Raw genomic sequence first — 72,089 nt, 5'->3', positions numbered from 1 at the left:
AGCATTGTTTTACGGTTGAGATTTATGTCCTGAAGTCGTAGTTAGTTATTTAATTTTTAATAATAATTTTGATTATTTTATTTATAATTTGATATTACTCATTGTATGAAAAATTCAAAAACGTGTAGTCTTAAACAATATATGATTGACTTACCGACGGATCTTAATAAATTAAAGAATATTTGTATATATGTATATGGATGTATAGTTGTAGATATATATAATGCATACTTATACATTTTTATAATTTTTATCCTCTTTTTGTTTTTAAATATGAAAATTTTTACCATATGTTCCCTCCATATTTTTAAATTAAAAAAAATATTTGCTATAGGTAATTTCTATATTAAACAATAGACTTATCGTATGAAATATTAAGTGATTTTTATAAGTATTTTGTTGTAATATGATTTCATCTTTTATTTTTCATCTTTTAAACCGATACACTTTCTTATTTTTTTTATTTTTTTGGAAAAATAAAACAAATTCACCCTAATTGAACCATAAAATATTCAAGTTAAATTGATTATAAAAATAAAAAATGTTATTATAAAAACGTTTAATAATTTATTTTTAAATATAAAATTGATTGATTTGGTTTGATCCCGTTCCTAGAGTGAAACTATTTTAACATCCTAATACTTCTTAAACAATTTTAATAAAAACAAACAAATAACCAAAACAAAATGCCAAATTTAAAACCCTTTCACTTTTATATTTCTTTAGACATTGTATTGTCTTTTATTTACAAAGTTGTATTGTCCTTAATTTGACATTTATTCACGTAAATTCAACAATTTCCTTTCCAACTAAATTTTGACCCTCTAAATAATAATAATAATAATAATAATTTCCTTTTCTATTTTTAATTCTTAAATTATCCTATAAAATCTTTTCTCTCTTGATCTAAAAACCATAAACTCTAAAAGAAAATCCATCCGGATCTTCCTCGAAAATCTAAGAAAATCAATGTAATTTTTAAGGTAAAGGCAAGACGCCAATATACGGTTTACCAAAAGTTAGGTCCTCTTCACATGTTGTATGTGTTTGCATTTCTAACCGCAACAGTGGGGTGACTTAATGAGTATTTCATAAAATACTCGAGCCATGTGCTACCTACATTTTTAAGGTAAAGGCAAGACGCCAATATACGGTTAACCGCTCATCGGAAGACACCATAGAAGTTGGACAGGGAATATTTTTAGGAGTTTATGTCTATTTCGCTATTTTAAGTTATTGAATATTGTTTTATTTAGATTTATTTTGAATTCAGTTACCCAAGGTTTTATTTTGGGAGATAGGTTTGTTTTTGGATTTGTGAATCTATATGAAAGACTTTGTTGTGTTTTTCGAAGGTTATTTATGATAAGCTTCCGCGTAATGAATTATGTATGCATGGGTGACATCAGCCTTGAAAATAGGTCCAAGAGTAACATGTGGTCGATTGAAATGTTGTAACTCTCATCCCCACCAATACTAGGCCAATATCTAATTGCAACTTAAGACCTTAAAAATAATAATCTAAAATTAAAAAATTAAACTTCCTAAATCTAAACATATATATCCCCTCAAGTTTTTATGGTATGATTAAAATACTTTATTTTATATCATTAAATGTTTAATTTTTATTTTATTAGTACAACAACAATAGGATCCGAACCTCTTATTCCAAATAAGAGAACGTATATAAATTACTATGACATTATAGTCATGTTAGTGGCATCTTTAAACTAAAACACCTAAATTAGAAATAATTACTGTGAAACTACGAGATCTTCCGTTCTTGCAACCTCCAGTTTGTCAACCTCCACCAATCTAACTACAAAGCCGCATGTTTCATGCTCACTAAACATGTTTAATATATCACCCACGAGCCATTTCACTACCTCAAAGTATGTAAAAACGTGTTTGACTTCCTACTTTAATTTTGTATGATTCATGATTATAAAAAAAGTCTGTCTAAGCATGATTAGAACGACTATATTGAGAATAGACATTATATGTAAAGTTATGAATTTATATATCCTTGTTTCATCAATGTCTAGCCTGGTTTTACTATTGAAATTTGTCATATGTCTAAAATTTCATGAGCAAAAGAATTCAGGTAGTAGGTTTGTGGCTCACGTGCTTCACCTTAAAATACTTAACTTTAACTTCATCTTTCTCACTTTGTTCAAGACTTGCTTCCTTCCATCAACTAGATCAATATTTAATCCATTTCTTGCATTACATTATCCCCTGAGTAATAATAATTTGTTTTTATATCAATACTTTAATTTCATATTTACATATTTCATAGTGGCGCAATTTTCTTTCAACACTACCACTTTTAATATCTGTAGCAGACTATATGATATTGTCGTCTATCAAGCTTCCTTGGTCATTTTCATTTTAAACTATTTACTCGTTAATATACATTGGTACATTACTTTCCATCTCTATTGTCATAATATTGTGTATTTTAACTATGTTCAAGACGTCTAACTGAAACATCTAACTGTAACGACAAAAAAAAAAGAATAATAATAATAATAATAATAATTAAATAATTAAAATAATATTTTCCCTAAACTACTCTCCACTAACCCCTTCCTCTCCCAACTATCTCTCTTCAACCAACTCAGTCAAAATCCCAAATCAGAATACAGTATTCATGGGTGGTTCCTACAATAAAAAAAAAGAAAAAGAAAAAAATACCAACAACCAGATTTACAAAAGAGCTGGAGATTTAATTATTGGAGAGAGATTTTGCTTTCTTATTAGATTAAGTCATATTTCACATCTCTTTTTCATTTATCAGATCTCTTTTTCATTTATCCTATCGATTTCCTTTCCTTTGTCTAATTATTCAAAATCAGATCTCTTTTCCCTGCCCATCTATTTAGATTTTCGTTATCAGTTCTATAACCGAGACTAATATCTGTCAATAGAATAAAAAAATATATATATACAGAATAGAGAGAAAAAAATGGAAGATAAGAAGTAAATACAGAACAGTGAGGAAAAAATGGAAGATAAGAACAGAGAGGAAAAAATGGAAGATAAGAAGTAAATACAGAACGGAAAGAAAAGATTCAGTTTAAAAAAATTAACAAGTAAATAAGGAAAGAAAGATTTGGGAAGAAGAATTTATATGTGAGATCTGTGAATTTGAATGATAACAGAATTAAAAGGAAGAAAAAAAAAAAGGGAAAACCAGAGAAAGGGAAGAATTGGAAAGAAGAATTAATTAGAATACAGTAAAAAGACAGAGAGCAGCCTGGAGAGATATATAGGAGGCCAAATACTGTAAACAAAATAAAAAGGGAGGAGAGACATGAAGAAATGCAGAGAAAAGAAAAAAAAAATAAATAAAGAGACAAAATCAAAAGGAAAGAAAGAATTAGTGCAGAGAAAAGAAAAAATAAATAAATAAAGAGGGCAAAACAAAACAAAAGGAGGGAGTACAAAAAATAATAAAGAGAGCAGGACAGAAATAACAGAGAAAATAAATACTAAATCAAAAGACAAAGAAAAACAAAACTTAATCGATGGGATTAACCAATAATATCATTTATAAGACTCGATTAAAAAATTGGTGAAAAATATATTTTGAACAAAAATTGAGAGAAAAAGCAGAGTATAAGAACAATATGAGAAGACAAGAAAGTAGTCACTCGAAATAAAAAATAGAAAATGAAATGTTAATATAAATAGAATATATATATATAATATGTATATATATTTAGATGTATATTATAACGTTCCAAGACTTTATCCATGCAAAGTCTTTAATGCTCGCATGAAGTTTAGCACATGAACCATTGTAAGAGCTAGAGAATTGAACATGAAATTGATGCTATGGATTCATATAGGTTGGGTTGGATACAAAGGGGGAAAATCAAATTTTCATTAAGGATAAATTGGTGACACCCGTATAAGCTAACCAGGTAAGTGGTCTTACTATAGGATAGGCTAAAAATTGTATGAGTTACGATGATGTATGAACTATGTCGTACGATGCAGTATGTGAGTTATGATGATGTATGAGTTATGATGATGTGTGAGTTACGATACTTGATGATGTGCTCAGTATATATATATTTTGATGAATGTCGTACTTGATATGTTTGATGTACTTTGTGGCAATATGATGAGTATGATGATTGCGTGACGTTTACCTTAATATGATGACGTTTTCCATATTGAGCATGCTATATGATGATGAGTGCCATATTGCATCATGTCGTTAGATCGACATAGGACACAACCCTAAGAGCGTGAAAATGATATTAATATAAATATCCATGAGTATTTGTTACCTAGAGTAACAAAGAGATGAGACTAGAGGGTTGTGTCAGAAGAGACATTATGATGGATTTAAAGGGACCTCATGCATATTGTATGTTCATAAGCATAGGGCTACTTCCCCTAGAGATGATGAGTGCGGACGCGCACCATATGATGAGCGCGAATGCGCACAGGTGCGAATGCACACAGATGAGGTTGTTCATGAGTCGCATGACACTATGGGGTTCTGTTGACCTCCGGACGTCGCTACAGATTAGCTTGACCAGAGGGTCCAGGGGGTGTGCGAGCGCCCTGGAGATTCACACTCGCACGTGTGAGTCGTGTGTAGGGAAGTACTACACATCCAATTTGTCCGAGACTGGAGGCCACCCCTAAGATGATTAGAGATAGATCCCTAAATCATGATTGCATGTGTTTGCATTTGCATGGCCCCTATAGTGGGGCCACTTACTAAGTATTCTTTGAAATACTCAGGCCGTGTGCCACATCATTTTTCAAGTAAAGGCAAGGGGCACTTGTACGGAGGACGGCGACATCGCGAGCAGAGACTGTGGCACGTGCATAGGGAAGATTCATATTTAAATTTCTAGTCTTAAGTTAGAATAGGTTGTTTTGCATTTCATTGTTTTAAATTATTTTGTATTTGTTTTTGTTTTCTCTAAATTTCAGTATTTCATATTTAAACACGTAAGACCATGGCTGTGTTTTCCAGAGAAGAAGTTGTTTTAAACGTTTTTTTTTGAAGTTTACGTTATCAACTATGTTCATGTAAGAGTTATATTTCCGCATTATAGATGCGCATGAGACGTTAGTAGCGACTCTGAGTATGTGGAAATTTAGGGTCGTTACAGTTGGTATCAGAGCTCTAGGTTTTAGATTCTGTAGACTAGCCTACAATATAGGCTTGGCACGTTCCATGGTCCCAACGTCGATGCCCCGTCACCGTCAAGTACGCCTTGCACAAGATAAGAAAAGAGAAATGTTTTCAAACTCGCATGCATTTTTATGTTAATGTTACTGAAATTGTTGTTATATTTCACGTATTTATTTAAGAGCATGATGTGATGTGTTGCATGCTGAGTGATTTTGTTTGCAATATGATGTAAACTTAGTAGATGTGATGCATAGCATAATTTCATAGGTAATGAGCCTTAGACTTAAGAGATGCTATCTTGGTTTCTAGAACCATGCTGCCTAGACCATGCGAAAGAGTAAGACGAGGAAGGGGACGACCTCCTATTAGAGATAGAGGACGACGTGAGGCTGAAGAGAGCCCACCTCGAGAGGGATCAGAGACAGGGTTTGAATTAGAACCCTTATTGTATGTATGGTCGGAAAGCAGCCCTGAGAGGGTAGACGTAGTAACTAAGGATAGAGTAAAGAATGATCAAGCAATAGTAGCCGACCAAACTCTAAGCGTAGTCCTAATAGTAGTAAAGATGACCGACTTCAACGTAGTACTAGGCATGGATTGACTAGTTGCAAACCGTGCTAGTATAGACTGTCGCAAAAAAAAAAAAATAATGATATTCTCGCCACCGGTGTGACCTAGCTTTAAATTTAAATGCACAAGTACTAGGACTACCCCAAATGTAGTCTCGATGATGAAAGCAAAGAGATTAGTCCAACAAGGCGGTTGAACTATATTAGTAGGTGTTGTAGACGAAAGAGGAAAAGAAAAGACCCTTGAAAACTTGCCAATAGTAAAGGAGTTCTTAGATGTATTTCTGGACGACCTACCTGGAATACCCCTTCCCGAGTGGTCGAGTTCGTCATCGAACTCGAGCTGGGAACTGGGCCTATTTCTAAAGCACCCTATCGCATGGCGCTAGCAGAGTTGAAGGAACTCAAGGCGCAATTACAAAACTTACGGGATAAATGGTTCATTCGACCTAGCATAATCCCCTGGGCTGCGCTAGTGTTTGTTCAGAAGAAAGATGGATCGATGCGTTTGTGCATCGATTACAGAGTGTTAAATAAGAGAACCATAAAGAACAAATACCTCTGCCTAGAATAGAAGACTTATTCGATCAACTCAGAGAGGCAACGATATTTTCTAAGATAGATCTGCGATCAGGTTACCATTAAATAAAGAGTAAAGAAAGAGACGTACCTAAGACAGCATTTAGGACAAGGTATGATCGCTACAAGTTTGTGGTAGTGTCATTTGGCCTCACCAATGCTCCAGCTGTGTTAATAGAGTTAATGAACCGAGTGTTCAAGGACTGTCTAGACACTTTTGTGATCGTGCTCATTGATGACATCCTAGTGTACTAAAAAACAAACTTGGTACACCAGGAACACCTCTGAAAAGTCCTAGCCACCCTAAGAGAGAACAAATTGTATGCCAAGTTCTCAAAGTGTGAATTTTGGTTACGATAAGTCTCTTTCCTAGGATACGTGGCAACAAAGGACGGAGTATCCATAGATCCTACTAAGGTCATAGCGGGCACGAAGTTAGAACGCCCAACTTCGGTAACATCAGTATGGAGTTTTTTGGGACTAGCGAGATACTATCGAAGGTTCGTGTAGGACTTCGCTAGAATAGCCTCGCCTTTGACACATCTAACGAGAAAAGGGGTACCATTTATATGAAATGATGCTTGTGAGGCAAGCTTCCAAAACCTAAAATAGAGATTGGTAACCATCCCGGTATTCATGGTTCCCAAGATCTCAGAAGAGTACGTAATCTATAGTGATGCCTTCAAAGAATGGACTAGGATGTGTGTTGATGCAACACGTTAAAGTTGTTGCATACGCGTCCCGTCAACTAAAAGAATACGAAGATAATTACCCTACCCACGATCTGGAGTTGGCCGCTGTAGTGTTCGCGCTGAAAATTTGGTGACACTACCTGTATGGAGAGAAAATTCAAAGTTTAACCGACCACAAGATTTTAAATATTTCTTCACCCAGAAAGAGTTAAATATGAGACAGAGAAGGTGGTTAGAATTGGTGAAGGACTACGATATAGATATCCAGTACCACCCTGGAAAAGCAAATGTGGTCGCAGACGCTTTGAGTAGAAAGGTGGCCCACTCTTCGGCCCTCATTACGAGGGAAGTAAGGGTACAGAGAAAATTTGAGGGAGCCAACATAGTTGTAGCGACCGAGAGAGTCATGGCACAACTGGCTCGACTTACAGTGCAACCTACACTTAGGCAAAGAATGGTTACCTCCCAACGAGAGGATCCAAACCTACAGAAAGTCTTAAGCCAGCTAGCTGAGAGTCTAGTAATGGATTCTCAAAGACCTCAGATGAAAGGCTATTGTATCAAGGACGCCTATATGTCTTGACAATAGAGGAGCTAAGGAAAGAAATACTAACGAAGGTCACAACTCGCCATTTGTCATGCACCAAGGAGATACAAAGATGAATTTAAAACAACACTTTCGATGGAAGAGCATGAAGAGGGATGTGGCCGAGTTTGTGAGCAAGTGCTTAGTTTGTCAACAAGTGAAAGCTCCTAGATAAAAGGCGGCGGGGTTGTTGCAGCCCCTAAGCATACTAGAGTGGAAGTGGGAAAGCATAGCAATGGACTTCATAGTAGGATTACCCAAAACGCTTAAAGGCTATACAATGATCGGGTAGTTGTCGATAGGTTGACCAAGTCGGCACACTTCCTACCTGGGAAAGCTACATATACAGTTGACAATTGGGCAAAGCTGTATGTGAAAGAAGTAGTAAGACTACATGGAGTCCCAGTATCTATAGTGTCGGATCGGGACCCACGCTTTACTTCAGCGTTCTAGCTTAAACTTCAAAAAGCGCTGGGTACCCGCCTCGACTTTAGTACCGCCTTTCACCCCTAAACAGATGGACAAACGGAGCGTCTAAACCAAATTCTAGAGGACATGCTACGCGCTTGCATACTAGATTTTAAGGGAAGTTAGGATTCCAAACTCCACTAGATGGAATTCTCGTATAATAACAGCTTCCAAGCAATTATTGGAATGGCACCGTTTGAGGTCCGATACGAAAAACGGTGTAGGTCTCCACTATACTGGGATGAAGTAGGCGAGAGAGAGTTAGTAGGACCCGAGCTGGTTCGACTCACCAATGAGGCTGTCCAGAAAATTCGAGCAAGGATGCGTATCGCTCAAAGTAGACAGAAAAGCTACGCCGATGTAATGCGTAGAAGCCTGGAGTTTGAGATAGGGGACCCAGTATTCCTCAAGGTGGCACCTATGAAAGGTGTCTTGAGGTTCGAACGTAAGGGCAAGTTAAGTCCTAAATTCATTGGACCATTCGAGATCCTAGAGCGAGTTGGTCCAGTAGCGTATAAGTTAGCCCTAGCTCTAGCCCACTAAGGAGTACACGATGCATTTCATGTGTCGATGCTGAGGAAGTACGTTACGGACTCTATCCACGTATTAGACTACGAACCACTCCAACTCAATGAAGATTTGAGCTACAAGGAAAAAACCTGGTAAAAATCTTAGCTAGAGTAGTAAAAACCTTACGCAACAGGAATATTGCGTTCGTTAAGGTGCAGTGGCGGAATCACCACAACAAGGAAGCCACGTGGGAGCGTGAGGACGAAATAAGAGAAAAATATCCCGAGCTAGTACAAGAGTTTGTGACTTTCGAGGACGAAAGTTAGTTTTAGGGGTAGATAATGTAACGACAAAAAAAAAAGAATAATAATAATAATAATAATAATAATAATTAAATAATTAAAATAATATTTTCCCTAAACTACTCCCCACTAACCCCTTCCTCTCCCAACTATCTCTCCTCAACCAACTCAGTCAAAATCATAAATCAGAATACTGGATTCATGGGTGGTTCCTACAATCCAAAAAAAGAAAAATATACCAACAACCAAATTTACAATAGAGCTCGAGATTTAATTATTGGAGAGAGATCTTGGGTAAGTCATATTTCAGATCTCTTTTTCATTTATCCTATCGATTTCCTTTCCTTCATTTATCCTATAGATTTCCTTTCCTTTGTCTAATTATTCAAAATCAGATCTCTTTTACCTGCCCATCTATTTAGATTTTCGTTATCAGTTCTATAACCGAGGCTAATATCCGTCAATAGAATAAAAAACAATATATATATACAGAACAGAGAGAAAAAATGGAAGATAAGAAGTAAATACAGAACAGAGAGGAAAGAAAAGATTCCGTTTAAAAAAAATTAACAAGTAAATAAGAAAGGAAAGATTTGGGAAGAAGAATTTATATGTGATATCTGTGAATTTGAATGATAACAGAATTATAAGGAAGAAAAAAAAAAAAGGAAAACCAGAGAAAGGGAAGATTTTGAAAAAGAATTAATTAGAATACAGTAAAAAAGACAGATAGCAGCCTGGAGAGATGCTAGAATATTGTTAACAAAATCTAAAAGAAAAGAGAAAAATATATATAAAATATAATATATATATATATATATATGTATATATGTATATATGTATATATATATATATATAAAAGGCCAAATATTGTAAACAAAATCAAAAGGGAGGAGAGACATGAAGAAATACAGAAAAGAAAAAAATAAATAAATAAAGAGACAAAATAAAAAATAAAGAGAGTAGGACAGAAATAACAGAGAAAATAAATACTAAATCAAAAGACAAAGAAAAACAAAACTTAATCGATGGGATTAACCAATAATATGATTAATAAGAATCGATTATAAAATTGGTGAAAAATATGTTTTGAACAAAAATTGAGAGAAAAAGCAGAGTATAGGAAGAATATCAGAAGACAAGAAAGTATCACTCGAAATAAAAAATAGAAAATGAAATCTTAATATAAATAGAATATATATATAATATGTATATATATTTAGATGTATATTATAACGTTCCAAGACTTTATCCATGCAAAGTCTTTAATGCTCGCATGAAGTTTAGCACATGAACCATTGTAAGAGTTAGAGAATTGAACATGAAATTGATGCTATGGATTCATATAGGTTGGGTTGGATACAAAGGGGAAAATCGAACTTTCATTAAGGATAAATTGGTGACACCCGTATAAGCTAACCAGGTAAGTGGTCTTACTATAGGATAGGCTAAAAATTGTATGAGTTACGATGATGTATGAACTATGTCGTACGATGCAGTATGTGAGTTATGATGATGTATGAGTTATGATGATGTGTGAGTTACGATACTTGATGATGTGCTCAGTATATATATATTTTGATGAATGTCGTACTTGATATGTTTGATGTACTTTGTGGCAATATGATGAGTATGATGATTGCGTGACGTTTACCTTAATATGATGACGTTTTCCATATTGAGCATGCTATATGATGATGAGTGCCATATTGCATCATGTCGTTAGATCGACATAGGACACAACTCTAAGAGCGTGAAAATGATATTAATATAAATATCCACGAGTATTTGTTACTTAGAGTAACAAAAAGATGAGACTAGAGGGTTGTGTCAGAAGAGACATTATGATGGATTTAGAGGGACCTCATGCATATTGTATGTTCATAAGCATAGGGCTACTTCCCCTAGAGATGATGAGTGCGGACGCGCATCATATGATGAGCGCGAATGCACACAGATGAGGGTGTTCATGAGTCGCATGACACTATGGGGTTCTGCTGACCTCCGGACGTCGCTACAGATTAGCTTGACCAGAGGGTCCAGGGGGTGTGCGAGCGCCCTGGAGATTCACACTCGCACGTGTGAGTCGTGTGTAGGGAAGTACTACACATCCAATTTGTCCGAGACTGGAGGCCACCCCTAAGATGATTAGAGATAGGTCCCTAAATCACGATTGCATGTGTTTGCATTTGCATGGCCCCTATAGTGGGGCCACTTACTGAGTATTCTTTGAAATTCTCAGGCCGTGTGCCACATCATTTTTCAAGTAAAGGCAAGGGGCACTTGTACGGAGGACGGCGGCATCGCGAGCAGAGACTGTGGCACGTGCATAGGGAAGATTCATATTTAAATTTCTAGTCTTAAGTTAGAATAGGTTGTTTTGCATTTCATTGTTTTAAATTATTTTGTATTTGTTTTTGTTTTCTCTAAATTTCAGTATTTCATATTTAAACACGTAAGACCATGGCTGTGTTTTCCAGAGAAGAAGTTGTTTTAAACGTTTGTTTGAAGTTTACGTTATCAACTATGTTCATGTAAGAGTTATATTTCCGCGTTATAGATGAGCATGAGACGTTAGTAGCAACTCTGTGAAAATTTAGGGTCGTTACACTAACCTTCCATGGCAAAATCATTTTCATGCATATAGTAGCATTTAGTAGCTTATTAAACTACAGCTTCTTATTCACAGTACCAACCTTGCTAAATCTAAACATTAACAATACTTCAATTTACATTCACATTCCATGCAAGGTAAATCATAACATATTCTACATTATAATAAACATAGAATTAGGCAACAATAATTCAGTTAACTATAATACAGTCAATGGTGTCAAAATTCAATTATGAGTCATAGTTTATAATGACTATGCAGTAACAACATATGCAATCAATAATGTTTCCTTTTGTTATCTTAAGCCTGACATACCTGACGGTGATGGGACATCAGCAGTGGGACCATGGTTCATGCAAAGCCCTACATCGTAAGCTAGTCTACAAAATCTATAACCTAGAGCTCTGATACCAATTGTAACGGCCCTAAATTTTCTACTTAATCTAAGGTCGCTACTATATACATATCATGAACATAGAATGCAGAAATACTTTATAAACTTTTTCATAAAACATAACTTTCATCCTAAAACATTGTCATGGACTTACGTGTTCGAAAACATATTTAAAACGACACAACAAAATACTAAATGAAATAAATAAACATTAAAATTAGAAACACCCTATTCTAACCTAAGTCTAAGAAAATAAGTACAACTACCTTATACATGTGTCATGGGCATATACTATATCATAACTTATCATATCTTTGCACGTGTCAATTCACATATCATAACATATCATATATCATAACAGTTACATAACATAACCCAAACATGCCTTCAACATATCACACCATAACATATCGCATCACAATATATCATATCATAAACATATCAATTTAACACATATAGCATAACATTCACGTAACATCTCATTTCATAACAATTTACATATACAAGCATAAGACATGCGAAGACATGCGAAGCCATGGGCATGTGTCATCAATCAGCACACAATTATGACCAAAAATAGTGGGGCCACTTACTTAGTTGGGCTAGGCCAAAGTTACTACGAATCCTTGATGCTTGATGCTAGAGCTACTTAACGCTGCTCTCAGAAATTTAATTCGGTCTAAAGAGTCCAAAATCATAAATTAGAACTACTATAGGGATTCACCGACCTAATTTTGCATAAAATAATTTTAAACTTATTTCTAATTATTTAATTTAGCTAAGCCTAGTTATACCTACAAACTTACCCTAATAATTTAAACTAACTAAACCTAATTATACATAAATAATTTGAACTCGATGCCAAAAATTTAGGTAGCCAAAAGGTAGTCATACTAACTTTAAATGCTTCCAAAGAATTGAAACTAGGAGGAAAAGGTTCGAGCATATGAGACCCAAGTTAGATCAACCAAAATACTGGCTTTGAGCCGTCAGATATAGTGGAAGCAAACTCTTCACTTCTAAGTTTTAAGCGAATCTAAAGAGTTTGTAGTAAAAGAATAAGGTTGAGTTTATTATATTCGTATCACTATTGATTCGCCGCATTTTGTAATCGTTACAAATGATTTGATCCAAATTATTCTTGTGGAGGCATGCGAGTGTGGTTATCTATATGGAGGATCAAGTTCTGAGTAATAATCTAAAGAGTTTGTAGTAAAAGAATAAGGTGTAGTTTATTATATTCGTATCACTATTGATTCGCCGCATTTTGTAATCGTTACAAATGATTTGATCCAAATTATTCTTGTGGAGGCATGCGAGTGTGGTTATCTATACAATGAATTTGTATAAGATTGGACCACAAAATTTAATCTCTTTGTAAATCAATTAATTGAGAAAATTAATATTTTGCATGATGATCATATGTGACTCGATCTTAATCCTCACTTAATTATGAATTCCTACATGTTATGTGTTGTTCATTGATTTGTATGGGTGAGAATGACTTTTGTATCCAATTCAATATCTTTACCATTTTGAGGACTTGGTCAAATAGGTAGCTCGAAACATAATTTCATGAAATGGAATTAACGTTTTCTCATATAAGGCAAGTAGATGAATAATGTTCTTATGTGCTAATTTCAAGACTTGAAGAATGGATCCCACCTTCTCAACGTCCCAAGAGAGGCTTAATTTATAATTAGATTATAAACAAATTATTCACTAGAGAATCGATGATATTAAGGCAAAAAATGTAATTACATGGATAAAATGAACTTTTGATCCAGTTGTAATTATGAATAACTCATGAAGAATTGACTAGCTTGTAATTGTGAATGTTTGATGAAACCACCGCACTAAATGGTGGTGAGAGTTCTCTTGTTTATAATCATTTACAGAACAAAGAAATATAGTAAATGTAACGACCCTAAATTTCCACATATCTAGAGTCGCCACTAACGTCTCATGCTCATCCCTAATGCAGAAAAAAAATCTAAGCATGCTCATCTTTATTAGCGGAAAAATTTAAAAACTTCAGAATACATTAAAACATTGGAAAATACTGCCGGACTTACGTGTTTCAAATATCGTGCTGGAGTTCAAAAAGATAAAATAAAACGATTACAAATTAATTAATAAATGAATGAAATGCAAACGCCCTATCCTAACCAAGACTAGGAATAAAATATGCAACTATCCTATGCACGCGCCACAGTCTCTGATCACGATGCCACCGTCCACCGTACATGGGAGCCTTGCCTTTACCTGAAAAACAATATGGCACACGGCCTGAGTATTTCGAAGAAAATACTCAGTAAGTGACCCCACTATAGGGGCCATGCTAATGCAAACACATGCAATCATGAATAGGGACCTATCTCTAATCATCTTAGGGGTGGCCTCCAATCTCGGACAAATTGGATGTGTAGTACTTCCCTACACACGACTCACACGTGCGAGTGTGAGTCCCCAGGGCGCTCGCACACCCCCTGGACTCTCTGGTCAAGCTAATCTGTAGCGACGTCCGGAGGTCAGCGGAACCCCATAGTGTCATGCGCCTCATGAACACCCTCATCTGTGTGCTTTCGCACCTGTGCGCATTCGCGCTCATCATAAGGTGCGCGTCCGCACTCATCATCTCTAGGGGAAGTAGCCCTATGCTTATGAACATACAAAATGCATGAGGTCCCTCTAAATCCATCGTAATGTCTCTTCTGACACAACCCTCTAGTCTCATCTCTTTGTTACTCTAGGTAACGCATATCGTGGATATTTATATTAATATCATTTTCATGCTCTTAGGGTTGTGTCCTACGTCGATCTAACGACATGATGCAATATGGCACTCATCATCATCTAGCATGCTCAATATGGAAAACATCATCATATTAAGGTAAAAATCATGCAATCATCATGCTCATCATAATGCCACAACGTGCGTCAAACATATTAAGCGTCACTCAACAAAATATGTATAAACTGTCACATATCATCAAGCATCATACAATCTATTTAGCCTATCCTATAGTAAGGCCACTTACTTGGTTGGCCTCGGCCGAAGTACTCCCTAAATAGCTAAACGTAAGCTCCCGTTCCGTGAGAGCTACTTCCTACTTCGCTGGGTTTGTTTCCTATCACGCCGTTCACCACTTTCTGTTAGTATTTCACAATTAATTTACCTATAATTTAATAAATGTGAAATACGGCTCTAAAACGGCCTCGGATACCTTAATCGGGGCCGAAAACAGATCCGGGAGGGTCGAAACAGTGGAAACCGGGCTGAAAACAGGTGAGCCGAGCCGAACAGCCGCTGGAGCTGCCGGAGGAGCCGCCGGAGCGTCACCGGAGGGAGCCCGAGCCGTTTGTGCCGAGCCGAGCCGAGGACTGCCGCGCCGCTGTATGACACGTGGCAGCAGCAGAGAAAGCCACGTCGGGCGGTAGTGTCGGGTCGAAGCGCGGGTCGGAGTCCGGTTCGGGTCGTGGTTCAGGTTGCGGGCTGTGGAAGGCTACTAGGCCAAGGCTAAACGTTGGGCCTCGGCTTACGGGGCTGGGCCGCAAGTGTTTGGTTTGCAGGCCGGCTCAGTTGGACCGTGGGTCTAGTCTGGGTTGGTTCAGCTGAACCGTAGCTTCTGGGCCGGTTTGAGGTTTGGGCCGCTGTAGTTGGGCTGGGCCGAAGGCAGAGGCCAAGGGAGGAACGGGCTGGCTCTCCCGGGTTCTGGGTTCGGGTTGACCCGGATCCGTGGATCTCGTCTTCCTTACCCGACTTTGGCCGATTTTCCGGCGAGCTTTCTCTCTCCTTCCCGCGGCATTTCCGTTGTCGATTTCGGTCCTCTTCCTTCCTTTTTCCTCTTTGTTCGTCGTTCTTCTTTCCTTTTTTGGGAGTTTTGCGGCCTAAAAGCTCCTAAAAGCCATAGATCTAAGAATCAATTTTCCGACCTCGGTTACCGACGACGACGCTTACGAAATAACACAAAACGCACCCTGAGTTATTGTGCTTTCGTTAGGGATCTCTCTTACGGTAGTAACAGGTCGTTTGGTGTCGGTTTAAGGGTGGTTTGAGGGCTCGTCGGAGAAACTGGACACTCGCCGACGTTTGTCCGAACTCTCTCTCTCTCTCTCGAAATTTCTCTCTTTTCTCCCTTTGCAGGCGTTCTAAAGATGCTGGGCTGAGGGTGGGCGTGCTGTGGCCGTTGTTTCGCGTGGGTTCCGCGAAACTCGGCGGTCGCCGGAAAACTCGCGGGTTTTCCGGCGACTGAGTTTCTTTTTTTTTTTGTTTTTTTTTTTTTGTTTTCATTTATTTATTTATTTATTATTAATATATATATATATATATATATTAATAATATATATATATATATATATTTTTTTTTTTTCTTTCTTTCCCGGGTCGTTACAGTAAATTACAAATAATATGAAAAGAACCAGAACAAAAGGAAAGAATAATAAATTAGTATATTTGCCCTTAATAGAAGGGCAATACTAGATATTTGCCTTATAATGAATGGTCAACTATCCTTAACACCCCCGCAAGCTGAGCGTCCTTGTATCCAATTCAACTATCATTTAAATGTAAGGCAAATAAAAGGGCAAATATTTAATACGAAACACTCATTTAGAGTCCACGATGTTGGTGTTGGCAGGGCGAGGAACCAAAGTCCAAGTATCATTTTGTTGTAACGCTCGAATTTCTTCATCCATGGCAGCAACCCAAGCAGGATTCTTAGCCGCAGAAGTCCAAATGAGCCCAAAATACCAAGATTTGTTAGATTACGAGTCTTGAATATACCAGCTTTAACTTATGTGATCGTAGGATGAGTGCCCAAAGAAGAGGAATCAATAGAAGTATCAAGACTCATCCACAAGGTGAGAACAAATATCACACGAGGATGAACTGGATTGAGGAATGTGCGATGATGAAGTGGTAGGAGAGATGAATCAATATGATAAAAATGTGGTTCCAAGAAATTTGAAATAGGAAAAGAGGAAAGAGGTTGGGCCTGGGAGCTAGGTATAGCAGAAAAGTGAGTTTTATCAAATTGAGCATGGCGGGTGATATATAGCTTAGTGGTGGCAAGATCAAGACAGCGGAACCCTTTATGAGCAGGACTACAACTAAAAAAAATAGAAGGAATGCTGCGGGGAGAAAACTTGTTAGGCATATAATCACGCAAGTAAGGATAAACACGACAACCAAAGGGATGAAAATTGTCATAATGTGGACTGTAGCCATAGAAGAGTTCAAAGGGTGACTTACCTCTAAGAAGTGGAGTAGACAACTGGTTGATAATATAAGCTGCAGTGCTGAAGGCGTCAACCCCAAAAACGAGGAGAAAGATGAGAGTGAAAGAGAAGGGCCAAGCTAGTCTCAGTCACATGACGATTTCTTCTCTCAACATGAACATTTTGAGCAGGTGTATATGGACAAGAGAGTTGATGGTGGATGCCAAAATTACGTAAATGAGTTTTGAAACAAGTGCTAATAAATTCGGTACCTCCATCGCTTTGAAATACCTTAATACGAGAAGAATATTGATTTTCCATAAATTTTTGAAATTGAAGAAAAATATCAAAGAAATCATATTTAAATTTTAAAGGGTAAAGCCAAGTGAATCGAAAATAATCATCAATAAAAATAACATAGTAAAGAAAACCCGAATTTGATTTGACGGGGGAAGAACCCCAAAGATCACAATGAATAAGATCTAACACATGAGACGATCTACGTTAATTGCAAGAATAAAGCAATCGATGACTTTTTGCAAGCTGACAAGTATTATATAATGATGGAGAAGACAATAAAGACTTAAGAGAAAGAGATGACCTTTTCTATTTAAAAAAGAAATAACAGAATGATTCACATGACTCAGACGAGTATGCCATAAAGCATATGAAGCACGTAAAGATTTATTTCTAAGGACTGAAATAAAAGTAGAGTTGCCGCACTCCAGCACATATAGTCCTCCATCTCTTTTACCGGTGGCCACCACCCTTCCTATTTGACGATTCTGGATAGTAATAAGATTATTAATAAATGTAACGGAGAGAGGAAAATCAGACGTTAATTTACTGATGGAAAGAAGATTTTTAGTGAGATGAGGGACAACCAAGACATCTAATAAGTGAATATTTTGAACAGGAGAAAGAGTACCGGTGTGGGTAATGGGTAGGGATGCACCGTTTCCTACGATCACAGAGTCCTTACCCGTGTAATTTTTAGACTGATCCAAAATAGATGGGTCGGCAGTCATATAGGCCGAAGCCCCAGTGTCCAGAAACCAATCAGCAGCATCGGGTCCAGCAATAGAACATGACATGTTAAAGGCTTCAGCAAGGTGAGCATGAGAAGAATCAGGTCGAACATACCGTTGGTTGCAGCGGTCGGCATAATGGCCCTCTTTGCGGCATATTTGGCAGTGAGGTGGTCGACGACCCTAACCTGAGTGGGTTCATCCTTAATTGGAAGAGTTGTTTTTGTGGGAATAAGAACGACCTCGCTGGTTGTTAGAGGAACCAAGGTAGCTTCTATGGGTGTGACCACGATTAGTGGATGTGAATGCTGGAGGTGAGTCGGAGGTTTTCTATGTTATGTATTTGTATATAGCACATACCTATACATTTTTTTAATTTTCATCCTTTTTGTTTTTAAATGTAAAAAATTTACCATATATTCATTCTATATTTTTTTTTATTCTGAAGGATTTGCATTAAAATTTCAAATATCTACTTAATAATAATTATTTATTGATAACAAGAAATTAGCTAATTTCTATATTAGATAATGACTCCATATTAAATAGTTTCTTAATAAATAAAAAAATATAAAAGAAAATTTTAACAAAAATATCAATAGAATAAATGGAGATTAATATTGAGTTATACTTACCATATTTGAAGAGATTTCCGCCCATATACAAGTCATGTGAATAAATAACTGATTTAATTAGAGGTTAATCAAATCAATATAGAAATATCATTTAAAACTAAACAAACAATTATTTTGAATTCAACAGGTTTTAGACCTAATTTAATTTTTTGGATAGTAAACTTTTTCAATCCAATAAATCTTTATCAAATAATGAATTCGCCTAATCTAACCATAAAATATTCGGTTGATTCGAGTTGTTCGAATAATTTACTAAAAAATATTTAATAAAAATTAATTACTAATATAGAAAACCTTTGTTAATTTGTTTTTAAATACTGATTTATTTTACTTGGTTTGATCGTGTTCTTGGAGTAACTATTTTAACACTCTAATACATATAAAATAATTAAAAAAAAAACAACAAAAACAAGATGTCAAATTTAAAACGATCTCACTTATTATGTTTCTTTACACGTTATATTTTCCTAAACAGTTTGTTGAGCTAATATTTTTAATCAATCCAACCATTTCATTTACCACCCAAATTTTCACCCTTAAAAAAAAGTAATAATAGTAATAGTAATAAATCCCTTTCTTATTTTTTATTCCTAAATTATCCTATAAAATCATTTTTCCCCTTAATCTAAAAATCATAAACTCACCAAGAAAATTAATCATGGAACTTCCTCCAAAACCCACAAAAATCAATGTAATTTTTCTTCTTCTTTCTCTTTGAATTTCACTTTTTTTTTTCTTTATTTCATTCTATTGATGGTGTGGGCTTGACTTGTTATTCTACTTTTCATTGGTTTTTCTTTCCCATTACTTAAAATGATTATGAGTTTTTGTTCAAAATCAGGATTAGTTGATTGAAAAACTTTGTTTCTTTCATGTAACCAACACAAAGATGAACTAATAAACCTAACTGTCGTTTTCAACATTATTTTATCGAGAAACAAAGAGAGATTGAATCATCTGTGATTTTGTTCGGCAGGTTACCGCGGTGAGAATCTCAGCCGTGATTGTACTGGCATTGGTGAGCTTAGCCACAGTGGACGCTATGAATCCACGTCTAAGTTCGAACTCTCTGAAATTTCAGGTCATCAATTGTCGAAAACACTCGGCGTTGCTGACGGAGTTTGGCGGCGTCGGTGATGGAGTAACTTCAAATACTCACGCGTTCCGAAAAGCGATTGAACATCTCAGCACACTCGCGGCAGATGGTGGTGCTCAATTGATCGTGCCGCCAGGGAAATGACTGACTGGAAGTTTTAATCTGACTAGCCATTACACACTTTTTATTGATAAAGAAGCAAAAATTCTTGCATCCCAGGTTCGACCCATCGAGTATTTTATTTTTATAAAGCTAACTTTGGGAGTGGTGATTTGAGTACTTTAATCTATAAGTACTTCAATCCAAAATAAATGAGTCGAATTTGTTCCTCTTAAGTGCAAAATGAATCAGAATGGCCACTTGTGGAAGTTCTCCAATCTTATGGAGGAGGAAGAGATGCTCCCGATGGACGGTACAGCAGTCTCATCTTTGGAACTAATCTCACCGATGTGGTTATCACAGGTGATTATTTTTCTATTACTTTTCTATGCTATTAGAATTAAATAAAAAAAATTAAAGTAAATGAAAACATAACAAAAACATTTATAGAAAATGAAGTTGGGTTGGTCACATGGGGTAACAACGGTACAATCGATGGGCAGGGATCTTCTTGGTGGGAAAAATTTAAGAAAGGGGAGCTCAAGGTAACACGACCATATGTGATCGAGATCATGTACTCTGATCAAATCCAGATCTCGGATCTCACTTTGATCAACTCACCTTCTTGGTTTGTCCATCCGATTTATAGCACGTTTCACTATTTCATTTCAATCCCATTATACTTATATTTTAGGATTATGCTTGAAAGAAGAAAAAAAGAAAAAAAGAAAAGAAAAAAAAAAGTTAAAACTTGTAATAATATACCATTCAAATCATTCCAACTAAAATTATATATATATATATATATATATATATATATATATATATATATATATATATATATATATATATATATATATATATAATATTATTATGATTTATTTTTAATCTAGTTGGGTTTGGTTGGGTGAAAATGCAAAATGTGATTAGGGTTCATTTCTTTGTCAATCCCTCTCCCTAATTCTCTATTCGATTTATCAGATTCTTGTTCCAAACACTCGAATCGAAGACTGCTACATTGTCTCCGGTGACGATTGCATTGCCATCAAGAGCGGATGGGACCAATATGGTATCAAGTTCGGAATGCCGACCGAGGACCTTGTCATTCGCCACCTCACTTGCATATCACCAGATTCTGCAGGTATCACCCTTGGCAGCGAAATGTCTGGCAGAATTCGCAACGTCAGGATCGAAAACGTCACTGCAATCAATACACAGTCTGCTGTCAGAATCAAAACCGCTCGCGGACGAGGTGGTTTCGTAAAGGACATTTTCGTCCGAAGAATGTTTCTATCCACGATGAAATATGTCTTCTGGATGACTGGAGACTACAAATCGCATGCAGATGACAAGTTTGATCCCTCAGCATTGCCGGTGATTAAGAACATTAATTACAGAGACGTGGTGGCTAAGAATGTTAATATGTCGGCGAATTTGGCAGGGATATCGGGAGATCCATTCACGGATATTTGTATTTCGAATGTGAAGATTGGATTGTCGAAGAAGCCTAAAAAGTTGCAGTGGAACTGTACAAAAGTTGAGGGATTTAGTAGTGATGTGGATCGGCCGCCATGTGCTCCATTGGCTAAGGCAGCGAAAAGTGGTGGATGTGACTTTCCTGAAGATAAGCTGCCAATTGAGAATGTTCAGTTGAAGTCATGGTCTGTTGAAATTCCTACCTTCTAGTAGAGACTTTGTTTTTTAAAAAATTCTATAGAATAAATGGTAATGAAAAATTTAATGAAGATATAGATCAAATGTCTTTTCCTTTAAAATTTATAAAAAAAAAAAATAATAATAATAATTTTGAAATTAAGTTATTTCAACTAGATTTGTAATATTTAGTAACACTCAAACTCAAAATCATCAAGATAATACTCTAAATTTGAAAAAATAAAATGAAACCTCTTAAATCCAAATATGTATGAATCTACCATGAAGTTTTTATGGTATTAGTACAACATTGTATCAAATTCTGTATAATCTTTTTTATGTTTTTAGTACAACAATTATATGGGGTAGGAATTGAATCTTCTATCTTAAAGAAGAGAGTGCATATCAATTACGGTAAAGTAACACCTAAGTTTGAAAGAATTTAGAGAATAAAAGAACACCTAAGTTTGAAAGAATTTAGAGAATAAAAGATAAAAATGAAGAGAAAGGAACCTAAAAAGGACTAGGAAATTAAGTGATGTTTAAAGAGAAAAAAAGGAAGAAAATATTTTAGAATGAATTAGAAGATTTTATTTTAGTTGTTTTTAGGAAGTGTGGGTCCATATTTGCTCCCATGGGTAGAATAGTAAATAAACATCTAATGACCCGCTTAGGATAGTCACCTAAGAGAATACAACTTTTAAATGATAGGTCTCATTCATGATTGCATGTACGGAGTATTTGTTAAAATACTCAAGCCACATGCTACTTGCTACTTTTATTTTCTACATTTGCAAAGCATCATTGCACAGTTGACGGCAACATGGCCATTTCATAAACCATGACACATGTATAGAATAGTTGTATTTAATTTCATAGACTATAGGTTAGTATAGGTTATTTAGGTTTTATTTTTACGGATGTCTATTTTAATTTTATGTTGTTTTGTTTTAAAGACTTTTTAATAAACATTAAATCCATGGCAATGTTTTATGAATACGTCTCAAATGATTATTTCCGCATAAAATGGTTATATTATGTACATGATAACGATTTTAAGTTAGTACTTGAAAGCCCGTAAAACGGTGAAATTCCAACAAGTTTACAAGGAGTTTGAATGGAAGATGTGATGTGATCAATCCTGATTTGGTTTTCCTTCTTGGCTTGATGTGCTCTCAGTCCTTGAATATCGAGACCTACACACTACCAACACCATTCAAGAAATGAACCAGCTCTAGAGATGTGCCAAAGTGCTAATAATTTTATGTTGTAGTGTAGTTTTGATAAGTAGTGTGTTGAGTAAGGCATCAATCATTTTTAAGCAATGAACCGGGCTTCGACATTTCTTTGGAATTCATGACCTTGCAAAATGTGGCTCTCATGGGAAATTAGGTGCTCTACTAAAAAGTTCTCATATGGTATATGAGTGAGAGTAACGACCCTATATTTCTACTAACCTAAAGTCGTTACCTTCATCATAACATACTTTCTTGTGCGGAAATAAACATTTAAAATTTCATCATAAAACATTTTCATGGACTTACATGCTCGAAAACATCTTTAAAATAACATAATGAAATATAAAATAAAAAAATAAACATTAAAAGTAAAAACAACCTACATTAAATCAATTAATTGAGCAAATTAATATTTCACATGAGGATCATGCATGACTCAATCCTGTTCCTCATTGAGTTATGAATTTCGACTCCAAAGGGTTGTCTTTTGATTTGCATGGGTGATAATTACTGTAACGACCCTAATATTTTACCTATTTAATCTAAAGTCATTACTATACTTTGAAATGCGGAATATACATTTAATGGGCCTTATTCATATATGCGACTCGCACTCGCCTTTTATTACCTCAGAAAAAAAAATGATTACAAGAGAAAAAGAGAAAACATTATTGAAAGAAAGGAAAAGTAACAAAAAAAACTAAAAATGAATATTTTATTCTACCCTAAGGTTTATTATGCAAATACATTTCATCCTATACTACCTATACTAATGATGTAACCAAATTCAGCCTAGACTACGAAATAGGAAAAAACAACCAACTACCCTATGCATGTGCCACGATCCTGGGGTGTACGATGCCGTCGTCGTTGTCACATGGGTGCCTTGCCCTTATCTGCAAAAGTAAAGTAGCACAAGGCTTGAGTATTTCTAGAATACTCAGTAAGTGACCCCCTATCGAGGTTATGCGACAAACACATGCAATGAAATGATGGGACCTATCGTTTCGTTTCGTTTCATTTCGTTTTCCCTACGGTGTAATCCTAACAGGTAATCGTGGACGTGTACCATATACTCTACACGCAGCCCATACGTGCGAGTATGGGCTCACCAGCTAGTTCACACACCGCTGGGCCACTGTCCCTAGTCGGTGGGCATGCTCTGGGGGCCTACCGGGACCCGTTAAAACTAAAACCGTCACGGCAGCACTATGCAGGGCATAACGATCGTTGTCCTGCCATTTGGATGTACGCGTCCGTACCCTCGTGATGGGATAGGGGTATCCCCCCAAATGCATGATCACACAAAATGCATGAGGTCCCACTAGTCCTACAGTCATCATTTAATGAACATAACCCTGTGTCACGTTTTCATGCTTACATGTCATTCTCATTCTCATTTCGTTACATATCATACATATTCCTAGCGGGGTTATGTATCATGCAATTTACCGTATTTCATGTCATACAATTCATTCAGTTACATTCCAATACTCATACAACAAGCCATAATCGTACAAGGGCCACACATCGTCACATGCATTCATATCACATCAACTAAGCAGCATAAATAACATACAGTCACGTTCACATGATTTCGTACTCAAGCACATTAAGCTAGCATACAATTTAATGACACGTGCATAACCACGGGCACGTGCCAACATACAGCAATTAACGCGTAACCTACAACGGGTGAGCCACTTACTTGGTAGGCCTTAGCTGAAGTACTCCCTAGAATATAACGTAAGCTCCCAGCTCCTCGTGGACGTTCTACGCTTCCGTTGGTGCTTGGTTCCTATTGGTTCATGAGTCACTTCCGTTAGTATTTCACAAATAATAATAAATTCCCAATTGGAATTTGTGAAATACGACCTTAAAATGTTCTCTTTTACCTTAAACAGGGCCGAAACTAGGTTCGGGAGGGTCGGAATGGTGTCAAACGGGCTGGAAACAGGTTTCTCGAGCCGAATAAGCCGCCGGAGTTGAGGAGACGCCGCCGAGCCGATGAAGCCGCCTGAGCCAAGAGGAGCCGCGCTGCAGACGTGCCACGTGGCACAATCAGAGGGACCTGGCCAAATATTGAGTCGAAAGCATAATTTTACAAAATGGAGTTCACTTTTTTCAATATAAGGTAAGTCGTTGAATAACCCTTGAGTGTTGATTTCAGAACTTGAAAATGGGATCCCACCTTCTCAATGTTTCGAGAGGGGCGTAGTTTCTAATTAGATCATAATAAATTATTTATAAGAGAATGGATTTTATTCAGGCAAAAAATGTAATTGTAGGTGTAAAATAAACTTTAACCCAATTATAATTATGAACAACTCACAAATAATTGACTAGCTTGTGATGATTATATATTAATGGAGACGAAGAATTTAATTTTTAATAATAATTTTTGTTATTTGATTTATAATTTAATATTATCTATTGTATGAAAGAGTATAATCTTGAACAATATGTACTTCACTTACTGGAGTATCACGTTCGAGTAATAATCTAAACAGTTTATAGTAAATGGATAATGTTGAGGGTCTTATCCTCATAATACTATTGATACCCCATTGTAATTATTAAAAATGATTTATCTAAATTATTCACGTGGGACATGCGAGTTGATTATCATATACATGAGTTTGTATAAGACTCACCACATATATTTAATTTCTCTTTTTAAATCAATTAATTAAAAAAACTAATATTTCGCATGATGATCCAACGTGACTCATCTTAATCCTCATTGAGTTATGAATTTATGTCTGTGAAGGGTTGTCTTTTGATTTGCATGGGTGATAATGGCGTTTTGTATCCAATACAATGTGCCTACAATTTTGAGGTCCTGACCAAACAGGGAGCTCTAAACATAATTTCACAAAATGGATTGCATATAAAGTAAGTTGATGAATAATTCCCTTAAGTGCTGATTTTGGAACTTGAAAAAAAATGGGATCCCACCTTCTCAATGTTTCAAGAGGGGCTTTTGTCCTAGTTGTAATTATAAACCCTCAGGAAAAAATTAACTAGTTTGTAATGATGATATTAATGGGCACAACTTGTCATATAGTACATTGTAACTCTAGATTTATAATAGGGTATCTTATGGTTAATGAATGAAAATTAATTAATTAAAGAGTTTAATTAATCAACTTTTATATTATTAATGGAGGTAGGTGTCCCCTTGCCAACTCATAAGACTTAATTTGAAGTGCTTAAATTAATATTTAGTTATAGGGCTCCTACTAGACTCAATTAAAACACATTGACATGATAGAGTTGAGGTTGTGAGATTGGATAACATCCATGTACCCTATAAGCACGGGCCATCATAGATGAGGTACATTCTTATGCCAATGAGGTAGATTCATAGTAGTCCCACTACGATTAAACCTTACTTAGAACTCAATCTGTTTCGAGTATATGGTATCGTGTATGGAAATAAAGTAGAGGTTCTTATCAAGACTTCTGTTTCATAAACCAACTTTGAATGGATTAGGGACAACAAGAATACACTATGAGATGGCTACGTGAGGATCCCTCCCTCCCAGATTATGACATGATATTATGATCCGACTTTAGTCATCACCTATTCCTTAGTATGTATGCATTCCGTCACAATTATACAACCATAATATCCCTAGACCATATATCATGAGCGAAAATGATTTTGTGCTTAACAAGACCTTTGTTTTGTAAACTAGTCCTTGGGTGGACCAAAGACCATATGGATATATTATGAGATGGGAGAAAAGTGTATGGCACGATGTTGTGGTCCTACTTTAGAATTGTCATCTATTATTTAGTATGTATGCACACAGATATTATCAAGATCATAACATCCACAGGCCATCAGTGCCACTCAAACGGAGGTCGTGCATCACCATGACATGCATGGATCACTATATGGTCATGCTTCACCATGGCATGCATGGATCACTATATGGTCGTGCCTCACCCTATGCTTATATATGTATGTATCACACAACACACACGCACATATATAATAGATACATATCTACATGCATAGATACACACATACATATACATATATACGCATCACACATATATATGTATGTATGTAGTTATACATTTTTGTAATTTTCATCTTCTTTTATAATTTTAATCTTTTTGTTTTGAATGTGCAAAATGGTTCCATATATGCCTCTATATTCGTTTATTAAAAAAATATTTCCCAAATAATTGTAAAATTTCCAACATTTTATATTAGATAATAATCTTTATATTAAATAGTCTGATTTTTATAAATACTTTATTATAATTTTATTCAATAACAATCGATATACTTTTTTTATTTTTTTATTTTTTAAAAAATAAAATTGTAGGTCATATTTCACTTCGATTTAAAAATAATTTTTGAAAATTTCTTAAAAAAGAAAAAAATATAAAAGAAAAATTTTAACAAAAAGATCAACAAAAAAAAAATAATAATAATTTTGAGTTATTCTCTTCGGCTCATATTCAACTCATTAAATTTTAATCAAAATCAATATAGAAATATCAAAAACTAAACAAATAAATATTTTGGTTGAATAGGTTCCTAATTTAATTATTTAGATGGTAAAAAATTCCAATCAAATAATGAATTCCGCTTAAGTTAATCATAAAATATTCATATTAGGTTGATTGGAGTTATTCGAATAATTTATTAAAAAAAATTAATAAAAATAAAATGTTAATATGGAAATCATTTTATAATTTGTTTTTAAATATTAATTTAGTTGCCTTGGACTTGGGATTAGATGAAAATGATGATTTCGAGCTAACCTTTGGCGATCTTGACGGTTTTTTCCTTCCCTATGAGGCTGACGATTTCCTCATCTCCGAAGATTTGGATCAAACTACCAATTCGTTGGATCAAACTCCCATGACTACCAAACTTCTTGAATATCCTTAAAATTACACCTTATTCCAATTCCCGGAGATGAGGAAATTGTAGTTTGATCCAAATCTTCGGAGATGAGGAAATCGTCAACCTCATAGGGAAGGAAAAGACGGTCAAGATCGCCAAAGGTTAGCTCGAAATCATCATTTTCGTTGAATCCCAAATCCAAGGTCGTGAAATAAATAGAAGGGTCACTAGGGGCGGCATAATTGGCATCTTTTGTAGAAACATCATCTTGATGTACAACGTTTGGTGGCTGGTCAAGAACCTCAGTGGTTAAGAAGTATTCCCAAATTGGATCTGAAGAATTTTTTCTTACGTGTACAACATTTGCTTTTGATTCCTGCATTTTGACTCGGCAATTTGGCTTAATATGGCCTGGCTTTCCGCAACGATGACACACCACTTTCCGCAACGATGACACACCACTTTCACTTGACAATCTCGTTTAAAATGGCCAGGTTTTCTACACCTGTAGCAAGCTTTAAATGACTTTTTTGACGACTGCTCACATTTGAATTGATTCACATTACTTGATGAAGGCTTTAAATGAAAATTTTCTCAATGAAAATTTTCTCCTTTGATCTTTGACATACAACGCATCTTCTGACTTTGGGGAAAACTCGTTGCCGCTGGTCATTTGCTTAACCAAGGCTCCCTCATTTGAAAGAAGATTCTCCAGTTCAATTACCGTAGGCTGATTTGCCCACCTTTGTATTGAGGAAACAAAAGGCATAAATTCTTTTCGTAATCCACGAATAAGATAACGCCGTAATCGAACATCACTCACTGGCTCCTCAGCATCTAATTCTGAAATTTCAGAACATAGATTTTTCAATAGAAAAATTACCATAGTTACCACAGCTAGTTGATTCTCTAGAAATTGCAATCATATTTTTGTTAGTGAACAACTTTTGAAGGGTTTCCCACACTTGCTTGGGTGACTTTAAATCACGAACATTATCAATATACTCCTTGCTAATCAAAGTTCGCAAGGTAGATAAGGATTTTCCACATTTGATCTTCCATTGTTGGCGTAATTTTGCATTTTGTGGAGTATCTGCTGAAATTTTTGTGTCATCACCTTCAATTAAATCCCACAAATCTTGCCCTTGTAGATAAGCTTCCATGCATAACTTCCAATAACTATAGTTATTGACAACAATCTTTTCCATAGCTACACCCATAGAAGCACCTCCACCATTCATCTCGTTGAGTAATAATATCAAACCGTATCAACTTGGCTCTGATACCAACGGTCACAATATCTCACGCTCAAAGGTGGGAATAAATATGAAATTATTATTACTCAAATAAGATAATACAGTAACAAACTGAAATAATTAACCGTTTACTGTGGCTTGTGTTTTAATAAGGTGGAGGGCTCCTATTTAAACAAAAATAAATCCTATAAATAGCTCCTACAAAAACTCTACTGAAATAAACTATTCCTCCATGAATGGCTTAACAAGTTGACTAATTCCATCTAACAATAAGTTGCACTCATTTTGACAATGATTTGTGTTTGAGTGTTGCACTAATTTTGACAATTACTTGTGTTTGAGTCATAGTAAGTAATTTTTGTTCTTTTATTGTTTTTGAAAATGTATTAGAGAAAGTTTGACTTTCAAATTTTTGTATAGCTTAGACCTCTGCTACAAAAAACATGTGTCTCTTTTGCCGAGTGGTTAAGGCGTGTGCCTGCTAAGTACATGATGTTTCCCTGTGAGAGTTTGAATCTCTCAGACGACGTGAAATAAACTTTTAATGTCGAGTTAATAAGATATTTGTATTTTTTTTCTTTTATTTTTTTTCAAAATCTATTAGAAAAAGTTTAACTTTCAAATTTTTTTATAGCTTAGATCTCTACTACAAAAGATATGTGTTGCTTTGGTCGAGTGGTTAAGGCGTGTGCCTACTAAGTACATTGGGTTTCCCCCTGAGAGTTTGAATCTCTCAGGTGATGTGAAATAAATGTTGAATTAATTAGATATTTGGTTTTTTTTTCTTTTATTTTTTTAAAATCTATTAGAGAAAGTTTGACTTTCAAATTTTTGTATAGCTTAGACCTCTACTATAAAGGACATGTGTGGCTTTGGCCGAGTGGCTAAGGCGTCTGCATGCTAAGTACATGGGGTTTCCCCGAGTTCAAATTTGTTAGGTGACGCAAAATATAATTATAATTCTGAATTAATTAGATTTGGCTGAGTGGTTAAGGCGTGTGCCTGCTAAGTACATGGTATTTATCCGCGAAAGTTTGAATCTTTCAGGCGACCTGAAATAAAATTATAATTCTGAATTGGAACCTCTCTTGACATATCCGAAATACATTAAATATTTAAATTTTTTCTAAAATTTCTTACCCCTTTTTGGGACTCTATCCTTTCTTTTTACTATTTTGAAATTCTTTTCCTATAAATAATTAAAAATCTGAAAAGTTTTTAAAAATTAGGAAAATGACATTTTTGCCCTTCATGCTTAAGTTCTCCAAATGCCTAAGTCCTTCTATTTCTTGTCAAGGGTGGGTAAATCTAAAAGCCAAAGGATGAGAGAAAATGAAATCCTCAAAGGGATTAAGACAAACGTACCTATGGCAGCATGAAAACAATTGGGGGTGACACTCGAGGAAAAGATCATGTCACACCCGAATAAAGGAGGGTACATGAATGAAGTGAGAGGGATCCGAATGAGAGTACTTCTAAAGATATAATGACTAAGAAACTTAAAAGTTACCATCTTTACCAAAATGGTGCACTTTCCTTCGGTAGGTTCAACAAAGAAATTCTAAAATTAAGTATGCTTTCCTTGGAAATGTTTTTTATGTTGTGTGACCTTGGAGAAATATTTTTAGAAAGCATGTGAATGAAGATAAAGCATGCTCAAAGAATTTGCGTCAGTTTGTGGGGATAACCTTCACTCTTAGAAGTGAGAAACAAATACTATGACCATGTTGCAGTAGAATGTTGGGGCCATCAAATGCTAAATCCAGATTTCAAATTTGGGATTCAAAATTCTAATTTGAATCTTAGACATGTGTAGGTTAACATGACATCAATGAAAAATAAAATAGTTTAAATAAGTTGTATAAGGAGGTAATCTAATTCTAGTTTTATCTCTTGGTTGATCCAAATTTTGTACAAGAAGGTGTTAATCTCTTTGATTCAAGAGTTCTTGCTTCAACAAAAGCTTGGATCGCTGGGCTGAGAATTATGGTTTCCTTATCACCGGTTCTCACAATTTTCTTTATGGTTCCAGAAATTAGACTTCAAGATGGATCTATTAAAGATAATTTGGAGCAACCGAATACCAAAAGCTCAAGAACAAAGGACCCGAATGTCAACGTCGAGGTAAGTAGTCATCTTAGACTTTTCTTAAGAAATACTTTAGAAATCATTTGGATTTCATTAGGGAACTTAAGCTAAGTATGAATTAATGGAACCATAAGTTTGTTGGGTTTTATGTCCTAAAACTCATAGTTTGTAAACAAAAACATATTATATTTTCAATAAAGTTATTATTGTTGTTTATTTAGTAAATATTGTTATTGAATAAAGTGAACTTTACGATCATTAATCTAAATGCAATAAATTAAAAACACTTTGGCTATAGTACGATTACTTGAACTATATGTAGAGACATAAGAGTGGATCAAGTTCAAGTATATAGTCAAAATGATCTATAGTATAAAGATAAGGCTGAGTACCTTATTCTGGGGATACTATGGATGCGGCCCACTTTTGTATATGATATAAACAATGTGATCACTAAATTGTACATGTGGAGACATGTGAGTGGGGGCGTCCTATGCAATGAGTATTGCATAAGATCGGACCATGAAGAAAACCACTCTCACTTTATAATGTCGTTTACTGTTGAGACTGATTTTCTTTTCCTTCGATAACCTAGGTAACTCGGTTTTAATCCTGAGCTAACCATGAACTCCTGTTTATTCGGAATTATCCTTAGATTTGCATGGGTGAGAGTGGCTCTAGTTCGCCGACTTAATAGGCCTCCCATTTCAGGAGTAAGACTGGGTGAATGGCTGGGGACGTGGGGTGAAAGATGGAATTCACTCCTACCCACTTTTAGGAATAGAAGAGAGGTAGTTCCCTTAAGCACTGACTCCAGGTCTTGAACAAGGGGCCCCACCCTCTAAGTGGCCTGAGAGGGATTCGGTTTACTAGTTGGACCACAAACCAATTGTTCATTAGAGGATTAGTGAGACATAAGGAACAAGAAGTAACTTTAGGGGTAAAACGGTAAATTGACCCAGCTCTAGTTACGAACAACCTGTGAAGGATCGACTTACTAATCATGGTTATATCAAATGGACAGAAATATATCTATAGTGAGGGGAGTGCAACTACTAGGCTAAAGTGGAGTGTCCTAGTAGTTAACGAATGTTGGTTAACCAGGTTAATGAGTTTAACCGGTTAATCTTGGATCGTTGGAGCCCATGATCTATAGGTTCATTATGTCCCTTTGCTAGCTTATATCGGACTAAACCATAGAACAGTGTGACGAGTGAGTTCGAAGTGTTCGAATTCAAATTAGGGAATATGCGCTACGATATATTTAACCACATTTTTGTTTTATTTACGAATTAAACAAAAAGAGAGAATCTGAGATATTTAAATAAGATTTAAATATCTTAATCAATTATGTGTCGGAATTGATTGGGATTGGCATTTGAATTGATATTAAATATTAATTAAATAGTTTAATTAATCATTTAATATTACTTTAATTTGAAATTGATCATTCAAATTAATTGTTGAATCAAAAATGAAGAAAGTCAAAATGTTGACTTCATTTAATAGAAAAATGCATGTTAGTGGAATTTTGGAGGTGTCAAAATTTGGTTTAACCAAATTTGCATGCTTGCCAAATAAACCCCACAAATTTGAGTGGAATTTTGAGTGTCAAAATTTGGTTAACTTCAAACATGCATGCTCGCCACATAATCCCAAACATTTGAGTGGAATTTTTAGTGTCAAAATTTGGTGATCTCAAAATTGCATGAACATGCAAACATGACTCTTTCTTTAAATAGAGTGATCATGGTACATGGAAGGACTTCTCCTTCTTGGTGAAAAACCTTGAGAAAAACCTCTCACAAACACTCCCCTTATCTTACCCCCTTGTAGTTGATTCCTTATCTTATCATTTGGTATCAGAGCTTCAGGCTCAAGATCGGATATATGTTTCCTTTGCATTTCTTCTCAATTTGATTTTTATTTATTTCATCTTTTTAGTTTTTAATCAACCCAGAGTTCAAAATTCAATCTTTGCTCTATTTAAAATTTTGAGAGGTGAGAATGGGAGCTTCATTTGTGTAACTGAGTGTAAAAAGAGTGTCCTAAAATTTCTTGAGTGTATACTCGTGAGAGAGTGTTGTGAGGTCCTTCGTATTTCCATAACTTATTTTTTGCAGCAAAGTTTCACAAATAGATTCGAGGACAAATCCTCTTGAAGAAGTGGAGAATGATATGAACCAAAAGATATCAATCATACAATATACTTCAATGAAGATGTGAAGAAAAAGTTGTCAAAATTATCAAAAGTTGTTTCAATTCATGCCACATTGAAGAAGAATGAAGTTTGATTGTTATAAATTTTGGGTGGGTTACAATTTAGAGTTTTTGTATTTTAAGACTTTTTATTAAATTTAGGCTACAATTACATAATGGTTGATTAAGGCCATTAAGTATGAATGTTACAACTCTTGGAATGCCTTTAATAGTTTCATTTTGAGGCTATATAAGCCATGTATGTTGTATTTGTAAGCAGACTTGGAAAATATAGAAAGAAGCATTTATGCTTTTCTTTAGCCAATGACTAAGTTTCTTTGCAATTCTATGTAGTTTAGGTTGCATGTAGAATCATTCAAGCTCGACATGATCAATCTTGCTTGTGGAGTGATTCGAATCTCAAACAAGTGTTCTTGCGTTGAGATATTTGATCAACAAGAATCATTCAAGCTAGACATGATCGATCTTGCTTTTGGAGTAATTCGAATCTCAAACAATGTTCTTGCCTTGAGATATTCGATCAACAACGTAATCCGAATCTTATTCCCCTTGTATTGATTCCTTATCTTATCACCATTTCACACTTTTTTTCAATAAAGAAGCTAAAATTATTGCCTCCTAGGTTGGACCTATGACTACTTTATTTTTATAAAGCTAACAATTTTCGGAGTGGTGATTAGAATTTTAATCTTTAATTGAAAATAAATGAGTTAAATTTGTTCCTCATAATTTAATGGTGCATAATTTAATAGTGCATAATTTATGGGAGGGGAAGAGATGCTCTGGGTGAACGGTATAGCAGCCTCATCTTTGGAACTAATCTCACCGATGTGGTTATCACCGGTGATTATTTTTCTCTTACCTTTTAACATTCTAATTTTTTTTAAATGGTTTACAAAATTGTATTCTTATAGGGTTATGTGTTATCCCAATTTAATAAAAAAAATTAAGGTAAATGAAAACCTAAGAAAAGTATTTATAGAAAATAAAGTTGGATTGATGACATGGTTTAGGTAACAACGGTACAATCGATCGTCAGGGATCTTCTTGGTGGGAAAAGTTTAAGAAAGGGGAGCTCAAGGTAACACGACCATATGTGATCGAGATCATGTACTTTGATCAAATCCAGATCTCAAATCTCACTTTCATCAACTCACCTTCTTGGTTAGTCCATCCCATCTATAGCAAGTTTGACTATTTCACTTCAATTCCAATATACTTGTATTTTATGATTATGCTTAAAAAAAAAAAAAAATAGTTAAAACTTGTAATAGTATATCATTCAAATTACTCCCCACTCAAAAGAATTTTGAATTATATATATACATTATTATGATTTAATTTAGTTTGGTTTGGTTGGGATAAATGTGATTATCCAAGGGCTTACCATCTTGGCTTCCGTTACCGTACCCAACATCGACGGAATCAATCCAGGTTCCCTTCTATACCTTTAAAACTTTAAGGTGCTTTTCTTCGTCAATCTCTCTCCCTAATTCTCTATTCAATTTATCCAATTCTTGTTCCAACACTCAAATCGAATACTGCTACATTGTCTCTGGTGACGATTGCATCGCCATCAAGAGTGGATGGGACCAATATGATATCAAGTTCGGAATGCAAACTGAAACCTTGTCATTTGTCGCGTCACTTGCATCTCACCAGATTCTGCAGGTATTGCCCTTGGCAGCGAAATGTTGGCGGAATTCGAAACGTCAGGATCGAAAACGTCACTGCAATCAACACACAGTCTGCTATCAGAAACTACTTATCTATAGCAGACTATACAATATTGTCGTCCATCATGCTTCCTTGGTCATTTTCATTCGAAATTACTTACTTGTTAGTCTACATTGGTAAATTTATTTCTATCTCAATTGTCATAATATTGTGTATTTTAACTATGTTCGAGACGTCTAACTGAAACATCTGACCTTCCATAGCAAAATCATTTTCATGCATATACTAGCATTTAGTAGCTTACTAAACTATAGCTTCCCATTTAAAGTACCAACTTTGCTAAACCTAAACATCATCCATACTTCAATTTACATGCAAGGTAAATCATAACATATTCTACATTAATAAACATAGAATTAATTATAATAAACATAGAATTAAGGCAACAATAATTCAGTTAACTAGAATACAGTAAATGGTGTCAAAATTCAATTATGAGTCATATTTTATAATGACCATGCAGTAACAACATACCCAATCAATGATGTTTCTTTTTTTTATCTTACGCATGACATACCTGACGGTGACGGGACATCAGCGATGGGACCATAGAACATTCACAAACTAGACATGTCTTGGTCATTCTTAGGTTCCAAAGAGGTCTACTAGGTTCCTAAAGAGGCAATGTGACTTAACACAAACTTTCAACTTAGGAATCTCTATTCTAACTCCTCAAATCTTTCTTAGTCTGGAAGCACTAGGGTTTAGACACTTGATCACCGCTTATGATCCTAGGGTTTTCAGTCTACTGGATGCGTCTTGATCTAGGTCATCATCTAACTAGCTTGACTCTAGCGCCCTAGTCTTAACTATGTGCAGATAAACACACTTTACAAGGAGAACACACAATCGATCACTTGAAGCTAAGCATAATATATCATGAAGTCCTTTTATGGACTTCGAATTTGAACGTAAATTTGAAAAACGCCAACTAAGAGATAAGATCGAATCTAGCAAGACAGGACCCCTGCAAGATCTGTTTTCCTATAAAAGACATAAAGTAAACTAATAATTTAAAAGACTAATAATTTACCAACACTGATAATTCACATGTGAGCCCTCACTGTGTGGCTGACAAGTTGTCAATCTTTGTTTTGTCTCTGATAAAGTTGTCAGGATGTAGATAAGATTTTTCTTCAGAATTTTTCATATGACTAAGCACCCAAGCTTGCCAACGGACTTACTGCGCTTCCCGCGTCTTACCACCTGGAACACAAGGGCTATTCGCTCAGCTATCACATAATCCAAATTCTTCTGATTTTCCTCTTTCCTCACGAAAATTGAGTGGCTCTGATACCATTTACAAATGCTTAATGACTTGAGCCCTTACGATTTACATGAGCTCTATCATCCTAGCTTAATTAATAACTTTCAATACATATTTTTACATAATACATATTTTTACATATCTTTACATAGAGGTACGTATTTACATGAAAAGAAAGAGTACAATAATAGGAAAAATCAAAATAAACAAGGTGCCAAAAGAAGGAAAATTGAATGGAATATGTCAGGGAACATATTCCATTCACGGATTTTTTTTTTTAATTAGTTTAACGACTATTCAGTCATTGAGATGATGATATCTACAAAGGTGGTTGTGAATCCAAAAATGGATCATTGAGATCATAGATCGTGTCTTCATCTTCTTCCTCTATAATAGAAGGAGAAGATGTTGAACCGACTGATGTGGCTTCTTGAAGAAGCTTTTGAAAATCAGCTTCCGAAGTTGTCTGGGCTAATGCGGCGAGTAGCCTCGACTTTGAATTAAGGAATTCAGAGGTCTTCTTCTTGGATAAATCCTGAAGGTGGCCATTCTCAGATAGCCAGACCTTTACCGCTTTGATGTCTGCGTGGGTATAAGTATATTTATCCCACCATTTGATTTTGATAATTTTGAAGACCTGTTTTATTTGGTCTTCGGTCTCTTTAATTTGAAAATTCCAAGTTAAAATTCAAGGAATTTGAAAATATACGCAAAAGCGCATGGTCAATGGAAATGGGATTTTGAATATGTTTTGAACAAAATAGTGGAACGATTCTTGGATTGGAACTGGAAATATATCTTTGGCTGATCCAAAGATTTTCCACCATTTGATGAACCAAAATGGGTAATGAATTTTATGAGCATTTTGGCAGAATTGAATGAACCATGAATGCTCGTAATTTTGATACCAAATGACATTGAACCATGCCATCTGATAGTCTCTGTATGAGTAAGAATGAGGAACAAAAGGTTTTGAGAATGTCTTTTTTGTGTATGGGTCTTGATTCCAATACGTCGGATTCATGACTTTAAAAATTTTTAATTTTGAATACGCGATTTTCGAAGGATCATCGCGACTCGGAATATGAGTAATTTCGATGGACTTTGTGTCGACTAGAATGAATTCATAAAACCTTCTGGTTTTATGAAGATCTTCTAGGATATAAAAGAATCCCAATGGATAGGCTTTTTTAACGACTTCGCCAATTTTCGGGTCGTCGTATTCTGGTTCTACCAGAGCTTCTGGTATAGACACAGATTTTTGAAAATAGGTTTTGATTTCAGGAACTGGAGAAAAACGAACGGGAACAACCGCGTCCGAGTAGGTCGAGGGGACAGAAGGTCCCTTTGAAGTGGAAGAGACAGTGGGTCTCGATGGAGTAACGGCAGATGGCCGTGTTGAAGAGGCTGAAGGCCTCGTCGGAGTGATAACCTCCGCCTGTTTTTGAGAAAGCTTTGCTTTAGATCTGGTCACCAATGTGAAGCCAGAATCCATTGCATAGCTATCAGATGTCATTGGAGTAGGTGTGCTTGAAGAAGCATTGGGCTTCTTCCCTTTTTCTATCACTTTCTTTCCGGTCATTGCTGGGAGATGGAGATGGGTTAGGGAGAATTTTTCTTTGAGAGTAAGAACTCTCTTCAGAGGTAATCTGCCAAGGGGTTTTCGATCCCTTTTATAGGCAAAATCTGAAAGTCGAAGCAAGATAAAATGGCTTGCCATCTAGCAAAAATTTGTTTAGACACAAGATTCTTGACATCTTTTTCTAAAACAAATTTAGATGCCCTTGAGTCGGTTTTGATAACAAAACTTTTGTTAATCAAATCACTTTGAAATTTTTGTACACAAAGTACTATTGAAAGTATTTCTTTCTTTACTGTTGAGTAATTTTTTTGAGTAGAATTCCATATTCCAGAATGGAAACGGACAATGGATTCTTTCTTGTCAAGGGACTGTTTTAGGATTCCTCCATATCCAATATCGGATGCGTCGGTCTCCACTATTTAACTAGCCCTTGGGTTTATCAGCGATAAACACGGAATTGACTTGACAAGGGATTTGATTTTTTAGACTGTTTTGGTATGTTCTTCAGTCCAGGGCTTTGGATTCTTTTTGAGTCTCTCAAAAAGTGGCTTGCAGATGGGTCTGATATTTTGAAGGAAATCAGACACATAATTGAGACATCCCAAAAATCTTTGTAGTTGGGTCTTATCTGTAATTTGATCCGGAAAGTTTGAGGCAAACTCAATGGACCTTTGAATGGGTTTTATTAGACCCAAATGAATTTCAAATCCCAGAAAACGGATTTTTGTTTGAAAAAGTTTAATTTTGGGTTTAGACACAACTAAACCGTTTCTTTTGACTGTCGTCAAAAATGTTTGAAGATGCTTAAAGTGTTGATCGATGTTTTGAGAAAAAATTAGAACATCGTCAATATAAACAATTGAAAAGTCTTGAAAAGGATTGAAAATATCATTCATAATCTTTTGAAATTCGGATGGAGCGTTTTTTAGCCCAAATGGCATAACGTTCCATTCGTATTGTCCAAAAGGGACATTAAAAGCCGTTTTGTACTTGTCTTTTTCTGAAATCTGGATTTGCCAAAATCCTGATTTCATGTCAAATTTTGAAAATATTTTTGCATTAAATCTGATTTATTTGGAATTGGATATCTAATCCATTCCAAAACCTTATTTAAGGGTTTGTAGTTAATTACCAGTCGCGGGACTCCACGTTCCTTTTCTGCCTGGTTGTTGACGTAAAAAGCCGCACATGACCAGGGGCTCTTTGATGGTCTAATAAGGCCTTTCTGCAAAAGATCATTAATTTCTGCTTTGCAGAATATTAGTAATTCTTTATTCATTTGAATAGGTCGGGCTTTCGTAGGAATATTTTTCTCCTCGAAAGCTTTGATATAAGGAAGATCAACTATATGTTGTTTCCTATTCCAAAAGGCATTTGGGATATTCGAACAAACTTCTTTTTCTAATTGAGTTTGTAAAGTTTTGATTTTAAACTGGACAGCTTTGTTTTGAATTTGTTCTTCTATTCTTTTGAATGAAATTTCTTCTTTCAAAAAAGAAATTTGTTTTTCTTTATAATTTAATACATTTATTGATTGAATAATTGTATTCTTTTGAAGGTTATTTATTTCGCTAATCCTTATGGGGGAAAGAAAGTTAAATTTTATCTTCCTTCCTAAGGCTTTTGATTCTAACCCTTTTTCAGTTATTCTAAAAGGATATAATTGAGTAATGAAAGGAGTACCTAGGATTAGTTCTTGTCCTAAGTCTTTCACTAGAAGGAAGGAATTTACGAAGCAAATTTCATCATTGCAAACATGAACTTTTGATAGTTTGTAATTAATTTTGAGTTTGTTGTTGTTAGCACCTCTAAGGCCCTCACTAGTTTTTTCAAAATACTTTGTAGGTATTAGTCCTTCTTGAATGCAATTTTGATCGGCTCCAGTATCTATGAGAGCCTTTAGTGTGATTTTGAAATCATAAATTTTTAAGGTAACGAGAGCGTACCATTTTTGAAATTGAGAAGTGGTGATGGCTCCAACGAAGGAACTTTGAAAATCTTCTTCATCCAGGTTCGGTTGCGCCGTTTCCTTTTGTGCTGGCAGCCTTTCCTGAAGATTGAGAATTTCTTGACGAAGCGTATAGGATTCTGACCTGGTTTCAGATCTTAGCGCCTGTACTTCTTGTTTGAGATTATTAATCTCTCTTTGTCTTGAGTAGTGAGTTCCCTCGGTTTCAAATCTTTGGAGAACAGATTGGAGTCTGTAGGGATTTCTTTCTTCTCTTTCAGTTGGCTTAAAGATTGTCATGGCATTCCTAAGTCGTTGAGCAATCTTCTGTTGAATTTCTGGATCTTGAACCTTTTCTACTACTTCGAGTAGAATTTCTTGATCCTTGGTAAGGACATTTATGCATCCTTCGCACGTCCTTTTTCCTTCTTGTTCTGATTCGTATTCTGTGCTAGAATATGAATCAGATTCTTCTTGAAGTTCGAGGATTTCTCCCTCGCTTGATTGCTCTGAGTCGGTTAGGGTCAGTCGTAATAGCTGATTTTTCAGCTCTTGATCTATATCCAACTCATTGATCTTTCCTCTGATTGGACACTTGTTAGCATAGTGTCCTTCTTCACGACATTTGAAGCAAGTTTGCTTTTTCTTTCCTCTATGGGTTTTTGTAGGAATATACTTCCTTCTTGAATATGTTGGCTTCTGAGACTGCACGGGTTTACTCCGATATGTTTCTCTAGGCCTGTATGAATGATAAGGTTTTGGATGCGTCTTAACCTTCTTTCGTCTGGAGGTTGAAGGAGCTTCTATTCCCTTGCATCCATATTGATCGCAAAATCTACCAAGCTCTTTTCTGTTTGATATCGAAGAATTGAGCTTGTTTTGAATCTTTGACTCATTACAAAGTCTGAGCCCTTCTTCTATGATGAAGGATGCTATGGATCCGTATGACAAAGTTTTCCATGGAATTGTTCCATTGTACTTTGTCTTAAGACCATCTTTGATCCTCCTTGAGAAGTGTTTTGGTAGTCCATTGACGAAATTCTCTTTCCAGAATTCCAACGAACTATCTGTTCTAATAAGAACTTTGCTGAAGTACATGTCTTTGTACCACCTGAAATCACCTAAGGTAGGGCATTTCAGATTCATGAGTATTTCGGCGGATCTCTCCTGGTATTTTAGAGGGTCGCCGACGAAGAATTCTATGAGGGTATATATGAGGGTGTTGACAGCATCCTCTACCCTTTCATGTTGTACCTCGGTCCTAGTTGATGGACCTTCTTCTTTGATAATTTGAGTAGTTGGTCTAATGACATAGTGGTTTAATATCTGTTGGCGGGTTGTTTCGTCGAGATATTTGTCCCACCAATCCTTGAGTTGCCCGGTAAATCCGGTTACTAAAACTTGAGCTATCTGATGGTCGGATTTATGGCCTTGTAATTTATACGCGCCTGCGGCCATCATCATCTCATTGACAACATTCATTATCAGATAGTCAGACAATCCATCGATATTCCATTCATAGATTGCTAAACCATCGTAATGAGCTTGAGTTTGTAGTGTCTTTTCTTCAAACTGGATATCCGGAAAAGACGGTTGAGGATACCAGTTTTTCTGATTACTGGCATTATTTTGACTTCTTCTAGAGATCCTTTCAATTCGATTGTAGAAAGGTTCTTCTCTCTCATTTGCAATCTCGTCTTCGAATTCTTGGTTCTCGTCGTCATTGTTAACGACATTGACAGATGAATCTTGAGGCGTCATGGCCGGATTTAATATCCTATCTAACTTTTCTTCTATCTTGGCCATCGCAGCCTCTTCTTTTGAAATCCTTTTTGTACAGATTTCGAGATTTGCCGGTCTGAGTATTGGTATTGACTCATCAACCTTTGGTACAGAGCTGCTTGCCTGTTCCTGCTGACTACCTGATTTCTTTGAGATTTTTCCCTCGATACTTTCAAGTTGAGTAGCGATCGTGGATAAAATCTTATTTGAATAATTGTTTTGATGCTGGATATTCTTGATATCCTTTAGGGTCGGATTACCCTTTTCTAGTCCTTCCGGAATATGTTTGAAAGGGCTAGCTTTGACCTTTTCTCCATAGTAGTTGTCGAATTCGACTTCTTCTAACGGAGGATGTTTCGAATATACCTCGCCTCTTTTGGTAGTCTTCCAACTCCTCTGGGTCAAGGTGCATACCTGCAGAATATTTTCTTCAAACCATTCGAAGAATGGTTTATTTTCTTTGATGGCTTCCATATGAGAATACCACTGAGCTCTTAATTCATTTCGCTCAGCCTCTTTGTAGGTTTGGAAGAAGGCATTTCTTTTTGAAGAGTTGGTAGTTGACATAAAATCTGCTTTCAAAAATTCTTTGTCTATCTGGAAATCAGCTGTAATGACATTTAGCTGGCTTTCGTAGACGGATTGAGTATCCATATCCGTATGGGTTGGAGACCTTGAGCCATCTTCATAGTGGATTGACGCCCTTTTTTGATCATAACTGACCTCTTTTACCTTTAAGGGGTCATACATTGATCTTGATATTCCTGAAGTACTTGGTCTAGAACTCAGGAATTCTTTTACTTTCGACTCTGACGAAGGTTCTTCGCTGAATTTTATTTCAACGCTTCCATCGTCATGTTCGATGATTTGGACTGGGTTTTGAGATTCTTTCCTCTTTGGAAGATTTGCATCTTCTATTTTCCAGAGAGTGCTTCTGGTTATTTGATCCCAAGAGAGTGTTTTTGGGACAGTCACTGATGATTTTCCAATATTTGCTTCTATGAGCATAGTCGATCCTTTTGGTGAGGATCTTAATGCTCTTGGAGAAATGTTTGTATTCATGAGCTTATAATAAACCCTGAATATGACGACTGAAGAATGAGTTTCAGCCTTGATGTTTAAATTTTTTGACTGTAAATCTAGCATGAGAGCTGATAATATGTGTGGGTCGTGGAGAGACAGAGTAAAGTTTGGATAACAATTGAAATAGACTGGTCCATTCTCTAAATTGGATTGAACCATTCCCAACAAGGAATTTGAAAAATCTTCATGTCTCTTATCTCGTAAGGAGATAAGGACTGGGATATCTAATCCAAGTCTGAACAATGGTTTTACCGCGACTTGGACAAGACCGACATGGAGATAGTTAAACTCTTCACGATGTTGGAGTATAAGAGATCTTGAAAAAAGATTCAGAGATTCCCTATTGCTATGAATTGGGATGTTCTTCTCTGAGAATTTGATGCATGATCTTTGAGTAAAATTGAAGGTTGAAATTTGGTAGATAGTTTTAGGATCTACCTTTGGAATAGTCCAATTTTTGAGTTGATCTTCGATTCTAGCAATCTGGTATTCTTGATTGACAGTATTTGAGATTTTGAGATTTTCTCCCCTTCGATGTTCATTTGAACTTTCTTCTTCATCGGTAGAGCATTTGAGATGACTTGATTTTCTGAGCTTTCTAAGAAATTCGTTCATAAGATAGATAAGATAAGAGTAGGATGATTTTTCTCTGAATTGTTTAATTGATATTCAAGAGAGAGCTATCGGCCGATCGATGCTCTCCTTACATTGATGAAGTCCTTTTATGGACTTCGAATTTGAACGTAAATTTGAATATAAATATCCACGAGTATGAGTTACCTAGAGTAACAAAGGGATGAGACTAGAGGGTTGTGTCAGAAGAGACATTACGATGGATTTAGAGGGACCTCATGCATTTTGTATGTTCATAAGCATAGGGCTACTTCCCCTAGAGATGATGAGTGCGGACACGCACCTTATGATGAGCGCGAATGCGCACAGGTGCGAAAGCACACAGATGAGGGTGTTCATGAGGCGCATGACACTATGGGGTTCCGCTGACCTCCGGACGTCGCTACAGATTAGCTTGACCAGAGGGTCCAGGGGGTGTGCGAGCGCCCTGGGGACTCACATTCGCACGTGTGAGTCGTGTGTAGGGAAGTACTACACATCCAATTTGTCCGAGACTGGAGGCCACCCCTAAGATGATTAGAGATAGGTCCCTATTCATGATTGCATGTGTTTGCATTAGCATGGCCCCTATAGTGGGGCCACTTACTGAGTATTCTTTGAAATACTCAGGCCGTGTGCCACATCATTTTTTTCAGGTAAAGGCAAGGCGCACTTGTACGGATGACGGCGGCATCGCGAGCAGAGACTGTGGCACGTGCATAGGGTAGACTCATATTTGAATTTCTAGTCTTAAGTTAGAATAGGTTGTTTTGCATTTCATTGTTTTAAATTATTTTGTATTTGTTTTTGTTTTCTCTAAATGTCAGTATTTCATATTTAAACACGTAAGACCATGGCTGTGTTTTCCAGAGAAGAAGTTGTTTTAAACGTTTTTTTTTTTTTTGAAGTTTACGTTATCAGTTATATTCATGTAAGAGTTATATTTCCGCATTATAGATGAGCATGAGACGTTAGTAGCGACTCTGACTATGTGGAAATTTAGGGTCGTTACAGTTATAATATTATATTCTCTTGGTACAAATAATAATAATTTCTCAAATCTTCCATTTTCCTTCTCTATGTTGTACCACTTTTGTTTCTCCTCTCTCTCTTCTTTTTCTTTCATACCAATCACTATGCAATTATAAAATAATATTCAATCAATTCTGTTTTCTTTCTCCTCCATAGTATGACTCAATTAACAGAAGCCATTTTCAATTTTTATTTATTTATTTTCTTCTCTTTCCTAAAAACTACTCTCATTAACAGAACCCATTTTGTATTCTATTTTCTTCTCTTTCCTTTATGTTTTCTTCTCTTTCCTAAAAACTACTAACTGAACCTATTTTCAATCTATTCTGTTTTCTCCTCTCTCCCGAATGACTATCCAATTCGTATCCAATTCAAGAAGTCATTTTCAATCTATTTTTTCCTCAGTAATAATGCATATGATTTTCTTTCCTAAGAATGATGATTCAATTTAGATGCAATTCACAAACCCATTTTCAATCAATTTTGATTTTCGATCCGATATCCAAAAATCTAAATAATTGAAAAAGAGATCTAAGATAACTTTTCTATCTCTGTTAAAAGATAAAAGAGAAGAGATCTAACTTACGGATTACTTTTCCATCTCTTTCCATTCCTATTAAATCTGCTTGAAGTGAAGGCCATCTCCAATTCTTCTCTCCCAAAATCTGTGATCTTTCCTTTGTTTCTTTCTCTCATTTTTTCCTTCTCAAAAGATAAAAGGAAAGGAGATCTAACTTACCATTACTTTTCCATCTCTTTCCATTCCTATTAAATCTGATTGAAGTGGAGGTCATCTCCAATTCTTCTCTCCCAAAATCTGTGTGATCTTTCCTTCTTCGTTTCTTTCTCTGATTTTTCCCTTTTTTTTGTTTCTGTTTGGTTTCTTTTTTTTTTTTCTTTTTTGCAGATCATTTTGAGGAGGTGTCGGGGAGATATTTCGGGAAGGGGAGAGAGAGAGTGATAATTTACTTTTTTTTTTTTTTTTTTTTTTTTTTTTTTTATATTTATTATTTACTTATTCTTATTATTATCTCTTTTTTTTTTCTTTTTTTTTCCGGGTCGTTACAAGTGTCTTCTCCACTATCCTCCGGCCTTAGAACGGGATTGTGGAATCCGGTGAGTGACTAAACTTGGGAGGAATTTTGTATATATGAAGAGAGTGTTTGTGAGAGGTTTTTCTAAGGTTTTTCACCAAGAAGAAGACCTTCCATGTACCATGATCACTCTATTTAAAGAGTCATGTTTGCATGTTCATGAAAATTTGAGATCACCAAATTTTGACACTTAAAATTTCACTCAAATGTTTGGGATTATGTGGCAAGCATGCATGTTTGAGTTAACCAAATTTTGACACTCAAAATTCCACTCAAACGTGTGGGGTTTATTTGGCAAGCATGCAAGTTTGGTTAAACCAAATTTTGACACCTCAAAATTCCACTGACATGGACTTTTCCATAAAATGAAGTCAACATCTTGACTTTCTTCATTTTAATTTAACAATTAATTTGAATAATGAATTTCAAATTAAAGTAACATTAAATAATTAATTAAACTATTTAATTAATATTTAATATTAATTCAAATGCCAATCTCAATCAATTCCGATACATAATTGATTAAGATATTTAAATCTTATTTAAATATCTCAGATTCTCTCCTTTTGTTTAATTCGTAAATAAAACAAAAATGCGGTTAAATATATCGTATATATGTAGCGCATATTCCCTAATTTGAATTCGAACACTTCGAACTCACTCGTCACACTGTTCTATGGTTTAGTCCGATATGAGCTAGCAGAGGAATCTAATGGACCTATAGATCATGGGCTCCAACGATCCAAGATTAACCGGCTAAACTCATTAACCTTGTTAACCAACATTCGTTAACTACTAGGACACTCCACTATAGCCTAGTAGTTGCACTCCCCTCACTATAGATATATTTCTGTCCATTTGATATAACCATGATTAGTAAGTCGATCCTTCACAGGTTGTTCGTAACTAGAGCTGGGTCAATTTACCGTTTTACCCCTAAAGTTACTTCTTGTTCCTTATGTCTCACTAATCCTCTAATGAACAATTGGTTTGTGGTCCAACCAGTAAACCGAATCCCTCTCAGGCCAATGAGAGGGTGGGGCTCCTTGTTCAAGACCTGGAGTCAGTGCTTAAGGGAACTACCTTTCTTCTATCCCTCAAAGTGGGTAGGAGTGAATTCCATCTTGCACCCCACGTCCCCAGCCATTCACCTAGTCTTACCCCTGAAATGGGAGGCCTATTGAGTCGGCGAACTAGAGCCACTCTCACCCATGCAAATCTAAGGATAATTCCGAATAAACAGGAGTTCATGGTTAGCTCAGGATTAAAACCGAGTTACCTAGGTTATCGAATGAAAAGAAAATCAGTCTCAACAGTAAACGACACTATAAAGTGAGAGTGGTTTTGTAATAGCCCAAAAATAAATAAAGAAATAAAGAATAAAAATAATTATAAAAATAGTTAAAATTATAATAATAAAAAAATAAATTTAATTAATTAATTAATTTAAAAAAATAAAAAATAAAAAAATAAACCTTTCCCCATCTCTCCCCACTAACCTCTCATCCCTTCCCACAATTATCTCTCATCTGCCATGTACGCTGCAAAAAAGAAACAGAAAATCTGACAAAAAAAAAAAAAAGAAAGAAACAGAAAATAACCATCGTCAGATTTGAGGAGAAGTATTTGAACAGATTGAAGATTTAGAGATTTTTGTCAGTTATTATGGTAAAATTTTATTTCAGAACTCCTTTTCCTTTATACTTATGCTTATAAGATATTAATTTAGGATCAAATCTTCTTTCCTATCTTACCGTATGTAATAATCAGATCCTATGTTCAATTAATTAGATTTTTTTTAGCATTGGAAGTTATAGGAAATAAGGTTAGAATCAATATAATTTTAGCTGACACATCCATAAATCTGTAAGATAGTAGCCAAATTAAAATTGGCCAATAATATCGATTTACAGAAGGAAAATAAATATAGAATGAGAGTAATATCTTATTTACAGATGTTTACAACACTGAGAATCTATTTACATAATGGGAATGAAAATAATTACCATGAGGGAGGAGGGAAGATTGAGGGAAGATTTGTTAAACAGAATTTAAAAATATAACAGGAGATATCAGAGGGCATGAAACTCCATTAAATTCTGTCTAACGGTGAATATAAGAATTTTAACAAGGTAAATTAGAGAAATAATTGTATAGAGTTCAAACTTGAAAATGATGTTATGGGCTCACATAGGTTGACTTGGATTTCAAAGGACGGAATCGAACTTTCAGTAAGGATATATACGTGACAACGACTTAAGCTAGCCAGGTAAGTGACCTTACTATCGGCAAGGTTATATTTGATGTTGACACGTGCCCTGTGGTTCTGCACGTGTCATATATATTGATATGTGTGAATTGTCTGAGGATCGATATGCTTCCTATATGTTATGTTATGTTATGTTATTATATGTGGATTGTATGATAATAATTATGGTACGATGTGCTCTAGGAGATGTTTGAGATAGGGTACGAGAAGGATGCACAAAACGAAATGTAACGATAGGAGTAAGATACGTTCATAAAATGTTAGACTTAGGTTACATACCGGAGTGCTATGGATAGGAGAGATTGATGAAAGAATACGGTTGGGTTATGGGTAGAAAGGGATAGGTTTGTGATAGATTGATAGAACGATATCGTTAGGGTACGTTCTTGTGACGATATGACCAAGGTACGTCACGTAATGATATGTCTGTGATAGGTATAGGAACGTTAAGGCTATGGTAAGTTAGAGAACGATATGACTATGAAGTGTTTACGTTATGACTTGGTTATGATATGATACATTGTATGCTAGATTATTGTGCTTAAGTACGAAATCATGTGAACGTGAATGTATGTTATTTATGTTGCTTAGTTGATGTGATATGAATGCATGTGACGATGTGTGACCCTTGTACGATTATGGCTTGTTGTATGAGTATTGGAATGTAACTGAATGAATTGTATGACATGAAATACGGTAAATTGCATGATACATAACCCCGGTAGGAATATGTATGATATGTAACAGAATGAGAAAGAGAATGACATGTAAGCATGAAAACGTGACACGGGGTTATGTTCATTAAATGATGACTGTAGGACTAGTGGGACCTCATGCATATTGTGTGATCATGCATTTCGGGGGATACCCCTATCCCATCACGAGGGTACGGACGCATACATCCAAATGGCAGGACAACGATCGTTATGCCCTGCATAGCGCTGCCGTGACGGTTTTAGTTTTAATGGGTCCTGATGGGCCCCCAGAGCATGCCCACCGGCTAGGGATAGTGGCCCAGCGGTGTGCGAACTAGCTGGTGAGCTCATACTCGCACGTATGGGCTGCGTGAAGAGTATATGGTACACGTCCACGATTATCTGTTAGGATTACACCGTAGGGAAAATGAAACGAAACGAAACGAAAAAGAAACGAAACGAAAAAGAAACGAAACGAAACGAAACGAAATGAAACGAAACGAAAGATAGGTCCCATCATTTCATTGCATGTGATTGTTGCATTTAACCCCAATAGTGGGGTCACTTACTGAGTATTTCTTTAAATACTCAGGCCATGTGCTACTACATTTTTCAGGTTAAGGCAAGACATTCCTGTACGGCTGACGACGGCATCGCAACTCAAGATCATGGCACATGCATAGGATAGTGGTATTTATTTTCTTAGACTTAGGATAGAATAGGATGTTTTAAACTTAAACGCTTATTTATTTTATTTCGGGTCTTTTGTTGTGTCGTTTTAAAGATGTTTTCGAAACACGTAAGTCCATGGCTGTGTTTTTAAGTTAAAGGTTATGTTTTATGGAATTTAAATGAAGTCTTCCGCATTCAATGTTTATGGTATGTATACAGTAGCGACCTTAAATTAAGTAGAAAATTTCGGGTCGTTACAAGTTTTCTTCATGGTCCGATCTTATGCAATACTCATTGCATAGGATGCCCCCACTCACATGTCTCCACATGTACAATTTAGTGATCACATTGTTTATATCATATACAAAAGTGGGCCGCATCCATAGTGTCCCTAGAATAAGGTACTCAGCCTTATCCTTATACTATAGATCATTTTGACTATATACTTGAACTTGATCCACTCTTATGTCTCTACATATAGTTCAAGTAATCATACTATAGCCAGAGTGTTCTTAGTTTATTGGATTTAGATTAATGATCGTAAAGTTCATTTTATTCAATAACAATCTTTACTGAATAAACAACAATAATAACTTTATTAAAAATAGAATATGTTTTTTTTTACGAACTATGAGTTTTAGGACATAAAACCCAACACTACATGCACCATATTTATGTGATATCACTATGTGATGTATAGATTGTGTTGACTATCGATTGTTTATGTTATGTGATGTATGAATTATGTTGACTGTTGACTGTTTATGTTATGTGAAGTTATAAATGATATGTTAGTAATATATGCCATGAAAATGTTGATCGATGCCATGTATACACGTAGTATTCTCGAGTCATGTCATGAAGTGCTTATGGAACTGGAATGTATTTTCATATTATGTAATATGTCATGTGATATGCCATATAATGTAAGAAATGCATATGTGAGGTCGGCAATGCTTATTTAGTGTCATGTTAGATATTTTAAGGGACCTCATGCATGTATGTATGTCACTTGTATCGGCATTCTTCCCCTTTATGATACGAAAGAAGGAATTACGATATTTATATTCGCCATGATATCATGCGGGCCCTTTTCTGTTCTGTGGTGTCCGGCGACGTGTATCACGTGTGCCCGACCAAGTCAGGCCTAGGGGGTATGTATACGAGCCCTCCTGGTGGGTCCATGTACGCGTACATGGGCCGTGTGTGAAGGAGTACCACACACCCAACCCTACCCGGAATAGAAAAGCGTCCAAGGCTATGTAAAGTTTACGAAAAGTTAGGTCCCCCTTATATGTTGCATGTGTTTGCATTTCTAACCCCAACAGTGGGGTGACTTAATGAGTATTTCATAAAATACTCAAGCCATGTGCTACCTACATTTTTAAGGTAAAGGCAAGACGCCAATATACGGTTAACGGCTGAGCTCAAGACACCATAGAAGTTGGACAGGGAATATTTTTAGGAGTTTACGTCTATTTCACTATTTTAAGTTATTGAATATTGTTTTATTTAGATTTATTTTGAATTCAGTTACCGAAGGTTTTATTTTGGGAGATAGGTTTGTTTTTGGATTTGTGAATCTATATGAAAGACTTTGTTATGTTTTTTGAAGGTTATTTATGATAAGCTTACGCGTAATGAATTATGTATGCATGGGTGACATCAGCCTTGAAAATAGGTCCAAGAGTAACATGTGGTCGATTGAAATGTTGTAACTCTCATCCCCACCAATACTAGGCCAATATCTAATTGCAACTTAAAACCTTAAAAATAATAATCTAAAATTAAAAAATTAAACTTTCTAAATCTAAACATATATATCCCTTCAAGTTTGTATGGTAGGATCAAAATACTTTATTTTATATCATTAAATGTTTAATTTTTATTTTATTAGTACAACAACAATAGGATCCGAACCTCTTATTCCAAATAAGAGAACGTATATAAATTACTATGACATTAAAGTCATGTTAGTGGCATTTTTAAACTAAAACACCTAAATTAGAAATAATTACTGCGAAACTACGAGATCTTTCGTTCTTGCAACCTCCAGTTTGTCAACCTCCACCAATCTAACTACAAAGCCGCATGTTTCATGCTCACTAAACATGTTTGATATATCACCCACGAGCCATTTCACTACTTCAAAGTATGTAAAAACGTGTTTGACTTCCTACTTTAATTTTGTATGATTCATGATTATAAAAAAAGTCTGTCTAAGCATGATTAGAACGGCTATATTGAGAATAGACATTATATGTAAAGTTATGAATTTATATATCCTTGTTTCATCCATGTCTAGCCTGGTTTTACTATTGAAATTTGTCATATGTCTAAAATTTCATGAGCAAAAGAATTCAGGGGTAGGTTTGCGGCTCATGTGCTTCACCTTAAAATACTTAACTTTAACTTCATCTTTCTCACTTTGTTCAAGACTTGCTTCCTTCCATCAACTAGATCAATATTTAATCCATTTCTTGCACTACATTGTCCTCTGAGTAACAATAATTTATTTTTATATCAATACTTTAATTTCATATTTACATATTTTATAGTGGCGCAATTTTCTTTCGACACTACCACTTTTAATGTAACGACCCGAAATTTTCTACTTAATTTAAGGTCGCTACTGTATACATACCATAAACATTGAATACGGAAGACTTCATTTAAATTCCATAAAACATACCTTTAACTTAAAAACACAGCCATGGACTTACGTGTTTCGAAAACATCTTTAAAATGACACAACAAAAGACTCGAAATAAAATAAATAAGCGTTTAAGTTTAAAACATCCTATTCTATCCTAAGTCTAAGAAAATAAATACCACTACCCTATGCATGTGTCATGATCTCGAGTTGCGATGCCGTCGTCAGCCGTACAGGAATGTCTTGCCTTAACCTGAAAAATGTAGTAGCACATGGCCTAAGTATTTAAAGAAATACTCAGTAAGTGACCCCACTATAGGGTTAAATGCAACAATCACATGCAATGAAATGATGGGACCTATCTTTCGTTTCGTTTCGTTTCATTTCATTTCGTTTCGTTTCATTTTCCCTACGGTGTAATCCTAACAGGTAATCGTGGACGTGTACCATATACTCTACACGCAGCCCATACGTGCGAGTATGGGCTCACCAGCTAGTTCGCACACCGCTGGACCACTGTCCCTAGCCGGTGGGCATGCTCTGGGGGCCCACCGGGACCCATTAAAACTAAAACCATCACGACAGCGCTATGCAGGGCATAACGATCGTTGTCCTGCCATTTGGATGTACGCGTCCGTACCCTCGTGATGGGATAGGGGTATCCCCCCATATGCATGATCACACAATATGCATGAGGTCCCACTAGTCCTACAGTCATCATTTAATGAACATTACCCCGTGTCACGTTTTCATGCTTACATGTCATTCTCATTCTCATTTCGTTACATATCATACATATTCCTAGCGGGGTTATGTATCATGCAATTTACCGTATTTCATGTCATACAATTCATTAAGTTACATTCCAATACTCCTACAACAAGCCATAATCGTACAAGGGCCACACATCGTCACATGCATTCATATCACATCAACTAAGCAGCATAAATAACATACATTCACGTTCACATGATTTCGTACTTAAGCACAATAATCTAGCATACAATGTATCATATCATAACCAAGTCATAACGTAAACACTTCATAGTCATATCGTTCTCTAACTTACCATAGCCTTAACGTTCTTATACCTATCACAGACATATCATTATGTGACGTACCTTGGTCATATCGTCACAAGAACGTACCCTAACGCTATCGTTCTATCAATCTATCACAAACCTATCCCTTTCTACCCATAACCTAACCGTATTCTTTCATCAATCTCTCCCATCCATAGCACTCCGGTGTGTAACCTAACTCTAACGTTTCATGAACGTATCTTACTCCTATCGTTACATTTCGTTTTGTGCATCCTTCTCGTACCCTATCTCAAACATATCCTTGAGCACATCGTACCATAATTATTATCATACAAACCACATATTATGTAACATAACATAACATATAGGAAGCATATTGATCCACAGACAATTCACACATATCAATATATATGACACGTGTAGAACCACAGGGCACGTGTCAACATAAAAAAATAACCATGCCGATAGTAAGGTCACTTACCTGGATAGCTTAAGTCGTTGTCACAAATATATCTTTAATGAAAGTTCGATTCCGTCCTTTGAAATCTGAGTCAACCTATATGAGCTCATGACATCAGTTTACTCTAATTTACATTGGATCTTAAAATTTTGATTTTTTCTGTTGGACAAAATTTAAGGAAGCTCACTACCCTCTTTCTGTTGGACAAAATTTAAAGAAGCTCACTGCCCTCTTTCTGTTGGACAAAATTTAAAGAAGCTCACTCTGATGAAAATTCTGAATGTTTTCTGTTACACAAAATTGAAAGAAGCTCACTGTCGTCTCATATTTCCTATTATTGTTAAATACTATTTAACAAATCTTTCCTTACTCTCCCTTCCTCTCTCCTAATCTTTTTCATTCTCTAAATAGGTTTTAAAATTGAAAGGAGCTCACTGCCGCCTGATATTTCCTTTTTATTGTTAAATACTATTTAACAAATCTTTCCTCAATCTCCCTCCCACTCTCTCTCTAATCTTTTTCATTCTGTAAATAGGTTTTTCAATTGGGTAAACTGATATTACTGACCAATTTCCTACAATCTTATAGTTTATAGATTTGCCACCTAGAATTTTATTGAATCTAACTTATAACCTTATTTTGTATAATTAAAATGCTAACAAAAATCTAATAATTGTATATGGATCTGATTATTACAGATTGGATCCTAAATTAATTTCTTATCACCATAACTATAAAAGAAAAGGAAATCTGAGATAGGATTTTACAGTAATAACTGACAAAAATCTTTAATTTCTTATCACCATAACTATAAAAGAAAAGGAAATCTGAGATAGGATTTTACGGTAATAACTGACAAAAATCTTTAAATCTGCAATAGCCTTCTTCTCAGATCTAACCATTGTTATTTTTCTGTTTTTTTTGGCAGGTGGAATGGAGGAGAGATAATTGTGGGAAGGGACGAAGGGTTAGGAGAGGTGGGGAATGATTTTTTTTTTTTTTTTAATTCTAATTTTAATTAATTAATTATTATTATTTTAACTATTTTTTTTATAAAGTTTTTTTTTTTATTTGTTTATTTCTTTATTTATTTTTCGCCTATTACATTATATCCCTCTAAAAGAAACTTTCGTCCTCGAAAGTGTTTTAATCTTAGAATAACTCGGGTTCTTATTCTAAGAGTTCTTTGTCAAGTCTTCAAGTACCACTAAGTGGAAATTCTTAACAAGTATACCCTAATCCATATGAGTCAAACATTTATTTGCATGCATCAAACTTATCACTTGGTATTCATAGAAACTTTGATTTCATATAAAGTGCTTGCTGGATAGTTACATATTTTAAATCTTGATTCATACTCTAAAATTGTTTTAATTCCATAAAATCTTTCATACTTACCCCTAGTATCATAAACAAGTCTCATATAATTTTCATATAGTATTTTGAGTATCCTAGGATTTTGTAAATGCCATAGAATTTTCATAAGGGTCTTTTGGTCATTTACCAACCCAAATCTTGGTTTAATTCTTCAACATATTCCAATGGTCTTGTAACTTTTTGCAATCCCTTTACACCATGACATACGGCTCCCCATCAAATTTTATATCACTTGGAGGTCACTTTGGTCATAAGCTAGTGGTACATAAATACAGGGATATTTTAGTCATTTTACACCTACACTTGGTTTAGCCCGTTATCATAACCTAATAGTCACCAAATTTCGTACATAACCTTATCATGTCATATTGAGTCTTCTTCTAAAATTTCATGGACAACATAATTTATCTAAGGTTTGTGGCTCAGGCAGTTCATTGAAATAAATGTTATGTGTACAATAACGTTGGAAAACTTACCTAGTTCCTCACTTTTTTTTTTTTTTTTTTTCCATGATTCCATCTACTGGATCAATAGTTTTACTAGTTTGTGATTTACATTGTTCTCCAAAGCAGATTTTCTACACTTAGCTAAAGGTTCACTAATTGACCCATTTGTCCATACATCCTCAAAATCTCATTTTAAAATACGGGATCTCCGCCTACACAAGAAAATTGTTGGTAAAACTCCAAAAATGACACTTTCTTTTGATCTAAATTTTTCCTCTCCTTATCATTAAAGAAAGACAACGAAAAATTTCAGGGTAGAAACCTTCTCGAGAATTTCTCTTAAGATTCGAACCCATAGCTGATGATAGAACTAGAATAGATATTTTTTTGTTTCCTACTCACACGCACTCATACCTTTGTTTCTCGATCAATCTTTCTAATTTTCCTCCCCAATCAAATATTATGGTGCCGGTATAAATCGAAATTTCGTTATAATCCAATTCTGACAGGTAATAGATACCGGGGCTTCGCAATATTTGTCTGATCACAACTCTGTATAGTCCATTTACTATAGAAGTTCTCAGGGAATTCATTAGAGGAATGTTTCCAATTAACATTGTTCGTTTTCTGTATTTTTAATAATTAAAAAGAAAAAGAGTTGTTTTTCTTTCCACATTATTGTTTGTATTTGTATTGTTTGTAAGTGTCCACTTGCTTTGGTTCGTCATTAAGGTCTCATCTTTGTAGATGAATTCCATATACAAATTTGCCTATTTTGCCATACAAAATCAAGAAATTTGTAATATTTCGTCTTTTTCCGCTACCTACCCCAATTCTAGTATATTTGTTTTTTTGGAGTGAAAATCATGACATGAAACTGGTTAAAAACTCCACCCTAACCCAATGCAAATTGAATGCACTGGTAATTCACATAGATCTACGAACGACTTCCTATATTTGGTTTGTGGTCAAGCTAGAGTTTGAGGATTTGGTAACTTTCATTGGAAACATTGTCAAATAGGCTTTTCTCTTGGTATACCTTATCTAGTACAACCCAAAACTAATGCTCCTATAACCATAACTGAAAGACATCACAACCCTTTCAATGCCTTGTACTATGAAGAATGGGCTTAACATAATTCTCTTATAAAAATTGGTATTATGTAAGCATGGTGGATATCCTCACACGCCATAAACTTGAGATACTTAAAAATCAAACTTAAAATGACAGTTTTGAAACGTTAACTATAGTACCTTTTAACCAGGTTGACATTGCTAGGAAAAATTGATTGGTAATTTTCTACAACAATTTGTTTATGTTGAGCTTCTTGAGTGCATTCGTATACCTTAAGGAGGATTACCACAAAACTTCTAGTTGATTTAGAGACAATGTCCCACTCTAATCCTCGTGTGTCCCCCGCCCAAGTTATCTTAAATCATGGTTTCTTAAATTTAAGGTACCTTGACAATCTTATACCGTAGTCCCTCTCCATATACCTCTAAAATTTTGACCATGATCGTAATGCCTCATCCAAATTGTGGCTCGATACTTTTAAATCATCTCACAACTTCCATAATTGCGGTTGTATTACTCTTTTTTTTTTTTTTTTTCCTTTTTTTTTTTTTAATTATCATTATTATTATTTTTATATAGTTTTCAAGCCTTATTAAGGTAGGAAAGTTTTCTACATCTCAGTACTAACAAAGCTCATCTTCCATTAACGACACTTATGTCATTCACCAATTAATTTAAATATACATGTTTTAAACTTTTATGGTCTTTAACTCAATTTTTTTTTGTTTACAAGTACTTTAATTTCATCTTTATGTACTTCAAAGTTATAAAGTTTTCTTTCAGCACTACCACTTTTAATATCTATCGTATACTATAGGATATTGACAACTATGCCAAGTTTCTTAGGTCATTTTATTTCATCTAAAACTATTTACTCTTCCGTATACATTGGTACAGTTCTCCCCATCTCTATGGTCATAAGACTGTATAGTTTAGTTATGTTCAAGACGTCTAACTAAAACATATGATCTTGCTTAGCAAAGTCATTTTCATAGCAACCTAACATTTAGTAGATTACTAAAACTATAGCTACTAATTCACACCAACAATCTCAGTAAATCTAAACATCATCAATACAACAATTTACATTCACATTCCATGCAAGGTAAAACATAACTCATCAATACAATAATTTACATTCACATTCCATGCAAGGTAAAACATAACTTATTCTAAATTATAATAAATATAGCATTAAGCTAACATGAATACAGTAAATAATATTACAATCAATAGAGTAAAGTCCAATTATGAGTTATATTTTATAATGACCAAACAATAACAACATACACAATCAACGACATTTCCTTTTCTTATCTTACGCAAGACATACCTGACGGAGACGGGGCACCGACGGTTGGACCATGGAATATGCCAAGCCTACATCGTAGGCTAGTCTACAAGATCTATAACCTAGAGCTCTGATACCAACTGTAAAGACCCGAAATTTTCTACTTAATTTAAGGTCGCTACTGTATACATACCATAAACATCGAATACGGAAGACTTCATTTAAATTCCATAAAACATAACCTTTAACTTAAAAACACAGCCATGGACTTACGTGTTTCGAAAACATCTTTAAAACGACACAACAAAAGACCCGAAATAAAATAAATAAGCGTTTAAGTTTAAAACATCCTATTCTATTCTAAGTCTAAGAAAATAAATACCTACCCTATGCATGTGCCATGATCTCGAGTTGCGATGCCGTCGTCAGCCGTACAGGAATGTCTTGCCTTAACCTGAAAAATGTAGTAGCACATGGCCTGAGTATTTAAAGAAATACTCAGTAAGTGACCCCACTATAGGGGTTAAATGCAACAATCACATGCAATGAAATGATGGGACCTATCTTTCGTTTCGTTTCGTTTCATTTCATTTCGTTTCGTTTCGTTTCATTTTCCCTACGGTGTAATCCTAACAGGTAATCGTGGACGTGTACCATATACTCTACACGCAGCCCATACGTGCGAGTATGGGCTCACCAGCTAGTTCGCACACCGCTGGACCACTGTCCCTAGCCGGTGGGCATGCTCTGGAGGCCCACCGGGACCCGTTAAAACTAAAACCATCACGGCAGCGCTATGCAGGGCATAACGATCGTTGTCCTGCCATTTGGATGTACGCGTCCGTACCCTCGTGATGGGATAGGGGTATCCCCCCATATGCATGATCACACAATATGCATGAGGTCCCACTAGTCCTACAGTCATCATTTAATGAACATTACCCCGTGTCACGTTTTCATGCTTACATGTCATTCTCATTCTCATTTCGTTACATATCATACATATTCCTAGCGGGGTTATGTATCATGCAATTTACCGTATTTCATGTCATACAATTCATTAAGTTACATTCCAATACTCCTACAACAAGCCATAATCGTACAAGGGCCACACATCGTCACATGCATTCATATCACATCAACTAAGCAGCATAAATAACATACATTCACGTTCACATGATTTCGTACTTAAGCACAATAATCTAGCATACAATGTATCATATCATAACCAAGTCATAACGTAAACACTTCATAGTCATATCGTTCTCTAACTTACCATAGCCTTAACGTTCTTATACCTATCACAGACATATCATTATGTGACGTACCTTGGTCATATCGTCACAAGAACGTACCCTAACGCTATCGTTCTATCAATCTATCACAAACCTATCCCTTTCTACCCATAACCTAACCGTATTCTTTCATCAATCTCTCCCATCCATAGCACTCCGGTGTGTAACCTAACTCTAACGTTTCATGAACGTATCTTACTCCTATCGTTACATTTCGTTTTGTGCATCCTTCTCGTACCCTATCTCAAACATATCCTTGAGCACATCGTACCATAATTATTATCATACAAACCACATATTATGTAACATAACATAACATATAGGAAGCATATTGATCCATAGACAATTCACACATATCAATATATATGACACGTGTAGAACCACAGGGCACGTGTCAACATAAAAAAATAACCATGCCGATAGTAAGGTCACTTACCTGGATAGCTTAAGTCGTTGTCACAAATATATCTTTAATGAAAGTTCGATTCCATCCTTTGAAATCTGAGTCAACCTATATGAGCTCATGACATCAGTTTCAAGTTTTATCTCTATAAAATTATTACTCTAATTTACATTCGCCATCTTAAAATTCTGATTTTTTCTGTTGGACAAAATTTAAGGGAGCTCACTTCCCTCTTTCTGTTGGACAAAATTTAAAGAAGCTCACTGCAAGGAGCTGGTCGTCTGATATTTCCTATTATTGTTAAATACTATTTAACAAATCTTTCCTTACTCTCCCTTCCTCTCTCCCTAATCTTTTTCATTCTGTAAATAGGTTTTAAAATTGAGAGGAGCTCACTGCCGCCTGATATTTCTTTTATTGTTAAATACTATTTAACAAATCTTTCCTCAATCTCCCTCCCTCTCTCTCTAATCTTTTTCATTCTGTAAATAGGTTTTTCAATTGGGTAAATTGATATTACTGACCAATTTCCTACGATCTTATAGTTTATAGATATGCCAGAAGAATTTTATTGAATCTAACTTATAACCTTATTTTGTATAATTAAAATGCTAACAAAAATCTAATAATTTATATGGATTTGATTATTACAGACGGTTAGAGATAGGAAAGAAGATTGGATCGTAAATTAATTTCTATCACCATAACTATAAAAGAAAAGGAAATCTGAGATAGGATTTTACCGTAATAACTGAAAAAAATCTTTAAATCTGCAATCTTTAAATCTGCAATAGCCATTGTACTTCTTCTCAGATCTGACCATTGTTGTTTTTCTGTTTTTTTTTTTGGCAGGTGGGATGGAGGAGAGATAATTGTGGGAAGGGACGAAGGGTTAGTGGGGAGAGGTGGGGAATGATTCTTTTTTTTTTTTTTTTTTTTAATTCTAATTTTAATTAATTTATATATTTATTATTATTATTATTTTAACTATTTTTTTTATTTGTTTATTTCTTTATTTATTTTTGGGCTATTACATTTAATATCTGTAGCAGACTATATGATATTGTCGTCCATCAAGCTTCCTTGGTCATTTTCATTTTAAACTATTTACTCGTTAATATACATTGACACATTACTTTCCATCTCTATCGTCATAATATTGCGTATTTTAACTATGTTCAAGACGTCTAACTGAAACATCTAACCTTCCATGGCAAAATCATTTTCATGCATATACTAGCATTTAGTAGCTTACTAAACTACAACTTCTCATTCACAGTACCAACCTTGCTAAATCTAAACATCAACAATATTTCAATTTACATTCACATTCCATGCAAGGTAAATCATAACATATTCTACATTATAATAAACACAGAATTAAAGCAACAATAATTCAGTTAACTATAATACAGTCAATGGTGTCAAAATTCAATTGTGAGTCATAGTTTATAATGACTATGCAGTAACAACATATGCAATCAATAATGTTTCCTTTTCTTATCTTAAGCATGACATACCTGACGGTGATGGGACATCAGCAGTGGGACCATGGTTCATGCAAAGCCCTACATCGTAAGCTAGTCTACAAAATCTATAACCTAGAGCTCTGATACCAATTGTAACGGCCCTAAATTTTCTACTTAATCTAAGGTCGCTACTATATACATATCATGAACATAGAATGCAGAAATACTTTATAAACTTTTTCATAAAACATAACTTTCATCTTAAAACATTGTCATGGACTTACGTGTTCGAAAACATGTTTAAAACGACACAACGAAATACTAAATGAAATAAATAAACATTAAAATTAAAAACACCCTATTCTAACCTAAGTCTAAGAAAATAAGTACAACTACCTTCTACATGTGTCATGGGCATATACTATATCATAACTTATCATATCTTTGCACGTGTCAATTCACATATCATAACATATCATATATCATAACAGTTACATAACATAACCCGAACATGCCTTCAACATATCACACCATAACATATCGCATCACAATATATCATATCATAAACATATCAATTTAACACATATAGCATAACATTCACGTAACATCTCATTTCATAACAATTTACATATACAAGCATAAGACATGCGAAGCCATGCGAAGCCATGGGCATGTGTCATCAATCAGCACACAATTATGACTAAAAATAGTGGGGCCACTTACTTAGTTGGGCTAGGCCAAAGTTACTACGAATCCTTGATGCTTGATGCTAGAGCTACTTAACGCTGCTCTCGGAAATTTAATTCGGTCTAAAGAGTCCAAAATCATAAATTAGAACTACTATAGGGATTCACCCACCTAATTTTGCATAAAATAATTTTAAACTTATTTCTAATTATTTAAGTTAGCTAAGCCTAGTTATACCTACAAACTTACCCTAATAATTTAAATTAACTAAACCTAATTATACATAAATAATTTGAACTCGATGCCAAAAATTTAGGTAGTCAAAAGGTAGTCATACTAACTTTAAATGCTTCCAAAGAATTGAAACTAGGAGGAAAGGGTTCGAGCATATGAGACCCAAGTTAGATCAACCAAGATACTGGCTTTGAGCCGTCAGATATAGTGGAAGCAAACTCTTCACTTCTAAGTTTTAAGCGAATCTAAAGAGTTTGTAGTAAAAGAATAAGGTTGAGTTTATTATATTCGTATCACTATTGATTCGCTGCATTTTGTAATCGTCGTTACAAATGAATTTGTATAAGACTGGACCACAAAATTTAATTTCTCTTTGGAAATCAATTAATTGAGAAAATTAATATTTTGCATGATGATCATATGTGACTCGATCTTAATCCTCACTTAATTATGAATTCCTACATGTTATGTGTTGTTCATTGATTTGTATGGGTGAGAATGACTTTTGTATCCAATTCAATATCTTTACCATTTTGAGGACTTGGTCAAATAGGTAGCTCGAAACATAATTTCATGAAATGACTTCACGTTTTCTCATATAAGGTACGTAGATGAATAATGTTCTTATGTGCTGATTTCAAGACGTGAAGAATGGATCCCACCTTCTAAACGTCCCAAGAGGGGCTTAATTTATAATTAGATTATAAACAAATTATTCATTAGAGAATCGATGATATTAAGGCAAAAAATGTAATTACATGGATAAAATAAACTTTTGATCCAGTTGTAATTATGAACAACTCACGAAGAATTGACTAGCTTGTAATTGTGAATGTTTGCTGAAACCACCGCACTAAATGGTGGTGAGAGTTCTCTTATTTATAATCATTTACAGAACAAAGGAATATAGTAAATTACAAATAATATGAAAAGAACAAGAACAAAAGGAAAGAATAATAAATGAATATAGTATATTTGCCCTTAATAAAAGGGCAATACTAGATATTTGCGTTATAATGAATGGTCAACTATCCTTAACACCCCCCGCAAGCTGAGCGTCCTTGTATTCAATTCAACTATCATTTAAATGTAAGGCAAATAAAAGGGCAAATATTTAATACGAAACACCCATTTAGAGCCCACGATGTTGGTGTTGGCAGGGCGAGGAACCAAAGTCCAAGTATCATTTTGTTGTAAAGCTCGAATTTCTTCATCCATGGCAGCAACCCAAGCACGATTCTTAGCCGCAGATTTGAATACTTTTGGCTCAATGGATGCAAGAAGAGCAGAAAGAAGTCCAAATGAGCCCAAAATACCAAGATTTGTTAGATGACGAGTCTTGAATATACCAGCTTTGACTTGTGTGATCGTAGGATGAGTGCCCAAAGAAGAGGAATCAATAGAAGTATCAAGACTCATCCACAAGGTGAGAACAAATATCACACGAGGATGAACTGGATTGAGGAATGTGCGATGATGAAGTGGTAGGAGAGATGAATCAATATGATAAAAATGTGGTTCCAAGAAATTTGAAATAGGAAAAGAGGAAAGAGGTTGGGCCTGGGAGCTAGGTATAGCAGAAAAGTGAGTTTCATCAAATTGAGCATGGCGGGTGATATATAGCTTAGTGGTGGCGGGATCAAGACAGCGGAACCCTTTATGAGCAGGACTATAACTAAAAAAAATACAGGAATGCTGCGGGGAGAAAACTTGTTAGGCATATAATCACGCAAGTAAGGATAAACACGACAACCAAAGGGATGAAAATTGTCATTATGTGGACTGTAGCCATAGAAGAGTTCAAAGGGTGACTTACCTCCAGGATGTGGAGTAGACAACCGGTTGATAATGTAAGCTGCAGTGCTGAAGGCGTCAACCCAAAAACGAGGAGAAAGATGAGAGTGAAAGAGAAGGGCCAAGCTAGCATCAGTCACATGACGATGTCTTCTCTCAACATGACCATTTTGAGCAGGTGTATATGGACAAGAGAGTTGATGGTGGATGTCAAAATTACGTAAATGAGTTTTGAAACAAGTGCTAATAAATTCGGTACCTCCATCGCTTTGAAATACCTTAATACGAGAAGAATATTGATTTTCCACAAATTTTTGAAATTGAAGAAAAATATCAAAGAAATCATATTTAAATTTTAAAGGGTAAAGCCAAGTGAATCGAGAATAATCATCAATAAAAATAACATAGTAAAGAAAACCCGAATTTGATTTGACGGGGGAAGGACCCCAAAGATCACAATGAATAAGATCTAACACATGAGACGACCTACGTTCATTGCAAGAATAAAGCAATCGATGACTTTTCACAAGCTGACAAGTATTACATAATGATGGAGAAGGCAATAAAGACTTAAGAGAAAGAGATTACCTTTTCTATTTAAAAAAGAAATAACAGAATGATTCACATGACTCAGGCGAGTATGCCATAAAGCATATGAAGCACGTAAAGATTTGTTTCTAAGGACTGAAATAAAAGCAGAGTTGCCGCACTCCAGCACATATAGCCCTCCATCTCTTTTATCGGTGGCCACCACCCTTCCTATTTGACGATTCTGGATAGTAATAAGATTATTAATAAATGTAACGGAGAGAGGAAAATCAGACGTTAATTTACTGATGGAAAGAAGATTTTTAGTGAGATGAGGGACAACCAAGACATCTAATAAGTGAATATTTTGAACAGGAGAAGGAGTACCAGTATGGGTAATGGGTAGGGATGCACCGTTTCCTACGATCACAGAGTCCTTACCCGTGTAATTTTTAGATAGATGGGTCGGCAGTCATATGGGCCGAAGCCCCAGTGTCCAGAAACCAATCAGCAGCATCGGGTCCAGCAATAGAACATGACGTGTTAAAGGCTTCAGCAAGGTGAGCATGAGAAGAATCAGGTCGAACATACCGTTGGTTGCAGCAGTCAGCATAATGGCCCTCTGTGCGGCATATTTGGCAGTGAGGTGGTCGACGACCCTAACCTGAGTGGGTTCATCCTCAATTGGAAGAGTTGTTTTTGTGGGAATAAGAACGACCTCGCTGGTTGTTAGAGGAACCAAGGTAGCTTCTATGGGTGTGACCACGATTAGTGGATGTGAATGCTGTAGGAGTTGAGTCGGAGGTTTTCTATGTTATGTATTTGTATATAGCACATACCTATACATTTTTTTAATTTTCATCCTTTTTGTTTTTAAATGTAAAAAATTTACCATATATTCATTCTATATTTTTTTTATTCAGAAGGATTTGCATTAAAATTTCAAATATCTACTTAATAATAATTATTTATTGATAAAAAAAATTAGCTAATTTCTATATTAGATAATGACTCTCTATTAAATAGTTTCTTAATAAATAAAAAAATACAAAAGAATAGTTTTTTAATAAATAAAAAAATATAAAAGAAATTTTTAACAAAAATATCAAAAGAATAAATGGAGATTAATATTGAGTTATACTTACCATATTTGAAGAGATTTACGTCTATATTCAAGTCATGTGAATAAATAACTGATTTAATTAGAGGTTAATCAAATCAATATAGAAATATCATTTACAAACAATTATTTTGAATTGAACATGTTTTAGACTTAATTTAATTTTTTGGATAGTAAATTTTTTCAATCCAATAAATCCTTATCAAATAATGAATTTGCCTAATCTAACCATAAAATATTCGGTTGATTCGAGTTGTTCAAATAATTTACTAAAAAAAATTTAATAAAAATAAATTACTAATAAAGAAAACCTTTGTTAATTTGTTTTACTGATTTAGTTTACTTGGTTTGATCGTGTTCTTGGAGTAACTATTTTAACACGCTAATACATATAAAATAATTATAAAAAAAAAATAACAAACAAACAACAAAAACAAGATACCAAATTTAAAACAGTTTGTTGAGCTAATATTTTTAATCAATCCAAGCATTTTATTTACCACCCAAATTTTCACCCTTAAAAAAAAATAATAATAGTAATAGTAATAAATCCTTTTCTTATTTTTTATTCCTAAATTATCTTATAAAATCATTTTCCCCCTTAATCTAAAAGTCATAAATTCATCAAGAAAATTAATCATGGAACTTCCTCCAAAACCCACAAAAATCAATGTAATTTTTCTTCTTCTTTCTCTTTGAATTTCACTTTTTTTTTCTTTGTTTCATTCTATTGATGGTATGGGCTTGACTTGTTATTCTACTTTTCATTGGTTTTTCTTTCCCATTACTTAAAATGAGTATGAGTTTTTATTCAAAATCCGGATTAGTTGATTGAAAAACTTTGTTTCTTTCATGTAACCAACACAAAGATGAACTAATAAACCTAACTGCCGTTTTCAACATTATTTTATCGAGAAACAAAAAGAAATTGAATCATCTGTGATTTTGTTCGGCAGGTTACTGTGAGAATCTCAGCCGTGATTGTACTGGCATTGGTGAGCTTAGCCACAGTGGACGCTATGAATCCACGTCTAAGTTCGAACTCTCTGAAATTTCAGGCCATCAATTGCCGAAAACACTCGGCGTTGCTGACGGAGTTTGGCGGCGTCGGTGACGGAGTAACTTCAAATACTCACGCGTTCCGAAAAGCGATTGAACATCTCAGCACACTCGCGGCAGATGGTGGTGCTCAATTGATCGTGCCGCCGGGGAAATGGCTGACTGGAAGTTTTAATCTGACTAGCCATTTCACACTTTTTATCGATAAAGAAGCAAAAATTCTTGCATCCCAGGTTCTACCTATCGAGTATTTATTTTTATAAAGCTAACTTTGGGAGTGGTGATTTGAGTACTTTAATCTATAAGTACTTCAATCCAAAATAAATGAGTCAAATTTGTTCCGCTTAAGTGCAGAATGAATCAGAATGGCCACTTGTGGAAGTTCTCCCATCTTATGGAAGAGGAAGAGATGCTCCCCGAATGAATCAGAATGGCCACTTGTAGAAGTTCTGCCATCTTATAGAAGAGGAAGAGATGCTCCCTGAGGACGGTACAGCAGCCTCATCTTTGGAACTAATCTCACCGATGTGGTTATCACAGGTGATTATTTTTCTATTACTTTTTCACATTCTATTTTTTTTTTAAATGGTTTGCAAAATTATAATCATTATAGGCTTCTGTGCTATTAGAATTAAATATAAAAAAAAATTAAAGTAAATGAAAAGATAACAAAAACATTTATAGAAAATAAAGTTGGGTTGGTCACATGGTGTAGGTAACAATGGTACAATCGGATCTTCGTGGTGGGAAAAATTTAAAAAAGGGGAGCTCAAGGTAACACGACCATATGTGATCGAGATCATGTACTCTGATCAAATCCAAATCTCGGATCTCACTTTGATCAACTCACCTTCTTGGTTTGTCCATCCGATTTACAGCAGGTTTCACTATTTCACTTCAATCCCATTATACTTATATTTTAGGATTATGCTTGAAAGAAGAAAAAAAAAAAAAAGAAAAAAAGAAAAAAAGAAAAAAAGAAAAGAAAAGAAAAAAGTTAAAACTTGTAATAATATACCATTCAAATCATTCCAACTAAAATTATATATATATATATATATATATATATATATATATATATATATATATATATATATATATATATATAATATTATTATGATTTATTTTTAATCTAGTTGGGTTTGGTTGGGTGAAAATGCAGAAATGTGATTATCCAAGGGCTTACTATCTTGGCTCCCGTTACCGTACCCAACACCGACGGAATCAATCCAGGTTCCCTTCTTCTTCACCTTTAAAACCTTAGGGTTCATTTCTTTGTCAATCCCTCTCCCTAATTCTCTATTCAATTTATCAGATTCTTGTTCCAACACTCGAATCGAAGACTGCTACATTGTCTCCGGTGACGATTGCATTGCCATCAAGAGCGGATGGGACCAATATGGTATCAAGTTCGGAATGCCGATCGAGGACCTTGTCATTCGCCACCTCACTTGCATATCACCAGATTCTGCAGGTATCGCCCTTGGCAGCGAAATGTCTGGCGGAATTCGCAACGTCAGGATCGAAAACGTCACTGCAATCAATACACAGTCTGCTGTCAGAATCAAAACCGCTCGCGGATGAGGTGGTTTCGTCAAGGACATTTTCATCCGAAGAATGTTTCTATCCACGATGAAATATGTCTTCTGGATGACTGGAGACTACAAATCGCATGCAGATGACAAGTTTGATCCCTCAGCATTGCCGGTGATTAAGAACATTAATTACAGAGACGTGGTGGCTGAGAATGTTAATATGTCGGCGAATTTGGCAGGGATATCGGGAGATCCATTCACGGATATTTGTATTTCGAATGTGAAGATTGGATTGTCGAAGAAGCCTAAAAAGTTGCAGTGGAATTGTACAGAAGTTGAGGGATTTAGTAGTGATGTGGATCCGCCACCATGTTCTCCACTGGCTAAGGCAGCGAAAAGTGGTCGATGTGACTTTCCTGAAGATAAGCTGCCAATTGAGAATGTTCAGTTGACGTCGTGCTCTGTTGAAATTCCTGCCTTCTTAGTGACTTTATTTTTTTAAAAATTCTATGGAATAAATGGTAATGAAAAATTTAATGAAGATATAGATCAAATGTCTTTTCCTTTAAAATTTATAAAACAAAAAATAATAATAATAATAATAATTTTGAAAATAAGTTATTTCAACTAGATTTTCGAGATAATACTCTAAATTTGAAAAAATAAAATGAAACCTCTTAAATCTAAATATGTATGAATCTACCATGAAGTTTTTATGGTATTATAAAGACATTGTATCAAATTCTGTGTAATCTTTTTTATGTTTTTAGTACAACAATTATATGAGGTAGGAATTGAATCTTCAACCTTAAAGAAAAGAGTGCATATCAATTACTAAGTTTGAAAGAATTTAGAGAATAAAAGATAAGAATGAAGAGAAAGGAACCTAAAAAGGAAATTAAGTGATGTTTAAAGAGAAAAAAAACGAATAAAATAATTTAGAATCATCAATGAAGAATTATGAGATTTTATTTTAGTTGTTTTTAGGAAGTGTGGGTCCATATTTGCTCCCATGGGCCATGTGTAGAATAGTAAATAAACATCTGAACGCGCTTAGGATAGTCACCTAAGAGAATACAACTTTTAAATGATAGGTCTCATTCATGATTGCATGTACGGAGTATTTGTTAAAATACTCAAGCCACATGCTACTTGCTACTTATATTTTCTACATTTGCAAAGCATCATTGCACAGTTGACGGTGACATGACCATTTTATAAACCATGACACATGTATAGAATAGTTGTATTTAATTTTATAGACTATAAGTTAGTATAGGGTATTTATGTTTTATTTTTACGGATGTCTATTTTAATTTTATGTTGTTTTGTTTTAAAGACTTTTTATTAAACATTAAATCCATGGCAATGTTTTATGAATACGTCTCAAATGATTATTTCCGCATAAAATGGTTATATTATGTATATGATAAGGATTTTAAGTTAGTACTTGAAAGCCCGTAAAACAGTGAAATTCCAACAAGTTTACAAGGAGTTTGAATGGAAGATGTGATGTGATCAAGCCTGTTTTGGTTTTCCTTCTTGGCTTGATGTGCTCTCAGTCCTTGAATGTCGAGATCTACACACTACCAACACCATTCAAGAAATGAACAAGCTCTAGAGATGTGCCAAAGTGCTAATAATTTTATGTTGTAGTGTAGTTTTGATAAGTAGTGTGTTGAATAAGGCATCAATCATTTTTAAGCAATGAACCGGGCTTCGACATTTCTTTGGAATTCATGACCTTGCAAAATGTGAGCCCTCATGGGAAATTAGGTGCTCTACTAAAAAAATTTCATATGGTATATGAGTGAGTGTAACCACCCTATATTTCTACTAACCTAAAGTCGTTACCTTCATCATAACATACTTTCTTGTGTGGAAATAAACATTTAAAACTTCATCATAAAACATTTTCATGGACTTACATGCTCGAAAACATCTTTAAAATAACATAATGAAATATAAAATAAAAAAATAAACATTAAAAGTAAAAACACCCTACATTAAATCAATTAATTGAGCAAATTAATATTTCACATGATGATCATGCGTGACTCAATCCTGTTCCTCATTGAGTTATGAATTTCGACTCTAAAGGGTTGTCTTTTGAATTGCATGGGTGATAATTACTTTTAGCCAATTCAATATGGACTTTGGGGACCTATGCCTTTCCATTTTGGGGACCTGGCTAAATATGGAATCCAAAGCATAATTTCACGAAATGGAGTTCACTTCTTTCCAATATAAGGTAAGTAGTTGAATAGTTCCCTTGAGTGTTGATTTCGGAACTTGAAAAATGGGATCCCATTTCTCAATGTTTCAAGAGGGGCGTAGTTTCTAATTAGATAATAAATAAATTATTTATAAGAGAATCGATGGTACTTCAGGCAAAAAATGTAATTACATGGGTAAAATAAACTTTAACCCAATTATAATTATGAACAACTCACAAAGAATTGACTAGCCTTGATAATTATATTAATGGACACAGAGTTTAATTTTTAATAATAATTTTGGTTATTTGATTTATACCTTAATATTATCTATGGTATGAAAAATTCAAGATTATTAGTATAATCTTGAACAATATGTACTTCACTTATTGGAGTATCACGTTCGAGTAATAATCTAAACAGTTTATAGTAAATAGATAATGTTGAGTGTCTTATCCTCGTAATACTAATGATACCCCCACATTGTAATTATTAAAAATGATTTGATCCAAATTATTCACGTGGGGACATGCGAGTGGGGTATCCTATACAATGAGTTTGTATAAGACTCAACCACATATATTTAATTTCTCTTTTTAAATCAATTAATTGAAAAAATTAATATTTCGCATGATGATCCAACACGACTCGATCTTAATCCTCACTGAGTTATGAATTTATGCCTGTGAAGGGTTGTCTTTTGATTTTGTATGTGGTGATAATGGCCTTTTGTATCCAATACAATGTGCCTACAATTTTGGGGTCCTAGCCAAATAGGGAGGTGGAAACATAATCACAAAATGGATCCCATATAAAGTAAGTTGATGAATAGTTCCCTTAAGTGTTGATTTTGAAACTTCTCAATATCTCAAGAGGGCCTTATTTTGTAATTGCATGGATAAAATAAACTTTTGATCTAGTTGTAATGATGAACCACTCAGGAAAAATTCACTAGTTTATAATGATGATATTAATGGACACAACTTGTCATATATAGTACATAAAAGTGTAACTCTAGATTTATAATAGGGTATCCTATGGTTAATGAATGAAAATTAATTAATTAAAGATTTTAATTAATCAACTTTTATCTTGCCAACTCATAAGACTTAATTTGAAGTGCTTAAATTAATATTTAGTTATAGGCCCCTACTAGACTCAATTAAAACACATTGACATGATAGAGTTGAGGTTGTCAGATTCGATACCATGTACCTTATAAGCACCGACCATCATAGATGAGGCACATTCTTATGCCAAAGAGATAGATTCAGATTAGTCTCACTACGATTAAACCTTACTTAGAACTCAATCTGTTTCGAGTATATGGTATCGTGTATGGAAATAAAGTAGAGGTTCTTATCAAGACTTCTGTTTCATAAACCAACTTTGAATGGATTAGGGACAACATGAATACACTATGAGATATCATACTTGAGGATCCCTCCCTCCCAAATTATGACATGATATTATGATCCGACTTTAGTCATCACCTATTCCATAGTATGTATGCGTCCGGTCACAATTATAGAACCATAATATCCCTAGACCATATATCATGTGCGAAAATGATTTTGTGCTTCAACAAGACCTTTGTTTTGAAACTAGTCCTTGGGTGGACCAAATACCATATGGATATATTATGAGATGGGAGAAACGAGTGTATGGCATGATGTTATGGTCCTACTTTAGAATTGTAACGCCCCCTTAGGTTTAATAAAGAAATGGTTTAATATATATATTAAAATATAAATAACAAAAAAAAAAAACTGACCCACCTCTCCTTTAAGCTCTCCGTCCCTCCCCTAAAATACCTCCCTCATTCAGTAAACAAAACAGAAACCGGAAGAAAATATTTTCTGGAGGAAAAAAAATGCATACAATGGAGAGGTCGTTAGACAATAATGATAATAATGATGGAGATAGTTAGACAATAATGGTGTAACGACCCTAAATTTCCACATATCTAGAGTCGCCACTAACGTCTCATGCTCATCCCTAATGCAGAAAAAAAATCTAAGCATGCTCATCTTTATTAGCGGAAAAATTTAAAAACTTCAGAATACATTAAAACATTGGAAAACACTGCCGGACTTACGTGTTTCAAATATCGTGCTGGAGTTCAAAAAGATAAAATAAAACGATTACAAATTAATTAATAAATGAATGAAATGCAAACGCCCTATCCTAACCAAGACTAGGAATAAAATATGCAACTATCCTATGCACGCGCCACAGTCTCTGATCACGATGCCACCGTCAACCGTACATGGGAGCCTTGCCTTTACCTGAAAAACAATATGGCACACGGCCTGAGTATTTCGAAGAAAATACTCAGTAAGTGACCCCA

The 72,089-nt window shown here is 35.0% G+C and overlaps 2 pseudogenes; both read left to right on the top strand.

Moving 5' to 3' along the window:
- The first annotated feature begins 19,419 nt into the window (after positions 1 to 19,419).
- On the top strand, positions 19,420 to 21,642 carry LOC111783857 (putative polygalacturonase; annotated as a pseudogene).
- A 9,317-nt stretch (positions 21,643 to 30,959) lies between these two features.
- On the top strand, positions 30,960 to 68,314 carry LOC147786279 (putative polygalacturonase; annotated as a pseudogene).
- Positions 68,315 to 72,089: the final 3,775 nt, after the last annotated feature.

Source organism: Cucurbita pepo, unplaced genomic scaffold, assembly GCF_057944985.1.
Source record: "Cucurbita pepo subsp. pepo isolate OVF unplaced genomic scaffold, ASM5794498v1 scafford_3, whole genome shotgun sequence".
NCBI classification, from domain to species: Eukaryota; Viridiplantae; Streptophyta; class Magnoliopsida; order Cucurbitales; family Cucurbitaceae; genus Cucurbita; species Cucurbita pepo.
This window is presented reverse-complemented; position numbering and strand designations above follow the sequence as displayed.